This window comes from Lampris incognitus, chromosome 3 (genome assembly GCF_029633865.1).
Source record: "Lampris incognitus isolate fLamInc1 chromosome 3, fLamInc1.hap2, whole genome shotgun sequence".
Lineage (NCBI taxonomy): Eukaryota > Metazoa > Chordata > Actinopteri > Lampriformes > Lampridae > Lampris > Lampris incognitus.
The window spans coordinates 9,755,331-9,827,074 of record NC_079213.1 but is presented as its reverse complement, the minus strand read 5'-3'; the positions used below and the strand labels follow the sequence as shown (position 1 = coordinate 9,827,074).

Sequence of the window (71,744 nt, the reverse complement as noted above, 5' to 3'; positions counted from 1 at the left end):
CAGGGGGACGTAGCGCATGGGAGGATCACGCCATTCCCCTCAGTTCCCCCTTCCCCCTGAACAGGCGCCCCAATCGACCAGAGGAGGCGCTAGTGCAGTGACCAGGACACATATCCACATCTGGCTTCCCACCTGCAGACACGGCCAGTTGTGTCTTTAGAAACACCCGACCAAGCCGGAGGTAACACGGGGATTCCCCATGTTGGTGGGCAACGGAATAGATTGCCACGCTACTCGGATGCTCCAACGGGATGAGATTGTTATCAATAAAAAAAATAATCGATTCTAGTGTAGGTGTGATGGACGCTCGAAATGAGAGTCTTCTCTGTCTCTGAGGTGTAAAAAGCGCCAAACATCTGAAATGCTATATTCAGAGAGGAAAGACTGTATGCAGTTGGCTGACTTAACGGACAGCAGCAGGATTAGAAGGGGAATGGTCCAGCTCTAGGTTTAACCAGCACTTGAGGTCTCCCACAAGTATCAGAGAATGTGTGCCGAGATCAGGGAAACGGGAGAAGAAGCGTTCCTGAAAGGCAACATCATCTAAAATTTGGGGCATAGACATTAGCTAAAACCATATGGGTATTAAACAGCTTTCCTGATGTGGTTGCATAACAACCATTCTGATCTTTGAGAACTCTAGAGGGCTCGAAAGGTATATTTTTATCAATGAAAATGGCAACTCCTCTTGTCTTAGGACCAGCCTGAGTCACAAAGGTGGGTCTCTTGCAAAAAGGTGATTCCTACTATAAGCTGCTGAAGATGCAACAGAGCCTTACTTATGTTTTTTTTTATCTGCTTGAACATATTCTTTTCTATGGTATGAGACAAGATAGGAAGGCTGAAACTTAATTCAGACAAACTAGGGTTCAAAATGACTCCATGTTAATAGTGTGGTGTGAATCTGTCATTACACTGTATAAGCCACTTTATCACTGTTTCTATATGAGTGTTGAAAGTCTGCTGGATTTCTCATGCTCCTGACAATGCACTCCTCTGTGCGGACATATAGATTTCAGTCATCATGTCAGTATAACACATGGCTGTTTTGAGTCATGGTGGCATCGGGATGAATTAAACTCAATTTTGGTCTCCCTGGAAGGGCTCGGACGGAGCAGCCTTTTGTATATATAAGTTTGCAGCTTATAGCAGGTGCAGAACAATTTCTGAAATTCAAACTGGGTCCCTTTCCCCTCACTCATCGAAAGCTCTAGTTACCCTTGAGAGGAGTGGGAAGGAGACGGACGGACGGACGGACGGACGGAGAGTGACAGAGACAGAGAGACGTGGGAGGGATGAACTCAGGTGAGGCTAAATAAACCCGGTGAGAAAGTTGGCCCCATAACTTCCTGTGCGTGTCTTTGCTTTTTGCAACACCGGACAATGAAAGCACATTGTTAGTGTGTGTTTGTGTGTTTTTATGTGTGTTTGTGGTAATTAAAGGAAGACAATCATGATTTTCAACAGCATGTTGTAGGGATAACACTCCTTTAGCTGCCATAATACTGAGCAGTCTTCTGTGTGTCTGTGGACCTGAGGAAGTGAAAACGTATTCTCTGGTTTGCCAATAGGCTGCATTGTATAAGAAAATATGAATATCAATGCGACATGCAGCTGTATGAGAAAATGAAAATGACCAGGCTCCCCCACCCGATTCAATGCCAGCTCTCCCGGCCAGTCACCTTCGACGCACCTCCCCGCACTCCACACGATGATGCCAAAAACACCGTCAACACCAGACAAGGCCGCTGCCAGACCACCCTCGGTGTTATCGGAGCTGCCGGTCTGCATGGGCTAGCAGTTAGCTTAGCCTGCCCCGCTTCTGCGTTCCCTCAGACCGCCCTCAGTGTTTCCTCTTCGGGCCGTGGTCCCTGGGCCCACAGGACGCAGCAAACCAAGCTCTCCCATCCCAGCCAATCCAGCGCCAGCTCTCCCAGCCATCAAATGAAGACAACTTAGACGCGGACATGGACAATAACGCTGCATGGACGGTACTGGGTGAAGCCGCTGCAAACGTGAATTAGTGCCACCATCTTCCCACACCGAAAGTGGGAAAAAGTGCAGCCTATTGGCAAACCAGAAAGTAGGTTCCCCCTTTTTTTTTCTTTTATTTTCTCCCCAATTGTGTACTTGGCCAATTACCCTACTCTTCACATCAGCTTCTCACCCACAGACACGGCCAATTGTGTCTGTAGAGACGCTTGACCAAGCTGGAGGTAACACGGGGATTCGAACCGCCGACCCCCGTGTTGGTAGGCAACAGAATATACCGCTACGCTACCCGAGCGCCAGAAAGTAGGTCTTCACATTCCTGGACTGTCGGCCAGTGATGTCACCAGGGGACACAATTTCATTTCAGTTGGAGTGTTATCCCTACAATATTTATAGAGAGAGATCGTGTTGAAAATTGCGATTCCCTTTAAACAAAACATCTCTTCAGACGTTGTAAGAGGTAATTTTTTAACGCAGAACCGAAAATGCACACTAATTGAAATAGCAAACCGGTCACGTGACCACAGTTCAACCTCAACTTACCCCGCGACCTCCGCCTACCTTGTTCCTTTTCAACACATGGATCTGGTTGAGTTCATTCCCCCTCCTGTCAGCCTGCTGTGTTTACCATATTACCAAACTCCCCTTTGTAGTGAAGGAAAAATGTCTAGCCTGAGCCTAAACTAGTGACAGTGCATAAAGTGAGCCGAGGGTGGGGGGGGGGGTGAGAGAGAGAGAGAGAGAGAGAGAGAGAGAGAGAGAGAGAGAGAGAGAGAGAGACCTTCCTCCGAGCAGGGACTTCCTCTCACTACCATGCTAACAGGGGCTCCTGACAGAGGTCCCATTGTGTACAGGGGCCCCGCAGATCCCCCCAATACATGAAAGCAACACATGCCAAAGTTTCACCTCAGGAAAACGTAGACAAATATTTCAGTCCAGTTGAGCCACAATCCTCTGTAGAAAAAATAAAGGATAATCCTGTACAGGATAAAAAGGTATTTTACCATTGGGGGCCTCAAGTCTTTCTGTGCGGTGGGTGTGTGGTGTTTTGAGAGATCTGTACAGGTGGGTGTGTGTGGGTGTGTGTGTGTGAAAAAAAGAGGGGGGGGGGTGAAAGTGGTGCGGGGTGGGTGCGCTCCGAGTGACCAAAAGTAATCTGCTCCTGTCCAATCGGTCTCAGTGCCTACCTTCACACATAAGCGGCAGGGCACTCAGGTCTGCCAGAGCACGCAGACCTACACACATACACACCTATACACCGTCACACACACAGACACACACACACACACATCCGTGCACTTTAACACACTCGCCCTCCCTCTTCAAGGCACCCTGCACGACCTCTCACCATTGGCCAGGTCCCCGAGCCCTCAGCATCTCCATCAAGGCTGAAGGGACCATTCGGGAAAGCAGGAGACAGAGGTAAGCGTTCTCGGTACTATCTTCACGCTGGCTCAGGTAGTTCTGTGGTCTAAGGGATTAGGCAGGCAGACCTTCTGAAATTATCCACTTTCAAACACCATTGCAATTTGTATTATTTTTTTATTTTTATTTATTTTTTTTCTTGAGAGGAGCAGATGAGCTAATTGGTTGCTGGTGCAGATAATTGCTTTCGACCGGGCGTTTTGCTTGGAGACTTTCACAGCCGTCTGAAATGTGGACGTCTTTTAGTCATTTGAGGTTTCCTGCGAGGGTCACTGTTAATGGCCACTGGCCGTTCTTTCAACAACAGGTTTCTGTAGATGGGATTCAGGTGTAGGTGTGCAACAGGTGATTTCTTTTTGGAGGAGGGGGGGGGGAATGTGACAAAACATGATGGTCACCGGTTTGGAGTAATTTTTTATTTTTTATTTTTTGTCTTTGTTTTTTTTCAAAAAAAAAATTTTTTTTTTACATTTGCATCTATGAATTATAGACAGAGTTGGTGCTGTGATGAAATATGAAGTCAAACTGGGTGGAATGTGCTTGGAGCGATGCGAGTGGCACTTGTCCCTACATGGACTCCTTTGGTCAAATTGGACCGTTTAACTTTTGAGAAAGTGTGATGATGATGATGATGATGATGATGGTGATGATGGTTTATTTGTAGTTTATAACCCAATTTTGAGGAAGTCATCTCAGAATGTGTCTCGGAAAATTTGGATGAATTCAAATCATCACTCAACAAGGTATTTTTTTTTTTTTTTTTTGGAGACTGTATAACTCTTTGCTGTTATGTTTCGGGTTACTGCAGATAATGTGGCGGATGCATCCTCACTTTCTACCTCTTTTCCCCCTCCTTCTCATTGTACAAATGTTGCAAATTTGTCTTTACTACCGATACCGAAGGGAAGTCAGTCCAGTTTGTCTGTGGCTTTTATGGGGGGAAAAAAAAGGGTAGGATCGCTGGATATCAGGAATGCCCAACGCAGAGCCAAGCATAACACAGAGGCAGTCTGTAGGCTACACTCGTGTACACACACACACACACACACACACACACAGTTTCCACACACTGAACGCTGTGATGGCCTGTATAAAAGCACACCTCTGTCTTTAGAATAGTCCCTCTTTCAGCGTAGCCACGCTGCTTTTCGTAGCCTCATCACTTTATGAAAAACTGACAGAAAATACATTTGTGCGCGGCTGCCAGCCAATCCGCCCCCGTCTTTCGCCCGGCCGTGGCGGAGAGAGCGCTCATTGCGCTGTCTTCTTCGGCCATGTCTAAAGAGTTGACGTCCCGCGACGGGTTTGCGTGCTTCATCGCATGGTTGTGATGCTCATCCTCACATCAACAAAGATCAGATTCATGGCTCCAATGAACTTGGAAGGAGTTTCTTTTCGCTTTTTTTTTTTATACCTGCACCTCATCCCAAAAATAGCACCGGAGGTTTCACCATTTTCTCTCTCTGAAAGATAGGTGTGTTGAAAGAGAGAGGGAGAGAGAGAGAGAGAGAGAGAGAGAGAGAGAGAGAGAGAGAGAGAGACGTGTGGGACGAAGTGACTTTGCACAAGTGTGTGTGTGTGTGTGTGTGTGTGTGTGTGTGTGTGTGTGTGTGGAGCACACTCAGAGCTGAATGAAGCTTTTCCTTGCAGCCTTAACTCACTGCCATCCTGTCCACAAACCTCGGTGGAATTTCGAGCTTGAGTGCTGAGACAGGCGGGGACCAGGGCCCTCATAAAGGACCTCTGTGAGGGGCGAGGGGTCGATTCAGCTTAGAGACCTTTCTCTCTCTCTCTCTCTCTCTCTCTCTCTCTCTCTCTCTCTCTCTCTCTCTCTCTCTCTCTCTCTCTCTGTCTCGTTCTCTCACACTCTCTCTTTCTCTCTATAACTCCCCCACTCTCTGGTCTTTCCCTTAACTCTCTCCATCTAACCCTGAGGGCCAACATCTTGTCCACGTCTCTGCATCTCACTGGTTTTCTCTCTTCGTCATCTTTTCCCTCGCTCTCCATTTCTCAGCCCCGGCCCAGAGGACTCTCTTTCGCTCTCTCTTTCTGAGTTCGTCTGCCTTTTTCCTGGACCTATATCTATATGATCTGTCTCAGCACTGCTAATATATGGCTACACCTGCTATCTGCACGTGATAAAAGTTACCCACAGTCAGAAGATAAGCCCTGAAGACTCATGTCAGCCTGAGGGTGCTTTCGGGTAATTAACACATGCTGCCCCAATTAAGTCCTAATTGGAATTTAAGCAACTTGGTGTAGATGACAAAAACGTACTGGATCATGAGTAGCGGATGATTTGGGCCCATGCGCCATAGGAACACATCAGGATCATGTGAAAAAACATGACATCCATGCCAGCTGGATATCCAAAATGAGCTGTGCCCTCATTTGCAATTTCCACCAAAAATCATTAGCCAGTGATGTCAGGGCAGTTTGTCTGGGATTTTGCTGGGTGGTTCTGACAAAGCCCTCACCCACCAGAATGACGCCAAGGTGTGATCAGAGAAAGGAGCTGAAGCCCTGGCCAAAGAAGCAGGGGCTCACATGCTGCTATGGCGGTATTTCTGTACCACTTACGGTGTTTCTGTACCACTTTTGCCAAATGACTCCAAAGTCCTTATTCATTTCAATACATTTCAGGGGGTCCAAAAAAAATTGACTCCCAAAGGCTTTCACCCTGCAGAGCAACCAAAGAAATGGAATTATCACGATTCATTATCAGATCAACTCTGACCTCTGACCTTTGACCTACCACAGATGAGCTCTGATTCTAATCAAGATGGCTGCTCCTTGAGGCACCGAGCTCCTGGCTGCAGGAAAGCCAGGCTGCCCTCATATTTCGGCCCTTGAGTCTGTCTGCACCTTTGTAATGAATACCCGAGTTCAGTGACCTCAAAGACGTGTGCACTTTTGACCCACCATCAGGCTCTCGTCCTTTTAATACACCAACCTGCTTATACTGCAGTCAATCGTTGCTATGAAGAGAATTCAAACTGAATACACCTCCATTTTGACACTTACACCAGAAATGCAACCTAAGAACAATATAACAGCATAGACTGGTTTTGTCAAACAGCTTACTCACTGCCTTATTTTCACTACTACATGTCATGCTGGAACCATACTGAATGTCATCATACATTTCTAAATTCTGAGAGTTATATGGAATTAGTTGTTGCATTGATTTTATCAATAAAGTAAAGAATGGGATGTGGTGGTAACTTGAGGATGAGTTGTTGCCTCAAGTGAAGCAGTTCAAGTATCTCGGGGTCTTGTTCACGAGTGATGGTAGGATGGAGCAGGAGATTGACAGGTGGATTGGTGCAACATCAGCAGTAATGCAGACGTTGTACCGGACCATTGTGGCGAAGAGGGAGCTGAGCCGGGAGGCAAAGCTCTCAATTTACCAGTCAATCTTCGTTCCAACCTTCACCTGTGGTCATGAGCTTTGGGTAGTTACCGAAAGGGTGAGATTGCGGATACAAGCGGCTGAAATGAGTTTCCTCTGTAGGGTGTGTAGGCTCAGCCTTAGAGATAGGGTGAGGAAGTCGGACATCCGGAGGGAGCTCGGAGTAGAGCTGCTGCTCCTATGCATTGAAAGGAGCCAGTTGTGGTGGTTCGAGCATCTGATTAGGAGGCCTCCTGGTGCCGTCCTTTGGAGATTTTCTGGGCACATCCAACTGGGAGGAGACCCTGGGGTAAATCTAGAACTTGTTGGAGGGACTACATGTCCAATCTGGCCTGGGAACGCCTTGGGATCCCCCAGGAAGAGCTGGAGGACATTGCTGGGGAGGGGGATGTCTGGAGTACCCTACTTAGCTTGCTACCTCCGCGACCTGACTCCGAAGAAGCGGCTGAAGATGAGATGAGATGAGACTTGGTGATAAGCACTGACGGTGGCAAGAGGGTCTTGAGTTTAACCCAGGGCATTCTGTGGGGGGTTTGCAGGTTCTCCCCATGTTCACATGGTTTTCATTAGAACAGTCTGCTTCCCTCTTACCGTCCAAAGACATGCATGTAAGGGGAATAGGAGAGTTTAAAATTGTGTAAGTGATTGTGTGTGTGGGCCCTGCAATGGACTGGTTGTAAGTCCATGGTGTCTCTCCATCTTCTACCCAGTGCATGCTGGGATAGACTCCATCCTCCTCTGAGCCTGAACTGGATTCAGCGGGTATAAATGTATAGTGTATAATTAATGGATGTCGGCTGTAGATTTGTGCTACATGTTGGTTTTGCTCTCGATGATGTCAAATTGTGAACCTTGCAAAGCATTAATTCCTGTGTCAGTTGGGAAGTTTTATGTTTGGTTTCCAGTGAAAATCCTGATAAAAAGTCTCCGTCTCCTCCAGCAGCTTGTGTTTCATGTACTGTAGGAAACGATCCGGACCGAGATTCCTCTGTTGACAATACACTCCCTGTCTATTTCCAGGTGGACTATGAGGATGCTTGTGCGGATCGTAGTGGGGCTCTTCGTCCTCAAAGCGGTGGTGGCCGGCCCCAGATTTGCCCGACAAGTGGATTTAGACACGTACGACAGTGCCAATTATGATGTGGATCTAGAAAACATAAATCTGGAGAACCAGGATATCTATGACTATGAAGATGGGCTGACAATTGATGACCCTCAGGTGAGAAATTACATGATCGGTTGAAGTAAGCGTTCATCTTATCAATGCATCGCCACCTGAACCACTTCTCTGTAATGTATTCAGAATGAAAAGGTAACGGTACTGTATTCTCTGATAATACAATGATATTTTGTCAAGGATGCGGTAGATTCATCTCGATTCTCATCCGGCTGTGACGCTCATGTTTTTACAATAGTTTTTTTTTCTTTTATGGACCCCCCCCCCTTTTTTTTTTTCTTCTCCCCAATTGTACCTGGCCAATCACCCCATTCTCTGAGCCGCCCTGGTTGCTGCTCCACCCCCTCTGCCGATCCGGGGAGGGCTGCAGACTACCACATGCCTCCTCCGATACATGTGGAGCCACCAGCTGGTTCTTTTCACCTGACAGTGAGGAGTTTCGCCAGGGGGACGTAGCGCATGGGGGGCTCACGCTATTCCCCCAGTTCCCCCTCACCCCTGAACAGGTGCCCCGGCCGACCAGAGGAGGTGCCAATGCAGCGGCAAGGACACATTCCCATATCCGGCTTCCCACCCGCAGACACGGCGGCCAATTGTGTCTGTAGGGGCGCCCGACCAAGCCGGAGGTAACATGGGGACTCCAACCAGCAATCCCTGTGTTGGTAGGCAGCGGAATAGACCACCACGCTACCCTGACAGCCATTACATTAGTATTTCTACAGCACAGAAAGCATGCCCATATTATTACAATATAACTGTTGTAATACAATGTGATGAAAAAAAAAGGAAATGCTACAATAATTTGATGTTTTTCTACAGTTTTACAAGAGTCCATGCTCATATGTGGGTGAACATAACATATTCGTCTGCAGGATACATGAACTAAACATCTGTAAATTAAAAGAAATAACTACAGCCTTGTGTAGATTACGATGTCTGTGCCATCCATGTGAAAGGTCGCTGGTGGGTTGTAAGGACACTGGTGCAGATAGATGACAGTGATGCCATATCGGTGTCATATACTACAGATTAGTCAGACATACTGCTACGGTGTGTTGAAGGCATCACTTGGTTCAAGGTAAACAAGTCAAATTCAGGGGCGTCCGGGTAGCGTAGCGGTCTATTCTGTTGCCTACCAACACTGTGATCGCAGACTCGAATCCCCGTGTTACCTCCAGCGTGGCTGGGTGTCCCTACAGATGCAATTGGCCATGTCTGTGGATGGGAAGCCTGATGTGGGTGTGTGTCCTGGTCGCTGCACTAGCACCTGTTTGGGGAGAAGGGGGGAACTAGGGGAAATAGCGTGATCCTCCCATGTGCTACACCCCCCTGGTGAAATTCCTCCCTGTCAGGTGAAAAGAAGCCGCTGGCGACTCCACATGTGGTAGTCTGCAGCCCTCCCCGGATTGGCAGAGGGGGTGGAGCAGCGACCGGGACGGCTCGGAAGAGTGGGGTAATTGGCCAAGTACAATTGGGGAGGAAAAGGGGGGGGACAAGTCAAATTTGTCTGAATGTGACATTGCTGATGGAGTCGCTTTGATTGCTTCATCAAGGTCAGAGAATAGAAAGACTTCTGGTTGGTGCCGGCTGAAGCTCTTTGGAAGATGGGAGAGATTGCATTAGAGCCCTAACCTCCATTATGGCCCAAAATGTTTCACTTCTGCATTTTAGCCATCAATCATTTAATTTATATGCCTTTGAATTTACCGGAGGGTTGACACCCTCTTTGAATCTGGTAGTTTTACCCATTTCACATGCTTGAATAAATCTATGAAACTCTTACAATCCTTCACGACTTTGATCACTTTTAGCTGTACAGTGTTCTGCAAAGAAAACAGCTGTATCAAATACGAATAATTCAAATGTTCCTAAATTGTGGTTGTTGGGTTGTGGTTTGTCCAAGGCCGTGATCAGGAACGCATTATTTCAATTTGACCTAAGATGTATGAACCCATCCATGTCTAACTGCTGTTCTCATGGAACTCTTCTCCACTTCGGCCTTCAAAGTTCTCGTTTGAATATTTGCTACTACCCCCAGCCCTGTGATGGCCTGGCGGCCTGTCCAGGATGTCTCCACACCTGCCACCCAATGACTGCTGGGATAGGCTCCAGCATCCCCGTGACCCTGAGAGCAGGATAAGTGGTTTGGATAATGGATGGATGGATGTACGAACCCTTCACAAGATACTGTTACTACAGTCATAATGGAGAATAACTTGATGTTAGAAGGAGGTCTATGTTATTTTCAATGAGGAAATTGGTTGATGTACATGGTGACTGACCAAGTTGTGCATGTATTCTTTTTGCACACTGACTGTAACATCCATACATCCTCAAATACACTCCAGCATGTAGTTCCTAATGAAAAGCTATTGTGGGAATTTTTGCATGACGTCAGTTTTCTTTAAGTGCATCCTGTTTTCTTGGAGTTGGTATGAAAGAGCCATGTCTGTTCAAGTTTCATTGTTAGCCAAGTATGTTTTTCCATTCAATGAATTCAGCTTGTCGGGATGCTCACATAAAAACAATAAAAGGAAAGGAAATAACCCCAGCAGGCTGATATAAGGGATGTTTACCCATGGAAAGTGATCTGTGCAATTTCAACTCAAGTGCTGCTATGGTGGGCAGGGCTGGCTAGTTTTATCTGCTCATCCTAGCAGCCTTTAAAAGACGAGTGAATGGTGAAGGTAGAGAGAGAAAGGGTTACATAAGAGGGGAAAATGGACGCCAGAAGTGCCCTCTTAGTCAGTCCTGAGGTGATGTGGCAAGTTGGACGTGATGTGGCCAGTCCACAGTGCGAGCTCACGTCAAGCGTCTTGCTCCAGTTTATTTCTCTTTGTAACGAGGAAATTAGGCCAAAACAATGTCAAGATGGCACGAGGAAAGTCATCCAGATCAAATTTTCTACAGACTTCCCCCCCGAGCCAGCTTCTTAAGTTGAACCTGATGTGGAGAGAGAGAGCTGCCGTTGTCCAAGAGCTATCCCAGAATCCATTGCAGATTTAGCTGATATGACAAGATGTAGTTATATAGACTACATGAGGGGCAGTGTTGCTGCCGTACGCAATTCTGTCACACGCACGCAAACACACGCACACACCTTGAGAGAAAGTGTTACCGTGACCTTTCACCCACTTAGCATTGCATGCTAGTGATACAGATACGATCTGAATGCTTATGCTTAGTGTGTTTGGGTGTGTTTATAATATGCCACATTTGCTCTGCAGCAGCCTGGCAATGGTTTACTGTTGAACAAATACGCTACGTTTCTGGATGTGATTTGTTTTTATTACATAAGATTTCTTGGCGAGTTTTGGGGGAGCAGAAAGAGAAGCAGGCAGAAAGGGAAACGGGTCAACTCCGGTTTTAAGCGTCATTTTCTTGAAGCGGTGTGGGTAAATGAGAATACCAATAGCTAGGACAGCCATCGCGGCGGTGTTGAGCGATGTGTCATTACAAGGATTTGCGAGGTAAACGTGTCATGTTGCCTCCCTCACACGGCTCTTATAGAGGGGAGAGGGCAGATCCTGAGATAGGTCGGTTGAGAAAGAGGTCTTAATAAGGGTGTAGAGTGAAAGGGTTACACACGTGCACACGCACGCACACACACCATGTCAAGTGTTAAGGGTGAAGTGAAGCGATGATGAGATCCATTCCTCTGGAATGCTGACTCTCCATTTTCCACATCCAGCTATTCTGTTTTTTTCCCTCCTCGGGGCTTCTCTCTTTTGAGAAAAGCTAAGGTTTATCTAAGCTGCTATCCAAGCATGCCTTCTTCAGTCTGCTGCATTTGAACATCAACACTAATTCCTTCTGTCCCACTCCAGATCCCCCCCCCTACCCCACCCCTTTTCTCAGCCTGACATATTCCATGTCAGTCTTTCGTCAAAGTCTCACGGGTGAAGTTACACCTGCAGGAGCCAAGGCGGACTTGTTGTTTTAACGTTTTCGGCTTAATTCCTGTCTGCTTTTATAGCATTCGTACCACTCAGAAATCATCCGGGGCTATACTACAATATCCACATCTGGCCACCAGTCCAACCATTCAGTCAGATGCGCAACCTTATCACAATCAACGTCCTTATAATTTGGCTACGTCGGCTTCTTGGATAACAAACACTGGCATGAACATTTGGCTGAACTTTCTCCTTTTAGCTGACCTGCAGCCTTGCAATTTGTTAGCCTTGAGTTTTATGGAGGAGGAAAATTTGAACGCTGCAGAGCCTTGTGCTGGACGATTTACTGACAGATCTTGGCTGACATTTTTTGACCTTTGTTATTTTGGTCTTATGGATGATACTGCGTAGATCACAATATATGTACACAGACAGGGCTGCAGAGCTAAGGAAAACTTGTATGGAGACTTGTGAAAACCTTCCTATGTTCATTTGTGACACACGTGACAGCCTGGCCAAACATTCTGCAAATCCATGTGTTGGGAAAGACGGCGCCTCAGTTGGTTGGTCGGGTTAAATCGAACCAGCACAAGTTTAGAAATTTAGCATTTCTCATTAGTTCTGCTGAACCACCATCAGCTTGCCACCTCCCTCGCCGAATGCTTTGCGGCGCTGCAGCTGGATGATACTGCTTAGATTTGATGCTCCATATTCAATGTCTCTCCCTGTACATTCTGCATTCCTGTGTTGTTTCCCAGAGGATTTTTTTTCTGTATTTTTGGTAGACAGCCTTCACCGCTGCTCTCCCTAGGGTGTATATGTTTGCTTTAGGGAGGAAGGGGGGGGGGGTTGGAGGGGAGAGCTGCAAGGAGCTAACTCTGTGCAAGATTTTTCAAAGGTCTACCTTGTTATATTCCTAACTCTGCTGCTGTCGAGCTATCTAGAGGGACGTTCGGCTGTAGCTATGTGTTCCTTGCACACAAAAAAATACACTAAATACAAGATCATTTTTTGTACAATTATTTAGTAATCACAGATATATTTGCCTGAACTAGGCCTTAACTACTTAAACTCGGGTGTTTCCTGACACTTAATCATATTAATATTTATTCAGTATTGGTACCGCTTGGCTTAAGGACAGCTAAAACATTGTGGTTGAAAATGTGGAGCTAAAGTATGGAGACTTACAGCTACCATGTGTGTCTTGGTTCCACAAGGACCATTCCCTTTCTGGAGATTGAATGGGCCTTGCAGACCATGAAAGAGTGGCAGGTATGATTTGTGACAGTGGGAGTTTACTGTCCTCGTGTGGACGGTAGTGGAACTGCAGGTTTGAATATATTCGGTTGAGTGAACGTTCAAGTTATCATCAACAAGCCACTTAAACGGCGTGAAATTGAGTCTTCTGGTTGAAGAAAATAAAGTAGTGTAAGATCCTCAGGCTTCGGCAGAGTCAGTATGATTGCAAGTTTCTCATAAAATACCTTCACTGGGACACTAACAGTCCTACTCATGACCCGGCCACAGTTATTTCACTTTATGATACATTGTTTTGAGTTTCGCAGGGTTGAAGACACCAGTCTGTGTATGTGTGTGTGTGTGTGTGTGTGTGTGTGTGTGTGTGTGTGTGTGTGTGTGTGTGTGTAGATTTTTTAGATATGCATACATGCGCAAAGGTTAATTAGGCGCAGATGTGCGTCATTGAGTGGCTCAAAAGTTGCAAACAACCTCCCACGAACTGTGTAACTTGCAATTGTACATTTGTTTACGAGGTTTTGGTAAATATGTAATTGTAAGCTGGACAGTGTCTCGCCCCTCTCCTACGCACCTGTCTCATGAACTAGATGTGCAGAAGTGTCCCTCAGCTCGGTGCCTCGTTGAGTATCAACTCTGTCTTTTCTTGGGGGCTCGATCTAAGTCAGTGGTACTCAGCCATGTGCCATGGCTTGCCATATGTACACAACTCTTCCAAGCCAACAACTGTTTATATTACTAATCCCCCCCCCTCCCCCCGGGTCCGGTTGTAGGTGTGGTAACAAATGAAATCGGATGGTGTATTTTGCCCCTTTTCCACTACATGGTACCCGGCTCAACTCGACTCGACTCGCCCTTTTTTTCGTTCTCCATTACTGGAAAGTACCGTCAATTTGGTAACTGTTACCACTTTTAAGGTACCACATTTGTCGAGGTTCCAAAAAAAACCGGAGCGGTTACCAAAATCAACGCAGGCCTCTGATTGGTCAGAGAAACGCGTCGCTGCGTCATTTTGCATCACTGCATCGTCAATGCGCACGTGGGATATCACCCGGCGTTTTTAAACACCGAAGCGGTCGAAGCAAGAGTTATCTTAAAAGTACATTTTGAAATTGAAAACCAGGCGTCGCTATGACGACCAGTTATACTGAGGGGGTACTGTTACGGTAATGGAAAAGGATACAGAAGCGAGTCGAGTTGAGCTGAGCCGGTACCATGTAGTGGAAAAGGGGCATTAGTTGGGTTCGAATTAAAACGCTGTGTGTTAGTTACGAGAGGCCACGCTGCTCGGCCCAAATGCTTTCCTTGTTTTCTAACTCGCCAGCTGAGACGAACACCTCGCGCTGAATGGGAACGAGCCATAAGGAGAAACCTCTGGAATGAATGATAAATAGACAGCCTCGGAGCCAAAGCCAGTAATGAGACTCATATACTTGCCCATAATGACAGATAGCGAGTGGTATAACGTCTAATGGCCCAATTATTGTTTGTGATGGGAGGGCTAAATGCCACGTGAGGTCATTAAGAGAGCCGGAATGATTTCGTGTTGCCGCTCGTGCCGGTTTGTTGGTCTGTCTCCGGCAACAGAGAAATCATAATGTGCAACGTGAGGGGACAGACTTGACGATGAGTTTCCATTTTGTACAAACGCAAGAGGGGATGGTGGGTCTGTCTCAGGAGGGTTACCTTTCCTACCCCTCCACCCATCATCTTCATCATCCTCATCCACTAAGTCGGTATCGTCAGCGTGACCACAAGGATCTCCATTCTTTTTTTTTTACTGATACCTTCCACCTGGCAACTCTTAGTCTTGGATGTAGTCTTTGAAGAGGAGGAATGGGGGAATACAAATGTATACTTTGTTTACATTACTTTGTGAGTGTACAGTTTTGTTTTGTTTGTTTGTTTGTTTTGTTTTGTTTTTGCGACTGATGAATACTTGTGCGGGCAGACAGGATATTTAGCTGTTCCATGGCAGCTGTTATTCAGGATTGGGTCATTGAAAGACTTTGGGCATGGTTTGCTTAAAAGTTCAGTCAAAAGGATGTATGGACAACTTCCAGGTTTTTAGTATTGCCAATAATAGTTTGGAGGAACATAAACATGGAGCAGGTAACGTAGCGGTCTATTCCGCTGCCAACCAACACAGGTATCGCCGGTTCGAATCCCCGTGTTACCTCCCGTTTGGTCAGGCGTCCCTACAGACACAATTGGCCATGTCTGCGGGTGGGAAGCCAGATGTGGGTATGTGTCCTTGTCGCTGCACTAGCGCCTCCTCTGGTCGGTTGAAGCGCCTGTTTGGGGGGGAGAGGGAACTGGGGGGAATAGCGTGATCCTCCCACGCGCTACGTCCCCCTGGCGAAACTCCTCACTGTCAGGTGAAAAGAAGCGGCTGGCAACTCCACATGTATTGGAGGGGGCATGTGGTAGTCTGCAGCCCTCCTCGGATCGGCAGGAGGGGGTGGGGCAGCGACCGGGACGGCTCGGAAGAGTGGGATAATTGGCCAAGTACAACTGAGGAGAAAAAAGGGGCAAAAAATCAAAAAAAAAAAGAAAAAGGGGGAAAAAAAATAAACATGTAAAAGACAAATTGATATAACAGATATTCAATTTTTTCATACTTACATAGCCAGAGTCCCCATAGATGCTGGAGCATTAAAACAGATAACTCATTAGAAATCACAAGTCTGAACTGTTGTCAATTTGCTGTTGTACTGATCTTGGACGGTTCAAGTTGGTGATAGTCCATGCTACGTATTTGAATCGTGCAGCTGCCATCTTTGAGTTGCAGTCAAAAATGTCAACCGCTTAAATGGAATTTGAACTTTTTGGTGACGCGTCTTAAATGTTTGTTATGTTTGTAGCTGTGAACTTTTTGAAGGGGTCAAAAGAAGAGGTCATATCTGCAGGGACTTGCTACTATGACTGCTGTCAGAGTGGCATCAGGCCAACCTACTGTGTTTGGCTTTTTACATCGCCGATATCTGTAATCCCATTTCATCATTTCTGACTTTCAAAAATAGGCTGGGAAATTAAGGATTAGAGACAAACAGTGTGTGTGTGTGTGTGTGTGTGTGTGTGTGTGTGTGTGTGTGTGTGTGTGTGTGTGTGTGTGTGTGTGTGTGTATTTGCATGTCACAGTGTGACAAGTCTGTCATCACTATCCTTGATAATTTTGTAAGCATAATCAAGATATGTGTGTGCAATAACTGAATCGCCGTAGAGCAAAATGGTTGCTTTGAATTGTGAATTTTCAATGTTTGTCGTGATTGGAAATTGCTTATTCAGAAGCTCAGGCTAAAGTCATATCCACATTTCATCTTAAGATTTTATTAGTTGTACTGACAGCTCAACAGAGAGGAAAAAGAAAAAAAAAACACCTCCCATTCCTGCGGAAAGAATATGATGGACACGATGAGGTGGTTTGTAATGATGTTGCATTCTGACACGTGAGATTCTGAAAGGAATCTCAGTATCCCAACTCTGCTGATTTACATGTCATATTCCTCCCACATCTTTTGATTCCTCACTCTTGTCTTCCCTTCAGATAGAGATTGGAACACTGGCCCCACCTGAGTACAACTATCCTGTGCCTGAGGCCTCACTGGAGGAAGAAGAGGAAGAGGAGGAGGGAGAGCTGCCACTAAAGCCGCAGCTCATCCCTCAAGGTTCAGGGGGATCAGGGATCCTCATGGGCCCAAACACACAGAAAGGTCTGAACACGCACTTAAACTATATCCGAATTGCTCCTACTACATGCTGATAATATGCAAAATTTAGAGTGCTGGATGTTGGCATGCAAATTAAGCATGTGATCGGAATGCGTATGTGTACTACATAGACCAACATATCAAGTATGGTCACTTAATCAAAACCGTACCATAATTTTTGCGCCTGTTTTGTTTCCACATAAACAACCGGCCCGAGAAAAATTTTCCAAAGCAATATGCCATAAAATTAAACGGAACAAGCAACATCAACAGTGTCAACAAATTCAAATGTATTTCTTAACGATTTCATGATAAAATATGTTTTGAGTATAGCATATGATACCCTTGGTTGTTATACAGTATAAGTATACCTTGTATGTATGTAGTTATGAGCCAACGTGACAAAGCTCTCGACAAAGTGGCAAAGTTTGAAAGCAATTAATTTCTTCTTCTGGTGTTATGAAGGGTCACTTCTGCTTGGATGTGAGTCCACCAAGTGTAAATTGCATAGTATGTGGTGGTACTGCATTCTATTTACTGAATAGTATACCCCAACAGACTGCAGTATATACACCGTACTTTAAGTATGTAGAACGCAGTAACATTTCAGACACTGTTATACACTCAGGTGTACACACTGAATTAAAATCTGGTGCACAGTGTATCTGACAGAGTGCCGCCTGTGGAGGCATGAAATCAGCATCGACAAAAATGAACACACATAAATATGCATAAACAATCTAAGGCAATACAAATCAGTCCTCTAAACCCCCATCTTGGCAAATAATCACCATTCTTTTAATTATGCTATTTTTCCTGTGCATGTTTTCCATTTAACTAGCTGTTATTGGTTAAATGTGTCATTTGTAATTATTGTGTCTTTATGTCACCAAAATTTCACCTAATCACCATTGTGAACTCTATGGTTCCCAATTTGATTCATGCTCTGGTCTGATCTGTCTTTATTAACACCTAATCTTGTCTCTAACAAGAGGAGGAGCTGCGTCTGATGCCCATTGACATCCTTCATATCTCCGGGGATTTTGGGAGCTCTGTGGGGTCTGGGGCCTCTGGAGCTTCTGGGGCCTCTGGGTCTGGAGGCTCAGGAGACCTGCTGGCCTCTGGTGCCTCTGGGGTATCTGGTGACCTTCACATTGGCTCTGGAGGTTCTGGGGACCTCCTTAGCTCTGGGGGGTCCGGAGATCTCTTGGAATCTGGGGATTTCCTAGGATCCGGGGATCTCCTGGGGTCTGGGATTTCCGGAGCCTCTGGGGACCTTGGTTCTGGAGATTCTGGGGTTTCTGGGGACCTCCTCCTTGGCTCTGGAGGCTCTGGGGACCTCCTTAGTTCTGGGTTCTCTGGGGACATCCTAGTCCCAGGGGTTTCTGGAAGCTCTGGGGTTTCTGGGGAATCCGGTGAGTCCGGGGACCCAGGGATAACGTTAATATCTGGAGGTTAGTAGCTACACTTCTACAAAGTAGAAGTCTGCTCCATATTTCTTGGTTTTTAGGTTTTTAGGGAGTGTTAAAGATCCAATCCAATGAAAATCATTTTTTCCAATCTAATTTTTGTTGAGAGAATATTAGTTGATGTAAAGTTGCCCAAAATATTAGAACAATGTTGTTCTAAAAATATGAATAAAGTCCCTTGAGAAACTCTCCACCTGGTTGTCAACATAATTAAACTAGCTAAGAAAACCAATCTGCTTCTGGTAATTAATTATGCTACCAAACACCCTGATCTGATTGGTCACTCAATTAATTGTTATCATCAGTCAGTCCTATCAACAGCCTGTGGCTAGTTGCCTAGCAATATCATGCATGTTAGAGGGCTACGTAGCTATCAAGTCCATTGATAATGTCTAGCTTTGACTTCAAGTTAATTGTTCTTACCACTAATTTAAAATGTGCTGCTATCTAAGGTATTCATCTACTTCAAGCTGGAGTGGCTGGAGTGTGTTCACGTGGCTTATATATATGGCACAATAGGGGTCATGTTTTGCATTTGGGACATTGTGATCAACAGAGTCTGTAACCAACAGTCTAATAAACAGAAGACCATGCCCCCTCAATCCACTGAGAATTGTGCTAAGAGAGGGTAGTCAAGGATAGTTTAACAAATCAAATGATACTCCAGAAGCTGAAAAATATGACACTCCTCATGATTTGTCAGGGGGTTGGAAAGAGTTGTTGATCTACCACCAATTACAAACCACTAGCTTTGCCAGGTGCTGAGATTTTGCTTTCAAAACCTGTGTTCCAGCCCAGAATCTTTATTTTGATAAACAAACCAGTAGAGAACACGTTGCCCTTTATAAATCTAATGCTCTCCCACAAAACTACAGGTGCCCACACACTCATCTTTGCAAGCCTCAACATATCCAATACGGAGGAGCCAGCTTTGTAACGTAACTCTAAAAAATCCAAAAAGCCTCACCATCTGGAAAAATGATCAAAGCTGATCCAAAAGTAGAAGAAATATAGGTATTGTTTTTGAGAGGGCAATTTCTTCATTACTAAAAAATGCATAAAACTGATGTTAAGCTGGCTGTGCTACTTTTGGACAAGTATGCAGCGATGTCATTTAATATTTTGCCATGTGTGATAAGTTGTATATTTTGTATTTATTGTACAGTTGTGGTGTTTTACAAAATGTTTACCTCTTTACTTGAAATTTCTGCAGAACCTCTGTGTTTGCTATCTTGTGAAATTGTGAGATGTTATTAGCATTAGTTGTGTCGTCTGTGGGCCACCGTCGCCCAAGAGGACAGGGCGTGGGACTTGAGATTGTGACAAACGCTTGTGTAAGAGGAGACTAAATTTGCCGATGTTGGTGAGTATGATTGGCGGCATGGTGCCGCAGTGGTTAGCACTGTCGCCTCACAGCAAGAAGGTTCTGGGTTCGAACCTTGGGGTTGTCCAATCTTGGGGGTCATCCCAGGTTGTCTTCTGTGTGGACATTGCGTGTTCTCACCGTGTCTGCACGGGATTTTCTCAGGGTGCTCCAGTTTCCCCCACCATCAAAAAGACATGCATGTTAGGGTTAATACTCCTGTCTGTGCCGCTGACTGAGGCATGGTGAGACAAGCAGGAGTTGGTCCTCGGGTGCTGCACGGTGGCTGCCCACTGTTCCTGGCTACACAGCTAGGATGGGTTAAATGCAGAGCGTAATTTCCCTATGGTGATTATTAAAGTATATCAAAATAAAAAAAAAAAGTTAAATTTCCTACTGGTCAATGATAATGGCCACTAAAGAAAGAAAAACTATGGTTTTATAAGTACGCTTTTAATATTCCACAATAAAAACTTTCCAAAATGAAAATCATTGGACTGGATCTTTAAAACCATGGGGCGTGTATTAGCAAAGCCTGTAGCAACACCATTTCTTAATCTGTGTAGAAATAATGTGTCTGACTCTATAAATGTGGTTTCCGTAATATTACATTTCCATTTAACAATGTTCTTGTTAAATGTAGTTAAATGACAATAATCCCCTTATTGTTTGTCATTGTAATTTCATTAATCTGTTCTACTCTAATTTGTCGCTGCATTTATGTTACTTATAATCAATGTAAACCTATCCTCTCTTCTCTTTTATGTATGACTCTGATCAGTTAATGGGTTGATTGACTGTCCATCCCAACAACCCCCCCCCCCCCCGCCCTTTCCTTATCCTTCTGTCTCCTGTCCCCCACCCTAACAAGGGGAGGAGCTACCCCTCATTCCTGACACTATCCCCCAGGAGGTATCAGGTGCTTCCGGGGAGTTCTCAGGAGTTTCAGGGTCTTCCGGGGTCCCAGTTGATTCCGGAGTATCTGGGGATTTGGGAGTCTCTGGGGATTCTGGAGTCTCTGGGGATTTGGGAGTCTCTGGGGATTTGGGAGTCTCTGGGGATTTTGGAATCTCTGGGGATTCTGGAGTCTCTGGGGATTTGGGAGTCTCTGGGGATTCTGGAATCTCTGGGGATTCTGGAGTCTCTGGGGATTCAGGAGTCTCTGGGGATTCAGGAGTCTCTGGAGAATCTGGGGCTTCTGGGGATTCTGGCTCTGTAGAACCTGATGAGCCAGAGGTCATACTGATCCCTGACATTGATGAAGGTTAGTATTCAGCTTAGAGTTATGTGGGGTAGTCTAAAGCAAAACAATCTACACAACATCCAACATCCAGGTATGGAGCAAAAACCAGTGAAAGGACAGAATAAAGAATACTTAAAACACTATGTAGAGTAGTTAGTTAGAGTTGTGTAACATTTGAAGTTGAAACTCCATGTAATTGAATTTTAGTAAGATATGGATAGCACACATGCCAAGATGCAATTTTATGGGTGCTTTTATCCAAAGCATATCTGTACAACAAGTGAATATATGTTTTGCATTGGTGACCCAGTGGGACTCAAATCCCTAGCTCTGACAATGTCAGTGTTCATCAAATGAGCTGTAGATACTTAGTCTACTGTAGCTATCGATACAAGGCCACTAGGAACCCAGTTGATAGTCTGAATGCCAAAGTCTGCAATAATCTATTGGCAAAGGATGGCCCTAGGAAGTCTTATTTTGTTCCTATCATTACAAAGTTATGTTGAGTTTTTTTTTTAATTATGCTTAAGAAACTACTCAGTTTTCCCATGGTGTTCCTCACTAATAACCATACTATTTGTAACCATAATGTATGTCATAATCCATTCAATTAACACTGAAAACCCATTGCTCATTTAACTTCCGCTCATCAGTTAAATGTGTTGTGTTGTACATTTGTTAACACCGCTTGTGTATGTTACTTATAAACTGAGGCAAATGGTGGGCTCACTGATTGCCAGATTTCCTATTTCAATGTCCGTGTCTATGCTGGTCTAACCTGTTTCTTCAACACCTAATTTCATCTCTAACAAGAGGAGAAGCTGCTTCCCACTACTATACCGACAACCCCTCAGGAAGGTGCAGGGAGTACAGAGGGGTCAGTGGACTCTGGTTTGCCAGAGCCCGATGAGCCCGATGAGCCTGAAGTTGACAGGCGAGGTCAGTACCGAACTAGACAGGCATTGCAACATTACGGTGCAACATCAGTGCCTGTCAAGTCGAAACCTGAATACTGTTCAGTCTGGGTGGGGGGGACTCAAATCCACACAGCATGTGGGGTTATGGGTTTTAAAAAGAATTGATGGGGACGTTTAAATTGTTCTGAAATCAGAATCTCTTGATTTCAATAGACACAGCACCATTGACTAGGACATCATGAGTTTTGTGGTCTTAGCCAGGTTATTTTGGTCCAATACCTCTGAAATGTCAGCTGTCTTCTGCTCTAAACTCTATCTAGTCTACTATGTTTACTTGTTTTCTGTTTTGGCTCCCTTCTCTCCCTCTTTCGTCCTCCATGTTTATTCATCTGTCTCAGGTATGCCCACTTGCCTGCTGTGCACGTGTCTCGGTACCTCTGTCTACTGTGATGACTTGAAGCTAGATAGCGTGCCACCTCTGCCTAAAGAGACCACTCACTTCTATGCACGCTACAACAGAATCACCAAGATCAACAAGTCTGACTTTGCCTCCATGAGTAAGTTTCTTGTCAGTTGACAACAGTATAATGTAGACGATAAAACCAGAGAGGGGGCGTCTGGTGGGCGTAGTGGTCTATTCCATTGCCTACCAACATGAGGATCGCTGGTTCAAATCCCCGTGTTACCTCCTGCTTGGTCGGGCGTCCCTACAGACACAATTGGCAGTGTCTGCGGGTGGGAAGCCGGTTGCGGTTATGTGTCCTGGTCGCTGCACTAGCGCCCCCTCTGGTCGGTTGGGGCCCCTGTTTGGGGGGGAACTGGGGGAAATAGCGTGATCCTCCCGCTCACTACGTCCCCCTGGCGAAAGGCCTCGCTGTCTCATGAAAAGAAGCAGCTGGCGACTCCACATGTATCAGAGGAAGCATGTGGTTGTCTGTAGCCAGAGGGGGTGGAGCAGTGACCGGGATGGCTCAGAAGAGTGGGGTAATCAGACGGGTACAGTTGGGGGGGGGGAGGAGGGGGGGAATCCTAAAAAAAAAAAAAAGCCAGAGACTCCCAGTGCTTTGCCATGATGTGCCATCTTTAATGATGTCCATTGTACTGAAGGTGGCTGCAGCACCCTGTTCAAACAGAATAGCCCCGGGTCACGGACAGACCAGCATACATGGCAGTGAATAAGGCTAAATCCTAGAAAATCCTCACTATTGATTTCCAATATTTTTTTTTCAACCCAGACCTAAGGTCCTTTATCTATCTTCCTCTAGTAAAACACTGAGGGTCTCTGGTTTAGCAAACGTGTAATCAGAACAGCTGTTGTCCATCTGTTGTAAACTGAGTCTTTACTGTGATGACAAGCAGACTTCATGAATATCCATGACGTGTTTCCCATCTTGAGAAAATAAGGTATTTTGACCAAATGCTATAAAAATTCAATACACTAAATGTATATAAAGCTGTCTTTATTTAACAGTCGTCTGTGCATACCATTGAATTTCCGGAATTTTTTTTTAACTTCTTTTGAGCTATTTTAATAGAAAAGGCTCATATACTCCGATTGATTCTGGTTTGTTTCTTGCTTTGATCGCCATCTGCTGGTAAAACAAGATATGGTTAATATGCTCTATCTATCTCTCCTAGATGAAGGACCTCTGGTTAGACCTCTGATGTTAGACTCAAACCTAAAGGTGGAAGACATTGTAGCTATATTGAATTAGTCCCCCGTCTTTTATTGGTTTTGAAAGAACTCATATTGAGAGCAGTGTCTATGAGGTGTTTTTTTTTTTGTTGTTTTTTTTTTGTTGTTTTTTTTTTTTTTTGTGGCCATTTTGCTCCCTTCCTGCACCCGCAGACAAGCTGAAGAGGATCGATGTGACAGCCAATGAGATCTCGTCCATTGATGAAAATGCATTCTTGGGCTTGCCTGCGTTGGAGGAGCTGGTGTTACGAGAGAATCACATCTCTCGGCTGCCTGCTCTGCCGGTCACCATGACTCTGATTGATGCCAGCCACAACAACATCGGCTCCAGGGGTATCCACAAAGAAGCATTTAAAGTACGTGCACCAAAATTACACTACCATCTTTTACTGTGACATATACTACCACATTTACTTCTCTTAAATAACACTTCTTTGTTTTGTGTTGTCTGGGCATTGTGACCCTTGAGAAAAACTTTTTTTTGTTTTGTTTTAGTATGAAATTGTGTAAGGAGGAAGGATAATGAACTTGAATTTATTTTCTCATTAAAAATGGCATATACTGAAATGTTTTGGAATTCCTCTTAAGTTTCTGCCACCACACAGATGCATTAAGGTGCATCTATCATCCTAGATTGATAATAATTAATATTTCGTCCTTCTGTGTCCAGGATATGGCTGGCCTGCTGTACTTGTACTTAACAGACAATCACATTGACTATATCCCATTGCCTCTACCAGACAGCCTGCGATCTCTGCACCTACAGGTATGTCCCTATATGTCATATCATATTAACCCTCAATGGTCATGAATTGAACTAATATTACAAATTTGGGCGACACGGTGCCCCAGTGGTTAGTGCTGTTGCCTCACAGCAAGAAGGTCCTGGGTTCAAACCTCGGGGTTGTCCAACCTTGGGGTTCATCCCAGGTCATCCTCTGTATGGAGTTTGCATGTTCTCCCCGTGTCTGCGGTGGGTTTTCTCCTGGTGCTCCAGTTTCCCCCACCATCAAAAAGACATGCATGTTAGGGTTAATACTCCTGTCTGTGCCCTTGACCGAGGCAATGGCAAGACCAAGTGGAGTTGGTCCCCGGGTGCTGCGCGGTGGCTGCCCACTGCTCCTAGCTACACAGCTAGGATGGGTTAAATACAGAGAAGAATTTCCCCACGGGGATTAATAAAGTATCTCAAAATCCATCCATTATCCAAGCCGCTTATCCTAATTAGGGTCGTGGGATGCTGGAGCCTATCCCAGCAGTCATTGGGTGGCAGGTGGGGAGACACCCTGGACAGGCCACCAGTCCATCACAGGGTGTATCTCAAAATCAAATATCAAAAACTGGAATTGATGTTCTTTCACTGGAAATGTGCCTATGGCAGGCCATTTTAACATTAAATCCCTCAAATGCACAAGTCAGTTGGCTTGGACGCGAGCGCTTATTTTCAATGAGTCAGTCACTTTTCTTCCAATTACTAGTTGGTAAATAATTTTACTGGTAACTAAAAGTAGTTGCTAGTTCTTTTAATAAGCATTAGTCACAGATTTGGCTTTTTACTAGTCACTTTTCTGTTTTTACGAGAAACTGTTTAATAATAGTACCAGTAAAACAAATGTGTTTATGATGTGTGCACCAAGAAAAGCAAAGTTGCAGTCGAAGGAGGTTGTTCAGTCTCATTCTGACAGAAATGTCAGAAACCTTTGTTCTGACTGGTGGCTGCAGCTCTGCCAACTGTTGTGAATTTACGATAGAATAAGAAAAAAATACTTGACCTCCATGACATATGACTTTTTACAACAGACTGTATTCAAAATCTGTTTATCATGGTATTGGGTGGAACGGTGGCCCAGTGGTTAGTGCTGTTGCCTCATAGCAAGAAGGCCCTGGGTTCGAACCCCGGGGTTGTCCAACCTTGGGGGGGGTCATCCCAGGTCGTCCTCATGTGGAGTTTGCATGTTCTCCCCGTATCTGCGGTGGGTTTTCTCCAGGTGCTTCAGTTTACACCACCATCAAAAGAAACATGCACGTTACTGTGCCCCTGAGCAAGGCAATGGGAAAAGAACTGGAGTTGGTCCCCGGGCGCAGCATCAAGTCAGAGCCCACTGCTCCTAGCTGCACAGATCACAGCTAGGACGGGTTAATTTGCAGTAACTGAATTTCCCCAAGGGGATTAATAAAGGAAACTTGAATCTTAATCGGCAGAGGTGATTTTTCATGCGTTACCTGCGTCCTCTCTTTCCAGCGCAACAACATTCAGATGATGCACGAGGACACGTTCTGCAACCTGAAAGATTTCAATTACATCAGGAACGCACTGGAGGATATCCGCTTGGATGGCAACCCCATCAACCTCAGCAGAACCCCACAGGCTTACATCTGCCTGCCCCGTATACCCATTGGAGATCTCATCTGACCATAACACACACACACACACACACACACACACACACACACACACACACACACACACTCAACACACACACACTCAACACACACAACACACACACACACACAAACACACACATATACACACACTAACCCTTGCACAATGATTCCCACACCTACACGTACACACGCGTTCATATAAACTCCAATTAAAAATAATTCGCTGACTCTTTCAATTACTCAGAAAACAGACACAATCAATGACTTAAACCCGTGCATTCATACAAAAAAAAAACAAAAAACAAAATTTACCTGAGATGCTCCTGAAAATATGTACATAGTCCAACTGTGCAACAATATAGATTTGTATAAAACTCCACCAACACAAGAATTGTCTGCCAGATTCATGTAGACTAAACTATTTATCACATTCTGGTAATGATGTACATACACAAACACACACACAATCTACCTTTTTTTCTGCCGTCCAGAAATCTTAACATTAGGACGGCAGAAATACACACACCCTCACGTTAACAACATCATCCTCTCTCCTCCACCTATCCAAATGCATGGAAACACAAAAAGAACTTTTCCAGAGGCCAAACTATCCCGCAGCTCGATTACAACGAGTTCACAGATACACAGCATCCAAAAATAAAATGAAATCCTCAAAATAACAAATTAAAGTTTTTTATTTTGTCTGTTTTGAGACTGGCAGTGACAGCCAGTAGTATTGTTTAAATGTTTGTTTTGTAAAGAAATGATAATATTAATATTAATGACAAAATCTAACACTTTTGAAAATGTTCATTATACTAGTATAAACTTATTGAAGCTGGAGCTTAATGAAAGGTAAATTGAGTATCTAATGCAATAAAAGACGCATTTAAACACAATCATTTGTTGTAAAGTCTGTACTGTAATATAAAAATATATTAAAAAACGTTTTTTTTTTTTTTACATGAACTGCAATATTTGGTATATAACATTTCAAAAAGTGATGTTTTATCCATGCACAATAGCCTATGCATCAGACTCTAGTGTATAGAGTCGTTCACCTAAAGACTATGGTTTGATTTGGGGAGGGGGTTGGGCTTGTTGATTGTGGATGGGATAGGGAAAAATGATATTAGCTCGCTATTGTGTACTCTGTATGGAACAACCACAATTTAATAAAGTTGTTTTGATGACCTCTCCAAACTAGGAGTGGCTCAACGTTTTCTCTGGGAGCTTATTGGTGGGCTTCGTCAGGCACTTTGGATTAAAGCTGAAGTGCGGACTTTGTATTCATACTTTCAGGCGTGCAGACGTAGAGTCTGTTGTTAGACCCCCACAGACTATGCTGACAAAGGTTATTACCATCAAACACGTTCAGAATATCTTAGTTTTTAATATTTAGGGGGGCGTCCGAGGGGGCATCTCTTCCGTTGCCGACCAACACGGGGATCGCCGGTTTGAATCCCCGTGAGGTAACACGGGGGTAACACTTGGTTAGTTTATTTTAACTTACAAAGTATAATCTGACCGCATGGAGCAACGCCTTTGCTGGAAGTTTAGTCCCCTCTGCTGTTGCGGCTTTAATAAAGTACCCTTGTCCATGTGTGCACCCTTGTATCATTAAATGTCACACATTTTGTATTGTGGTAGTACCTGTCTCACCATGTCTAACTGCATATAGATAGATAGATAGATAGATAGATAGACAGACAGACAGACAGACAGACAGACAGACAGACAGACAGATAGATAGATAGATAGATAGATAGATAGATAGATAGATAGATAGATAGCTAGACAGATCGATCGATAGATAGACAGACAGACAGATAGATAGATAGATAGACAGACAGACAGACAGACAGACATACAGATAGATAGACAGACAGACAGATAGATAGATAGATAGATAGATAGATAGATAGATAGATAGAAGATAGACCAACAGATAGATAGATAGACAGACAGACATACAGATAGATATACAGACAGACAGATGGATAGATAGATAGATAGATAGATAGATAGATAGATAGATAGATAGATAGATAGACAGATAGATAGACAGATAGATAGACAGACAGACAGACAGATAGCTAGACAGATCGATCAATAGATAGATAGATAGACAGACAGATAGATAGCTAGACAGATCGATCAATAGATAGATAGACAGACAGACAGACAGACAGACAGACAGATAGATAGATAGATAGATAGATAGATAGATAGATAGATAGATAGATAGATAGATAGATAGATAGAAGATAGACGGACAGACAGACAGACAGACAGACAGACAGATAGATAGATAGATAGATAGATAGATAGATAGATAGATAGATAGATAGATAGATAGATAGATAGATAGATAGATGGATAGAGGATAGATAGATAGAAGATAGACAGACAGACAGATAGATAGACAGACAGACAGACAGATATATAGGTAGGTAGATAGATAGATAGATAGATAGATAGATAGATAGATAGATAGATAGATAGATAGATAGATAGATAGATAGATAGATAGATGGTGAGTTTGCTTCTTAATGTGAGGAACTTCTATTTTGATACACAGGCTGTGGCAACAAATTTCCTCAGGTAGGCCAATAAAGAATCTATCTTATCTGTAAAATGTTGATTAGATGAAAAGACATGCACTGGAATGGATTGATAAATGCATTATTGGTTGTGACTGGGTTCCTGTCAAAGAACCCTTATGGTTCCTTCTCTGTTGAAGGCCACTTGCTTTGCTGGCCTTGCTGACGAGGTAAACGTGTCTGCACATATTTAAAAAAAGAAGATATGAAATCAGCTGCACTTATATTTACATGTGAACTCCACAGCGTCTAGTTTATTATATGTAGTGGAAGTATAAACGTGATCCATATTGTCCATGGTTTCTTTCTTTCTGTCTTTCTAAATTCTGTCTACTTTATCAAGTGCACCTCGCAAGTCAGGATCGTTGGTTCGTCCGGTCTCTCCTTCAAAGGGAACCTATTTTGTCTTTCTCGACTTTCAGCTAAAACATCGTAAAACAGCTCTACTGCCCCCTTTGGCGTCGGAGGGGAAATGGTGTAAAAGATTTCTTCCTCTGCTTGTTTATTGGCGGTTGGCAAACCAGCTTTTTGTGTTTTGAAGCATTATTGCCACCTACTGGACTATACACACACACACACACACACACACACACACACACACACACACACACACACACACACACACACACACACACACACACACACACACACACACACAAACATACATACATACATACATACATACATACATACATACATACATACATATAAACTCACTGGCCACTTTATTAGGTACACCTTGCTAGTACCGGGTTGGACCCCCTTTTGCCTTCAGAACTGCCTTAATCCTTCGTGGCATAGATTCAGCAAGGTACAGGAAACATTCCTCAGAGAGTTTGGTCCATATTGACATGATAGCATCACGCAGTTGCTGCAGATTTGTCGGCTGCACATCCATGATGCGAATCTCCTGGTCCACCACATCCCAAAAGTGCTCTATTGGATTGAGATCTGGTGACTGTGGAGGCCATTTGAGTACAGTGAACTCATTGTCATGTTCAAGAAACCAGTCTGAGATGATTCGAGCTTTATGACATGGCGCGTTATCCTGCTGGAAGTAGCCATCAGAAGATGGGAACACTGTGGTCATAAAGGGATGGACATGGTCAGCAACAATACTCAGGTAGGCTGTGGCGTTGACACGATGCTCAATTGGTACTAAGGGGCCCAACGTGTGCCAAGAAAATATCCCCCACACCATTACACCACCACCACCAGCCTGAACCGTTGATACAAGGCAGGATGGATCCATGCTTTCATGTTGTTGACGCCAAATTCTGACCCTACCATCCGAATGTCGCAGCAGAAATCGAGACTCATCAGACCAGGCAACGTTTTTCCAATCTTCTATTGTCCAATTTTGGTGAGCCTGTGTGAACTGTAGCCTCAGTTTCCTGTTCTTAGCTGACAGGAGTGGCACCCGGTGTGGTCTTCTGCTGGTGTAGCCCATCTGCCTCAAGGTTCGACGTGTTGTGCGTTCAGAGATGCTCTTCTGCATACCTCGGTTGTAATGAGTGGTTATTTGAGTTACTGTTGCCTTTCTATCAGCTGGAACCAGTCTGGCCATTCTCCTCTGACCTCTGGCATCAACAAGGCATTTTCGCCCACAGAACTGCCGCTCACTGGATATTTTCTCTTTTTCGGACCATTCTCTGTAAACCCTAGAGATGGTTGTGCGTGAAAATCCCAGTAGATCAGCAGTTTCTGAAATACTCAGACCAGCCCGTCTGGCACCAACAACCATGCCACGTTCAAAGTCACTTAAATCACCTTTCTTCCCCATTCTGATGCTCAGTTTGAACTGCAGCAGATCGTCTTGACCATGTCTACATGCCTAAATGCATTGAGTTGCTGCCATGTGATTGGCTGATTAGAAATTTTCGTTAACGAGCAGTTGGACGGGTGTGCCTAATAAAGTGGCCGGTGAGTGTATACATACATACATATCTATCTATCGATCTATCGATCTATCGATCTATCTATCTATCTATATATATAATAATCTCATCTCATCTTCAGCCGCTTTTCCGGGGTCGGGTCGCGGTACAACACTTTGTTAAAAGAAACACTCAACGGTAGGGAAAGTGCTCAACAAATAAGGAACAAAATAATCCATTGAATTCTTTATGAGACAGGCCGTAGTGTCTCATAAAGAATTTACTAGACTCACTGGGTTTATATATATATATATATATATATATATATATATATATATATATATATATAAAGAGGGAGAGAGAGAGAGAGAGAGAGAGAGAGAGAGAGAGAGAGAGAGAGAGAGAGAGAAAGAAACTGACTTTTTAAGAGAAACGGGCCAATACTAAATTCCCTGAACTAGGCCCATTTCTCCTAAAAAGCTCACTATATGAGGTCAGGCTTTGCTGACTGATTTTCCATGGAGACCCTCTAGTGAAAAATTAGTGTTTGTCTCCCTCAATGTGAAGAGTTTACTCCTCTTCTGCGTTTCAATAACACGTGTTTTACTGTCTCTGGTTCATCACAATGTGTACAAATTCCAGTCAAATGTTTACCAGTTACATTAAGTGTAAAAGTGAGCCCTGTATGTCTTTTTCTTTATCAAGTTATCGTGGTTTCCTCCTCCCTATTTCTGCCCTCGGTTCTTCCAGTACCAACCTGCTTTTGTACACTGGGTAAATGCCTGCCTGTTCCGCTGTCGTCCCAGTAATTCCTGTAGCCTCAGCTCTACTTAGTGCCGCTTGCAAATTCTATATTGTGCGACTTGAGTGTTTGTTTGATGAGTATCCACGTTTTTATTGCCCTCTACACCGACACGAACAGGAATCCAAAGGAACTTGTATCTTCACTCACTGTTGAGGTTTGTTTTGATTCTGCAAAGCAAATCCGAGTTGATATCGCCACGTTGTTTCAACTTCTTACTTTTCAAAATTGAATAAACTATAGATTGCGTTTCCTTTTCATTCTACTCTGTACACAAGTGTACATTCAACTGCATAACCTAGTTTGCATTTGGATCAACATATGACAGTCAGTGATTTACATATTACGTATGTTTTCAATGCATTTTCAAGTTTTTTTAACGATATTTTTATATAACACTTTCAAGTTTTGATTATATGTATGCAACTTGCTGCACATAACTTCCAATAACCTACTACCATCTTTATACCATATACACAAGAACACTACTACTACTACTACTACTACTACTACTACTATTACATTCAGCTGCTCCCATTAGGGGTCACCACAGCGGATCATCCTTTTCCATCTCTTCCTGTCCTCTGCATCTTCCTCTGTCACACCAGCCACCTGCATGTCCTCCCTCACCACATCCATAAACCTCCTCTTTGGCCTTCCTCTTCTCCTCTTCCCTGGCAGCTCCATATTCAGCATCCTTCTCCCAGTATACCCAGCATCTCTCCTCCACACATGTCCAAACCATCTCAATCTTGCCTCTCTTGCTTTGTCTCCAAACCGCCAAACCGTCCAACCTGAGCTGTCCCTCTAATATAGTCATTCCTAATCCTGTCCTTCTTCGTCACTCCAAATGAAAATCTTCGCATCTTCATCTCTGCCACCTCCAGCTCCGTCTCTTGTCTTTTCATCAGTGCCAATGTCTCCAAACCATATAACATAGCTGGTCTCACAACCATCTTGTAAACCTTCCCTTTAACTCTTGCTGGTACCCTTCTGTCGCAAATCACTCCTGACACTCTTCTTCACCCACTCCACCCTGCCTGCACCCTCTTCTTCACCTCTCTTCCACACTACTCATGACTTTGGACAGTTGACCCCAAGTATTTAAACTCATATGCCTTCATCACCTCTACTCCTTGCATCCTCACCATTCCTCTGTCCCCCCTGTCATTCACGCATAGGTATTCCATCTTGCTCCTACTGACTTTCATTCCTCTTCTCTCCAGTGCATACTGCCACCTCTCCAGGCTCTCCTCAACCTGCACCCTACTCTCACTATAGATCACAATGTCATCCGTCATCATTACAGTAAAATAAGTAAAGTAAGACTGTTTTAACGTGAGTCGGACTGTCCTTGAGTTTTCCCTTGAGCAGCAAACTGCAATTTGATGCACTGATATAATGGTGAACACATTGTTGCACTCAGAGAAATGAACGCAGAACGGACCTGAATCTATGTCTATGTCACATATGGGAGTTTTATTTTTCTCTGTGTGGATATCCTCTTGTTCTTCTGCCTGATTTTCTTTTCTTTCTTTTTTTTTAATCCTGAACCTGAGCCCTCATTTATCTGGATGTACACACTAATGCTTTTTTCTTCTTGTTACAATGGTCCCTATTGTACATGATTTCTACAAATAAAAAACAAACAAATGTTATTTTCTTGCCTGGTGCGGGATTCGATACGGGGTGTACTGCATCACAAGGTGACATCACTAACCGCTCGGCTAAAGGGTCAGACCCATTAGCTAGGGACTAACGTGTCTTATTAGTAGTGTACACAAACAAACAAATAATAGTTTACAGTCGTCACCCTTCCCGGAAGCGCGCCCTCGCGCTTTGTTATTCCCGCGCTCCGAAGAGACTTCTGAGGATCTGCACACTTCCGGATCCCGCCAATGTAACCGGTTATTTTCGTGCCCGGTGCGGGATTCGATACGAAGCGTACTGCACTACAAGGCGACGTCACTAACCGCTCGGCTAAAAAGTCAGACTCGTTAGTTAGGGACTAACGTGTCTTATTAGTAGTGTACACAAACAAACAAATAATAATAAATTACTATCTGAAAAGCAATCAAAAACTAATCTACTTTATTTGCACTAGCCTGGAGGTTTTAATCAAATCACTCGCTCATTCCAATGATTTCTTCATTACCATTACATTTTAATCGATCTGACACTAGGTAAAATATTCGTTGTTGTTAACTCCGCCTCTATTCATCGACTCGTCAGTGTGAAGTTGTTGCCCTGATACTTATTCAGAAGTGTACAAAACTTGTTCAAGGCACAATCACACTTTTAGTCTCGTATTTCTCTCTCTCTCTCTCTCTCTCTCTCTCTCTCTCTCTCTCTCTCTCTCTCTCTCTCTCTCTCTCTCTCTCTCTCTCTCTCTCTCTCTCTCTCTCTCTCTCTCTCTCTCTCTCGCTCTCGTTTACCGTCGCTCCTGTAGATGGCGCACTTTATCGTCGTAACCATATTTAAATTTCACCCAAAGAAGAACGCGTCGTTGACGTCACCGCCAGGCTAGTGATGGCGGTCGATTTGACTCCTCGGTTCAGGCGACTGAACAGTCAAACGCGAAGTTTTCGTGACAACCTTCAGCCTGGTATGTGTTGTTTGTCCAACTAATGTAAACTTGTGGCGATATTAATCTGAATTTGATAAAACAGGTTTTAGACAGTAACCGCGGCGAGCTCAGGGTTACACTAGTTTTGACCGTCTGTGCCCGCCCGATGTTCTACAACGTCCTTGGAAGTCAGATCAAACCGCCTAACCTTGGCTAGTTTAGTTAAAAACCAAACAGATGTTGAGTTTTTGTTCATGTTACGAAAGCCAATTATAGTAACGCCTTTTAATTTAATTATTCCCCAAAACACAACCTATATTATCCACAGAGATGTTCCCGTTAAAGGACGATATCAGCGCTTTTACATGTTTTAACCCGTTTAGGCTAACTACCAGTGATCACGTATCATTCCTTAGCATTAGCCACATCTCTCAACTGTCTTATCCCGGAAAGTTAAGGTAACTTTGGCAGGACATAAATGGGGCTAAATAGTCACTTTTATTGGATTGCCTATCTCGAGCAAGTTTCAAGTCTGCAAATGTGATTTTCATACCATACTGAAATGAATGGAAACCAGTTCCTGCCTAGCTGGAAGGTTAGAAAAACACATTCAAATAATAAAACGCAGTATGGTACACGTTGGAAAATGATCAGGATCAATATGAAGGATGCGCGATTTCTGGTGAATGTTCTAAAACATGCAAAAACGCGACTATGATGGCCCTTCAACAGATTTTGGAAGCTTTCAAACAACTCAGCCTAAGATTCTTGCATTTGGTATAGCAGACAACAAAAAGAGACTTGGCAGAAGCAATAATATGAGGCCAACACATGGGAAGATGTGGTTTTTAGTTGCTCTATTACGCTAGCAGTAGGACCCTCCATCCATTATCTATACCCACTAAATTCAATTCATAGTCGCCGTGGAAGGCAAAGAGGCGCCTTTAACATGTCACTAGTCCATTGCAGTGGCCACTCAAATAGTCACTCACACGGACAATATGAGATTCCAGTTCACTTTGACATGCATGTCTTTGGGCTGTAGAAGAGAACCGCAGTACCTGGAGGAAACCCTCACAAACACAGGGAGAACATGCAAACACCACACAGATGGGCTACAATTGAACACGGCCCTTTTGCTTGAGGCAACAGTATTAGCCACTAATCCACTGTGCTACCCCAATAGGAATCAACCTGTTTTTAACTTTGAGTTGTCATATCCTCTCATGTTGATTCCCATTAGGACTCTCAGGACCCTTCCGTGCTACTCAACTATGGCAGAACATCATCCAGGCCCTCCAGACCCAGGTGGAGGTACGGCGCCGGCGAAGGCATTTGCGTCTCCACACCGACTGCTTTACTGGATCGGATGCAGTGGATGCTGTCCTGAGTTATTTGATGCAGAATGTAGTCTTTTGTGCCAGTGAGGTTTCACGGCTTAAAGCAGCTCGGCTCTGCCAGGCGCTTATGGAGACCAAAGTGTTTGAGCCAGTGGGCACTAAGCTGTTTCGCCGAGAGAAGGAAGTGACCTTCGAAGACAGCAGCTGCAGCCTCTACCGTTTTCTTGACTGTAAAGCTTTCCCCAGATCTGCCACAAAAAACTCTGGAAGTGACTCAGAAAACATGGCTCCAGAGGAACTTGAGACAAAGAGGAAGAAAGGCTCCAGGTTGGGATTTCTTCACTATCCACAGTTACAAACACTGTATTTCATATAGCCTGTAGTGCAGCGGACTTAGTCTGCAAAATAAAGTAACTCTAGGTTGAAATGAAGCACATGCTTCCCTCTTCCTACACTTACTACTATGTATACTGATCCTCTTATTAAGATAAGTGCCCTTGTTGTGTTATTCTATGTTAATTACACAGAGAGCCAAAAAAACAGAGTCAAATTCCATATATGTGCAAACCTACATGGCCAAAAAATGTGATTCTGATGTCCTGTCCGTAGGCTGAATGAGCTGAGGACCATCTCCAATCCAACAGCAGTTGGACCATCAGACAGGAGGGTTGAGAGGCTATTGAGCACCATTAACCTGCGACCCTCACTGCACCTCTCTCCGGGTACAACCACCCGATCTTCCGCCTTCGTCTGCAAGGCCGGTAAGACTATAACAGACTGGTGATGTCTAATAGTGTGAAATCAATGTTAATGTGACGTTCCTATGATTTTAATCATAATGTCCATTGTAATCATGTCATTAGCTGTGTTTCCAGATGCAGATATAAGCTGAGTGGAAATGCCAAAATATTGCTAAATAATTAGTTTAATATGGTAAAAATGTTTCAATGCTTGCTGAAGGCGGGATAGTTGGAGTGCCAATATAAAGATTTTGTGATAAAGTTCAAAGGAATTTTTGAAAATCTCCTGTGGAAAGTAATTTTTGTCTTCCCCTCTTTATTTCAATCTTGTCTTTTTGATGACATAGTCCTGTGCACAGGGAGCTTGTTTGATCACTTAAATCCTGCTAATGTAAACATACCTGATTCACATTTGAATAGTTTTGACTTTCCAAAAGCTGACACAAAAATCGCTCAGCAATTGGATAGAAACATGGCTAATGATGATTGCTTTCATCCTTTCTTCCACACGCAAAAAAATACAAAGACATGCTGACAGGTTAACACACGTATTCTGCTGTCCTCTTGATCACGTCTCTTGTTTTTCCATGTTCTGCCTTTCTTTATTGTTACCTCATCCTTATTTACTCGCCTGTCCCAACTTCCCTCCATGTTTTCTCTTCTTCCCTTGCCCCCGCCTCTCCTCAGCGGTAGATGAAGTATGGAAGCAGCAGACTCTGCTTCAGCTATTGCAGATAGTGGAGCTGCCCATGCTGGACTGTATCCTGACCTCTCCACCCAGGGTCCAGACCCAGGCCTGTAGCGGCCCTTTAGCCCCCCACCACCAAGACCTCGTTATCTCAAACACCTGCCTGGAGAGAGAGCTGCCCCGGACCCTCAACCTGCCCCAGTCAGTGCTTCTGTTGACAATCTAACTGTTTGATATTCATTGTTTATGGGGGAAATTAATTTCATTGCAAAAACTGATGGAAAAGAAAAAAGAAAGACTGCACATTGCCTCATATACCACAAATAATTATCATACTTGCCCTTATCACCCTGGTATCATTATTGCTTCCATAGGTGCCAGCTTGTGAAATGATTGTGAGTACTTATTTTAAAACACAATTTTTATTCTTCCCATATATTCGCATATAAAAGCCTAATATATAGATAACCCTTCCACACACCAAAACTAGAGCAGCTATGAAAGAGTGTAACAGTTTTGAATGCTATTGATTTTCAGTGAGCACAGGTTAGTATTGAAAGCCAGAATTCTGACGTTGATTGAATTTTTAGATAAAACGGGGAGGTGTATGTAGCCTGTGGCACTAATTAAAGTAATGTATTTGGTAAGTCACAAGGTTGAAATCATGCGGTATGTGTTTGGTTTGTTTTATGTATTGGAAAGCAACCAATCTAATTCGAGTTTTTCACATGTTAGGCTACTAACTCTTTTTGATTTGACTAATGTTTATCATTTTATTTTTCGAGGGGGCAATGGGGGCAAAAACATCATGGGTGCTCAAAGCCCTTCAGTACCCACAAACCTGGCACCTGTGATTGCTGCCATTTATCTTTTATCATTTTGGTGGTATGTGTAAGGCATCTTGACTTTATTATACTAGGCTATGCATCTTGTATTGAAAGATCTCATCTCATCTCATCTCATCTCATCATCGGCCGCTTCTCCAGGGTGAAGTCGCGGCGGCAGCAAGCTAAGTAGGGCACTCCAGACGTCCCTCTCCCCAGCAATGCCTTTCAGCTCCTCCTGGGGGATCCAAAGTGAGTTCTGGGTCTACCCCGGGGTCTCCCGGTTGGACGTGCCCGGAAAACCTCCAAAGGAAGGCATCCAGGAGGCCTCCTAATCAGATGCCCAAACACCTCAACTGGCTCCTTTCAATGCAAAGGAGCCGCGGCTCTACTCCAAGTTCCCTCCAGATGTCCGAGCTCCTCACCCTATCTCTAAGGCTGAGCCCAGACACCCTACGAAGGAAGCTCATTTCAGCCGCTTGTATTCGTGATCTCACCCTTTAGGTCACTACCCAAAGCTCATGGCCATAGGTGAGGGTTGGAATGAAGATTGACTGGTAAATTGAGAGCTTTGCCTTCTGCTCAGCTCCTTCTTCACCACAACGGTCCGGTACAACATCCGCATTACTGCTGATGCCTCACCAATCTACCTGTCAGTCTCCTGATCCATCCTACCTTCACTTGTGAACAAGACCCTGAGATACTTAAACTCCTTCACTTGAGGCAGCAACTCATCCCCAACCTGGAGGGAGCAATCCACCATTTTCTGGTAGAGAACCATGGCCTCAGACTTGGAGGTGCTGGCTCTCACCCTAGCCGTTTCACACTGAGTTGCAAACTGGCCCAGTGTATGCTGGAGGTCGCATTCTGATGAAGCCAACAAAACCACATCATCTGTGAAGAACAGAGATTCAATTCTGAGGTTCCCAAAACAGACACAATCCTCACCTTGGCTGCGCCTTGAGATCCTGTGCATGAATATCACAAACAGAATCGGAGACAAGGGACAACCTTGGCGTAGTCCGACATCCACTGAAAATGTGTTTGACTTTGTGTCGAGAATGCGGACATAGCTCTCACTTTGGTTATACGAGGACTGGATGGCTTGTAGCGACTGCCCCGGTACCCCATATTCCCGCAGTACCCCCCACAGAGTGCCCAGGGTACACAGTCATAAGCCTTCTCTAAGTCCACAAAACACATGTAGACTGGCTGGTCAAACTTCCATGCCTCCCTCAGCTCTTCTGCAAGGGTAAAGAGTTGGTCTGTTGTTCCACGGCCAGGACGGAATCCGCATTGTTTCTCCTGGATCCGAGGTTCGACAATCGGTCGGAGCCTCCTTTCCAGCACCCTAGAGTAGACTTTCCCAGGAAGGCTGACTAGTGTGATGCCCTGATAATAGGAGCACAACCTCTTGTCCCCTTTTTTAAATATGGGAACCACCACCCCAGTCTGCCACTATTGTGTATTGAGAGATATTCCAGTAAAAGAAACAATGGGTAGAAGCATAGTGAATGTTCAGCAATAATTAGTTAAGATAGTTGGTGAGGTCGTCCCCCAAATGAGATATGTGGAATCAACTATTGTACTACCATGCCTGTTAAAATATCCATGAGAGACACTAAATCCTATATGAATGACACAGGGCTGCTGCACTCACTGGTTGACCAAAAGAGAATTAAAAGTATGTCCAACTAAAAAAAAAAAGAAAAGAAGTTTTACTCTCTGCTGTTAGTTGCTGCCTTTACTGTCCTTATCAATGGCATGCCAAACTGATAGACTACATTTATCTGTCTTATCGCCCTCTGGCCTCAGACTGGACGATTGGCTCTCTGCAGCGGCCGACTGCCTGGAGCTTTTCCCCGACCAGCTGATCGTGGTGGCGGGAGAGCAGCTCCGCCAGCAGGGCAGTGACCTCGCCTCAGAACAAAGCCCAGATGAAGAGCTGGCCAACCAGAAAAGGCTTCTGTTTGACACCATGGCTAAGTACTACAGTGGACAGGAAAAGCCTCCGCTGCTCTCGGGTCGATACCTGGATGTACACGTTGCAATACTAGATTTTCTGGGTGAGAACATAAAGATTTAACCGTACGGATGCCCTTTTTGAATTTTTTATTTTTTTCCTGATTGACATTTATTCAGATTTTGATATTGTTAGGCCTCAACTGCCTTACATCAGAGAGTTTTATTTCATTTGAAGTGATGAGGACTTGAATAGAAATGTCTTAAGTCCAAATAAAACTCAAGCTGCACAAAATCAAATGGGTAAACAAATAGCTGCAGTTCTGTTTTTATATTGACATATCAGAAGTTCCACATGTTGGGTGCTAATTTTCTTATGTAGTCAGTTTAGACCGACTATTAGCCTCACGGCAGCAAAAAACCTGCTTGATTACTTTCTGTGTAATGGGCTTAATCCTTTTTTTTTTTTTTTTTAGTTTATTGTTTATTTGACAGGGACAACGCACAATTTTACAGTTGCACCAGAATTAGCCAGCAGCTAATTTGCATCTGCAGTCCCTGGGCAGGCAAACAAACAACAATTCATACAGAAGTAAAAACATAACAATACATAAGAAAACTATTGAACAGGCAGACAAAGAACTTTATCTTGGATCCACATGGTTACATAGCGATGGGCATTCGTGTCAGTTATTTGTGACCATTCCTAGACAGTAATGTAACCATATGAGGATTTGTTTTGTGAAAATTGTTACAACAGGCGTCTTAACATTGTTAAAGCTTGTGGATCCAAGTCGTAACACTTAGCAAAATGTTTTATCAGTCCAAACTGTTCTTGATGGGAAGTTATGAGAAATTAAAGTGTCCCTCAGTAATGGTGTATTATCAGTGGAGGGTTGTTTATGTCTTGGGGTGGTTTTGGAGCCGCACTCATCCAATAGTGATGAAGATTAGTTATCTAGCCCACATGAGTACAAAGGAGGGACGTACTTAAATTTGTCATGTCAATTTATTCTCTTAAGCCTAATTTGCATTCTTCTTGCCTGTATCATCCCACACCCCACCCCTTTACCTCTTTCCAGATGAAGGGAAGATCGAGGAGGCCATCAGGGCTTCTCAGCTCTGTCTGCGTTTGTTGGAGGCCAGTGTTCGAGATGAGCTACGCAGACTCCTGACCTTCATGGCTAAAGCAGCTCATCCTGATGCCTGCCGTCTGCACAAACAGGTCACTTTGTAATCCACACCCCCCGTAGAGCAACAAGTCGTTCATAAGATGTGATATATCTTCAAATAGCAGGGAAATGTAGTGTCTTTTTTCTGTAGTAGGTCGCTAAGTAGCAGAACAGAAGCATCATTCTCAGCATAAAGTGTATATTTTCTGTGCTGAACTTTTTTCTGATGACTTGTGGTTTGATATTAACAATTTCAAAGATGGATTCACAGTCCATACTTTGGTACTTGGTGCCGACTGATGCGGTATTTTTTTCTCTCAGATTGATAACAGGGTCTTCGTGAGTAGGACCTTTCAGAAGGCCATTGTCCAAAACCATGAACTGACCCGAACCCAGAGCGAGACTCTGGTGCTTTTTCTGATGGACCGTCATACTCAGCTCTTCAAGGTACAACACAATTATCTTAGACAACTGCATTTCTTTTGGTATCTGGGTTTCACAGTAGCACATCTGAGGTTTACACACCTGAATGACTAACTGGAGAAAACCTGCAGGCTCTGTTTTAATCATTAGGCAACATAGCGGAAGGTGCTTTTGTACTTGAATCGTGACTACCATTCAGTGATGTAACAACAGCAACAAATCAAGAATAGGGGATTTACTTTGTGTCATGCAGTATCAGGCAACCCCTACTGACACTTACAAGTCATATTATGCTTCAGGAAATTGGAAAATGATGCACATAACACTTGAGTTTCTTAATGTCTCCCTGTTCAAAGAGGTTGAACCGTTTAGGTTTGATCAGGATCAGTTTATTTGGCAACGTATTTGTAGGCCTACACATACAAGGAATTTGACTCTGGTTCCTCCATTGCTCCCCATATACTTGTACAGAATACTAGACATAAAGCGACAACAAACAGTACAGTGGATGTTCAGTGTTACAGAGTTTTTTTTACTGACACTATGACTTTTGCAAGTGTTCATCAGTTATGGCCTGCGGAAAGAAATGGTTTTTGTGTCTGGTTGTTTTGGCGTACAGTGCTCTGTAGCGCCAACTAGAGGGGAGGAGTCGGAACAGGTTTTGACCAGGGTGTGATGGGTCTGCAGTGATGTTGCCTGCCCGTTTCCTGACTCTGGCAATGTATAAGTCTAATGGAGGGCAGGTTGGCACTAGGGCTGTGCGATATGACCAAAATCTCATATCACGATGTAGGTCATTCATATCACGATAATGATACATGTCACGATATAGCACATTTTCTGTAAAGTCAATGAATAAATAGTTTATATAAAATGACTACATGGAAAGGCCTATTTCTTATTACATTTTGAATTATGTACTCGACAAATAAAAGGTTCTTACTCATATTTTATTATTCTTCTTTTAGAATATTTGCGCAAATTTTCAGGTAAACATGTAACAAAATATGAAATGTTAATATATAAAATATAAAAAGGTAAATAGAAAATGGCAGTTGTTATCACCTTCCATCTTCGTGATTCTTTGACATATGGTGTACTGCGGGCAAAAGCCTCTTGCAACGTCTGAGTCTGGGGTTTGTTTTGAGCACTCGACTGTGTTTTTGCGGCTCTCATCTGTAGACTCTCTGTAATGTCTGACACAGTTCTTGCGTAGGTGGTAAAAGAGGCTAGTGGTGTTTGAGTCTGTTATGGGGACCGGCGTGTGGCATATTTTGCAAAGTACGGTTTTCTGGTCCGTGTCAGACTTTTCACCCAAACCACATCCATACAATAGAAGTAGCTCCTCTTTTAGGTATAAGCTCCTCGTTTTGTCCTGGCTGGTCAGAGTCCTTCTGTTCGGAATTACCCCATTCTGCGTTACGTTCACTGTCCTCCATGTTTGTTTGTTTGTATTGCCTTCATGCAAACTTCCTGCCTGCATCCATGCTGTGCAAAGAGCGGAAAGGGTCATCCAAATGATGAAAAATATTGCCATAAAGAGTGTGATTTGCGACACAACGACATAAACGATAGAGCTTGATATGAAACCACAGACGCTTTCTATCATCACACGATATATATCGTCATATCACACAGCCCTAGTTGGCACCAATGATTTTCTCTGCAGAGCTGATTGTCCTGTTTGGTGGCTGATCCAAACCAGACAGTGATGGACGTGCAGAGAACAGACTGGATTATTGCAGAGTGGAACTGAATCAGCGGCTGCTGAAGCAGGTTGAACTTCCTGAGCTGGTGCAGAAAGTACATTCTCTGCTAGGCCTTTTTAATGATTGTGTCTGTGTTGGATGCCCACATAGGTCCTGGGAGATTGTTGATCCCAGAAACCTGAAGTTTTCCACAGTAGACACAGTGCTGTTGAGTATGGTGAAGGGGGCAGTGTTGAGGGCTCCTCTTGAAGTCTCCTGTCATCTCCACAGTTTTGAGCGTGTTCAGCTCCAGGTTGTTATGGCCGTACCAGAGGGCCAGCTGTTCAACCTCCCATCTGTATGCAGACTCGGCACCATTTTGGATGAGGCCAGTGATTGTTGTGTTGTCTCTACACTTCAGGAGCTTAACAGATGTGTCTCCTGAGGTGAAGTCATTTGAGTAGAGGAAGAAGAGCAGAGGGGAGAGCACACATCCCTAGGGGGCGCCAGTGCTGATTGTCCAGGTGCTGGATGTGACCCCCCCCCCCCCCCCCCCAGCCTCACCTACTACCTGTCTGTCAGGAAGTTTGTGATCCCCTGACAGCTGGGGGCTGGTAAAGTAAGCTGGGTGAGTTTGGAGTGGAAGATGTCTGGGATGACGGTGTTGAACGCCGAACTGAAGTCCACAAACAGGACCCTTGCGTGTGTCCCTGGGGAGTCGAGGTGTTGCAAGATGTAGTGCTGTCCCATGTTGACTGCATCATCCACTGACCTGTTTGCCCAGTAGGCAGACTGCAGGGGGTCCAGCAGGGGGCCTGTGATGTCCTTCAAGTGGGCCAACACTGACCACAGACATCAGAGTGATAGACCTTTAGTCATTTAATCCTGAGATACAGGTTTTCTTGGGGGCTGTGATGATAGTGGAGCTTTTGAAGCAGGAGGGGACTTCACATGGCTCCAGTGATCTGTTGAAGATAAGTGTGAAGATGGGGTCCAACTGGTCAGCACAGACTTTAAGGTAGTAGAGAGACACCCTGTCTGAGCCTGGTGCCTTCCTGGTCTCCTGTCTCTGGAAGAGCTGACTCACCCATTATTTCAGATTCATTTAATTTAGGTTATTTCCCATTGCGAATCCTTCAGGTTTCATTTAGTCTAATCTGGCCCTCATCCTTTAAATTAAGAACTTTAAATTCCCTTTGCCTTTCCCATTTGTGATGACCTCAGACCCCCACATCACTGATTGAGGCTGTGAGGAGGACACTGAGGACTATGCAGCAGGGCAACGACCCTTACTCCATTGTTGGTGAGTCCAGTATACCTTTAGAGAATTCAGAATTAAAATTTTACAGGACATCACTTGAGATAATACAACAATTAATCAAGTAACATTCTTTTTTACAGCTGTAGAATCTTTGAGGGCTTTACACTCAGGTTGATACAGTAAACAACAATGGTATCTCATTGGAGACAGCTGACTCAGTAGTACACCATTTAGAACCCTCTGCCCTGAATGTTTGTCCTTTTCTTCTCCCCCCGCTGTGTTGTGCAGCATTCACCTACTGCCAACAGGTGACACCTCAGCAGTATGAGGACCAGCGCGAGGCAGCCACCCTGGAGAGCCTCAAGCAGCTCCTCCAAAACATCTCTCAAAACCACAGCATGCCTGTCAAGGAGAGGAAACGACTGGTTAAAGAGTTCCAGAAGCACCACCCTGTGGTCTTTTTGCAGCACTTCTCCAGCACCTTCTGAATGAACACAGTGTCAAACGGTAGGGGTATAACGCCTAGGAAGAGGTAGTTGTTTTGAGAAATTCAACCTGAACCCTAGGCTTTGTTGTTCAGCAATTTAAATAGCAACAAAAGCTCAAAGTAAACAAGATAACCAAATACATCTAAAAGGGTAGCGAACATGCAGCACGTTTGGCAGCATTTGCCATTTTTGAATATCCTCAGTAGATATTGTCTGTTGTGATCACCGCATAGTTTGTTCAAGACAGTCTTTTGGGGGTTGGAGTGTCAAATAACTGAACAACTCATCTAGATTGGCTGCTGTGTTTATGAATTTTTTTGAGTGATGATATTTTGTTACATATGATGGAACTGATCAGGGATTTTGGATGCTGTAGTACTTGATACAGTATAGAATATGAGCTTATGCTGTCCTCTCAGAGTGCAAGTCGATCTTTCTTATTCTATGAAATATCTGAGAGGGTGTCATGCCCTAGATGACTATTGGTACAGATATGACCACAGTAAATATAAGTGGAGCTGCTGCAATATTATCACAAGGCTGTATGTTGTCGAAACCCTCTGTTGTGAGGAGTTGATGATACCATTTTAAAGTTTAGTATCATTTTATCAGCTGCTCTATAGATTTCTTACTGATAATGTTTTATAGCCTGAACTTTTTGTTTGCTGTGTATGTATTGCAACAGCAAATGATTAGTGTTATCATTCCACACATTTTTGACTTTAGTTGAAATTTCCTTTTTGTTCATCATTAGTCTGAGATGAATCCATTAAAACAGTTGGTTCATAGAATTGCACTATTTGATTCATCAGTTATCCAGCTTATTACAGTAAATATGCTCAGACGGCAACTAAATGGAAAGAAAAAGCTAGGACTCTGCCATATCTCAAACATAGCCTTCTAAGCCAGACCAATCTTGTGAGTGAAAGACCTCGATCTTGTTGGAGGCTGGGTCTGGCCTCCCTCTCAATGAGATTGATTTCGAAAAGGTACGCCTGTCAATCTCAGATTAATGTGGGGATGCACCGATACCACTTTTTTTTAGACCAAGTACAAGTACTTATGTTTGGGTACTTGCTGATCCCGAGTATCGATATGAGCACTTAATAATACTGTTACAGTTCTAACAATGACTTTGAAAACATGTTTTATTTTCATCAGATGCGCCTCACTTTCTGACTGTAACAAATTACATATACAGCATGATGCTGTTGCTGACATTTTAACATTCAACTTTGTGTTTTCCTGAACAAACATGGCACTGCCACACATTTCATTTAAATGTAACCTGTTACACATTCAGTGGATTTCAGTACTGAACTGTAGCAGAGCAACTAAAATGATTTATAATTAGTGCCAGGCACGGACGCAGCGCATCACATGGGGGAGGAGGAGCAGGTTTGTTCACCTGCTACACCAACTGCATCTGTATGTGTGGTTGCGCACCTGCCTTGTTTTCTGAGGACATTTCTGCATGCATATTGAGTTTTGCCAAATGATAATGCAGTTGCTTATGCAGGGTTTGGAAGCGTAGGCTGTATTAAATTAATTAACTAGATTGTTTTAACAACAGGATCGTGGATACACATTGATTTGATTTGATTTTAATGTGCAGTGGGGAAAAACGGGTTGTCTTGCTGCATTGCATTGCCTCTGGTACAATGAGATATTTATGTTAATCATTTTTAAATAAGAGTTCACTCACTTTTTTTTTACACAGTTCTATGTAGTTTTTACCTGTTGAAGCAGAAGTGAAGCAGAAAACGATAGTTACATACTGTAACTCTAGATTCTATGAGTATAGGCACAGCCCTCTAAGGTTATCGCTAGTGGATTTATCCCCTCAAGAATGCATGCAGCACTGAAAAGTTTCAATGCCCACCTGGTAGTGGGCCCCACTTATGGCTGCAACCTGTCTATATAATAATGAGACGAGGTCGTACAATCAGCTCCAATTTTTCTTCAGCAGGTGCAAGCACTGAATAGAACAGAATGCTCTTTATTAGTCATTTTGTACATACATACAAATGAAATTTACTTTCTGCATTTAACCCATCCTAGCTGTGTAGCTAGGAGCAGTGGGCAGCTGCCGTGCAGCACCCGGGGACCAACTCCAGTTATTTCTTCCTATTGTCTTGGTCTGGGACACAGACAGGAGTATTAACTCTAACACGCATGTCTTTTTTGATGGTGGGAGGAAACCGGAGTGCCTGGAGGAAACCCACGCAGATACTGGGAGAAGATGCAAACTCCACACAGATAGGACCTGGGATGGCCTGGGGTTCAAACCCAGGACCTTCTAGCTGTGAGGCAACAGCGCTAACCACTGGGCCACCATGCCGCCGGAGTACCATGATGTCTAAAAGCAAGAGCACTCAAGGTGGTGTCCGGATCTGCCCCATCTGCCAGATAGATACATCATGGGTTTTGACCTACACGGCCGTTGCTAGGTTTGTCTTGGCCCAGAACACGCCAGCCTGGCTCTCACCCTGCAAGAGTCATGTCCTTACTGCACTCGGCTGCCCCAGGAGGAAAAGCGGAAGCGTGTTGACGCCTTTGCCGTCTCAGCCAAAGTTGTGTGGCCGGTACAGGAGGACATCTCGGTTGAGGAAGCCCTGGAGGTCTTGGACCCACTGGGAGAACAGGAGTCAGATGACTCTGCCGCTTCTATTCAAGGTTCACCATGCAGCTCCCCCTTGGACTCTATCCTTCAGGCAGAGGAGCCAGAGCTATGAGACGAGCCAGTAGAGACACGCCCAAGGGTCTTTAGGGTGCCATTCTCGACCGCCATCGCCTTGCCAGCGATTGATGGTCTTCGCCGTGAGTTGCCAGGGATTATTAAGCGGGCAGCAGCATTCAAAAATCTCCTCGTACCGCCAGAACAGGAACTGACTCCGCCGGACGAGATGTGTGGGGATTTTCCCTTGGCTCAACCAACCAGGCGAGACCCTGTTTGGCCCCGCTTTCTGGCCATCCACAGATCAAGAGGGTGCGGCAGCCGACCCCAGGAACCTGAGGGCACTGGTCTCCACTTATATGCTGATTTTAAAAGTGGAAGGTTTCATGGAGCACAATTATCCTCCCATTCCCCCACTTGAGTCCATATTGATGGTGTTTTTTAAGCATTAAACAAATTAATGTGGTGTCTGGACAAAGGCCGATTCTGCCTTCTGCCAAGGACCAATTTGCAGTACGCCTGTCAGATTGGACTCATCAGTGCGCTTTCCAGACATCGGCAGAGGCGAACAATATCGCTTTACTGGTGTTCTCTTTGACTAAATTGACCACTCAGACAATTGGGCTGCTCCCGGAGAAAGCATCTGAACTCGGCAGAGCTGCCAGCTCCATCCTCACGATGTGCGCATCCATCGCAGCCTCCCAGGCGAGGATTGCAGCCTGGCAGACCATGATCCACCGTCATTTGTGGCTACAGCAGACATCTATTCCGGAGGCGTCAAAGAGACTAGGTCGAGGCTCCCATCAGCCGTGACGGCTTGTTTGGCTCTCGCCTCCAAGCTATGGTGGACTCCATTAAATCCACTTCAGAGGAGGCGGAAATTATTCGGCGTCACATCACCTGGGCTCAGCCAGCCCCGCGGCTACAGCGCTCTACCAGTCAGTGGTGGGAGCGCCACCAGCGACGGAAGCGTCCTGCCCAATCCACCACGGCTAGTCCTTGTGCCACCGCCTCTCATTCTTCATCTGCTCAGCTGCAGCAGCCACCGCAGAAGGGAGCCAAACCCAGGCGAGCAGCTGGGTCATGGCCGATTTCTCCACAAAAGCCTCCTCGCAAGCAGAGCAGGAGACAATGACGATTTGGGTGGGATGTGTGTTCTGTTCAGGAATGTTTTTAACTGTTTTTAATAAAACAAAAACATCTCCTTTAAGAGCGCAGTAGCCTGTGGATATACAGTCTGCTCCTGAGTCGGTTGATTCAGCTGTAGCTGTTCACACACAATCCCCACACTCTGAGCCTGCGGTCTTTAATAGACAGCATGGTCTCTTTACACTAAAGCAGCACACCTCTTCTGTTTCCTGTACAGAGGCGTTCCACACACTCAGTTCTACCGTTATGTGTGTTGATGAACCCACGAGCGTGTTCTTCATTGCAGACATCTTGGTACTCTTTGGTGCTTGCACTGCTGAAGAAAAATGGGAGCCAATTGTACAGCCTCGTCTCATTATATAGACATGTTGCAGCCGTAAATGGGGCCCACTATTAGATGGGCATTGACTTAAATCTTTTCAGTGCTACGTGCATGTGCGAGGGGGTAAACCCACTAGCGATGGCCTAGAACACGGTTGGTAGGCAGCCACATGCAACACAGACACACTCTTCCCGTACGAATGGTGAACAAAGGCACCGCTCACTTTTTCAGCAGGAATTGTCTAGTCGGGTGTCGGGTGCGGTTGTATTGGAGTAGTTTTACGAGTACTAGTACATGAGGACAGGCCCGCCCACAGAAATGACTGGGCCCTTGAAAAGATCCAGTGAATACTGATTCCAGCAATACTGGTATCGGTGCATCCCCTAGATTAATATAATCATCTCAATTTTGTAAGACTACTTTTGACAGCAATAGAAACTGGATATTGACAAATCTGATATTATTTTGAATAATTTAACTTGGGCTCATTAGGTTTGTGCACACTGGCAACTTGTTTCACATAGTGTAGCTATTAATTTTGATCAGGTGATTTTACATATCAGATAAAGAATAGCAAGTGAATAGAAGCCATTTGATGTTTTTAATTTTGTCTGTAGCATGATATCTGAATATTAGGAAAATACTGGTAAGTGTAACACTACTGTAGGAAAATACTGGTAAATGTAACGCTACTGTAGGAAAATACTGGTAAATGTAACGCTACTGTAGTCTGATGCTGTTCTTGTATCGTCTAATTTATTTCTGTTAGAGATGGAGGGGAAAAAAATAAGGGAATTTCTCTTTTATGGAAAAGATTTGAAAGTGAAGGTAATATACCAGGTTTGCTGTAGATGACTTCGTTAATTTTATGTAATCCCTTAAAATGGCATGTAAGCCATTAAGTTGTTTGTTTTTCTCAAGCTTTTAAAAAAACTTATTTATAACACTGCATTTTAAAAGATCGAGGAGTTTGATGATTAACACTTGGAAAATAATGTTTTTATAGGGCATAAAACAATCCAGATGACTTGAATAATTTCCTAACGATTTTAAGCTTCATACTGAGTTTTACTGTTCTTGTAACATTTTATCCAAGGGTTCAACCCTAACTTGATTTCACTTCACATTATTTGTTCTTTGTAAATATCATTCTTAGGATGCACTTTATAAATGTCTGAACAAGCCTTTATGATGATAAAATGATCAAATAAAATGTCACAATGTTCACTGAAAGAAAGCCCATTTTCTTTGTTTGAAGATTTATTCATCGCTGGCAAACACATGTGCGTCACACACTTAACTGGGCGATCAAACGAACCCTAGTTCCTCCCTGTAGTCCCCTCCTCACACACCATTGGCAAAAATACCATCATTCACCTAATTGTAATGTTTGTTTCTGTTATTGTGTAACTGTCTTGTTCGTGATGACATGTGGAGTTTCTGTTGTTGTCCACGTGTGCACTGGGCTTCGGAGTTTAATGTGTACCAAAAACAAATTCCACCGGCCTTGGTCGTGTGGCTAATAAAACCAATCTAATCCTGTCTAATCTAATCTAGAGATCTGGCTGCAGAATCCCAGTTCGAATCTGTCGGGAAGTTCATCTCATTAACCGGTTGTTCTAGCTGTAAAAATATGACCTGATTGGAACAGGCGATTGACTGACCACCTGTTATTAGTAAGACTGACGATGAAAAAAAAACAAACAAACCCGGAAGTAGTGTAGCTTTCCAACTAGCTAGGCTAAGCAGAAGAAGAAGAACACATTCGCGCTGCTGGCAGACATGGAGGCTGTTTCTCACAGCCGCCACTGACAGCTGTAACACTGAAAGTTCACCAAAAAACTAAAAAGATAATCCAGGGATCCTCGCCGGTAATAAGGTAAACCGAAGTGATTTTTGAGGATTTAATGTTCGGTGGCGAGACGGTGTCGTCCGAGGACAAGACTTTGATGATGCTAGCTCGGCTACCGTTAGCTGGCGCGTTGTGCTGTAAAACTAGGCTCTTGTGGTCAGGCGACACAAACATAATGAAGTCGGTAACCCCCGTTAGTGCTAGCTAGCGTTACCTAACCAATGATCTTCACTGCAGGATCCCTTTTTCCACCAGTCTCCTTTGACAGCAGTGCTCCGGGTCTTAGCAGGTAACGCTAACCTTTTAGCCCTTTACGACTGGCTATAGGGTAGTTGGTCGCAGGCACTGGGAAACGTCGGTTTTAAAATCTCCCTGGTAAAGTTGTTTTTAGTCACGTCAGTTTTCAGAATGTCATGGCCTGTTTTGAGTTGTCACGTCCGGCATGTCGAAGTTACCCAAACGAAATTCCCGAACTGCGCCCGAGTCATGAAAGCTAACTTGCTAACGTTGTTAGCTTACATTTGCGCAGGTGTTTTCGGGTGATGGCCGTCTCTTATTTTTCTTCTTCTGTATAATTTTGTCCTCAAGGCTGTTGACAACCTTTTACTGTGTAATTAAGGTCCCTAGCAACTCGTGTTTAGTATTGCAAGGACTTGAACGATGCAGCCGTCAAGGGAACGCAACTGAAAACACAACACGTAGGTTAGAATGTGAACTATCCTGATAATCTACCCCGTTTTTTCTCCCCTTAAATTGAATAAAATGAAGCCTGTCTGACCAGTTGGTTTAAAAAGCGTGAAAGATTATTTAGAAAGAGACAGGGGGAAAAAAAGGACCTATCAAGCCAAAAGCTCTCTCCCCGCGATCCATTTAAAGAAGGGATGGGCAATCTTATCCAGAAAGGGACAGTGTGGGTGATGGTTTTTGTCCCAGCCAAGCAGCTACACACACCTGATCCCACTAATCAACCAATAGTCTTTGCTGAGGAACTTGATTAGGAGACACAGGTGTGTAATTGGTTGGTTGGACCAAAAACCTTCACCCGCACTGGCCCTTTTCTGGATAAGATTGCCCACCCCTGATTTAAAGTCATCTTGGCTCGTCACTCTGTTAAAGCTGTTGCCAATTGCCCAACTTTAACATGAACCACTTTGGTGTTTAACTCAAGTTATGATACATCAGTGGCAGGCAGACGGACATACAAGCAAAACGCATCTTGCCAGTGTCTCATCCAATTAGGAAAGAAGTTATTTTGTTTGATTATAGCCTAATAAAAGAACATTGTATCTTCTGTAGATTTTGTTTACAATTTGTGCATGTATGCTTTGGTTGGCATTTGAGATTAACATGAAAATGAATAGTGATGTCCTACGATTAACAACAGACTATTTTTCTATGTACGTTAGCCCCTAATATTTCCAAGTTTCTTTGAGGCATGTGAATGTGAGCCTAAATTTGGCATGGTTAAATCTGCTGTTTTGTCTGTCCTCTAATACTAGCTCATACATCTGAAAATGGCTTGTTCTCGCTTGATGCTGATGTGCAAATTCCTCTGCTGATTTAAAAAAAAGCTGACAAAGTGGCAGGTGCTTCACAACGCGTGTGATGGTTTGCTCTGTGCTTTTGCCTGTTTCGAAAAAGGGTTGGGCTACTTCTTCCTCCCTGCATCCTCGTCACTGATTTTAGAGACAACTTGTGTTTCAACATTTTACCCACTAAGCCTGTCTACTGTGGTGTGCCCCCCTCACCTCAGCTGTGAGGTCAGCCGTGAACATGGAGTCCATGCTGAACAAGCTGAAAAGCACTGTCACCAAGGTGACTGCTGATGTCACCAGTGCTGTCATGGGCAACCCGGTGACGCGGGAGTTTGAAGTGGGCCGCCACATTGCCAGTGGTGGGCCTGGCATGTGCTGGAGAATCTATAATGGCACCAAAAAGTCCACCAAACAGGTATGAGTTTTTCTGTAGCTCCGTTTCAACTGGGCTATTTCAATGCAAATTTTCAGTAGTGAAAGTAGAAATGAACGGAAATGCCAGAATATCGGGGGGGGGGGGGGACCCTAATGTTGCAAAACTGTTTATGATTGGTTGAAGTGGAGTTTTTTACACGTTGATAAAGAGATCATGTGATAATGGGCAATGGAAAGAGTTTTAAAATTTCTCCCAAGAGCAAGTAACCTTTTATCGACCAGACTTTTTCAACCATTTTTGTGTTTTGGTGACACATTTCTGCTTACAGTGGGATTGTTAAATTGATTGTAACCAGAAAGCTGAAACACATCTAATTCCCTTTAGATTTTTTTTCTAGCTTTTAAGTGCTTAAAATTCATTTAAAACTAGAAAAAAAGAGATGCCTGTGTGTGGGCTTTGGCCTACATGTCTTGGTTGATTTAAAAGGCATAGGATAGTGACTGTGCACTGACTCTGCTAATATAGTCAGTCTAGCATATTCCACAGCAATAATCGCTTGTGGACATGATGACGCTAAATTTGGGACTTGCTTTTGGCCTGCTAGGAGGTTGCAGTATTTGTGTTTGACAAGAAGATGATAGACAAGTACCAGAAGTTTGACAAGGACCAGATCATTGACTCCCTGAAAAAAGGGGTGCAGCAGTTGACCAGACTACGCCACCCTCGTCTGCTTACTGTCCAGCACCCTCTGGAAGAGTCCAGGTGAGTAGACACATACATCAGCAAACAGACCTGTCCTGCAGTTTTTCCTCTTCTTGAAAATTAAATCACAACTCTGACTCATTTACATCCTCTTGAGTGTTTGTGTGTGTGTGTGTGCACATGTATGTGTGTACACCAATCAGCTAAAACATTAAAACCACCAGAGGCCACTGTCATCAGGAAAGACCATCGCCATAAACGGGCGTATTTGCTCTACAGTAATGTTTAGGAAGGTGGTACGTGTCAAAATAACTTACACATGAATGCCAGGACCCAAGGTTTCCCAGTAGAACATTGCCCAGAACATTGCCCAAGGTCCAGTTCTGACGCTCATGGTTCTTGTAAGCACAAGGGTTGACACACTCTTGCACCTGCTCTTATTTTGCTCTCATTTACCCTGGTAGGTTCTCAATTTCCTCTTTTGCTTCTGCTCCCATGATTAAACCCCTTCCTGCACAAGGATGACTCAACACTGTAGAGCAGTTATTTCAAATGAGACAAATAAAAGGTTGTGTCGCATCCTCAGGGACTGCCTGGCATTCTGCACAGAGCCAGTCTTTGCCAGTCTGTCCAACGTGCTAGGCCAGTGGGATAATCTGCCCAGCCCTGTGCCCTGCGACATCAAGGAATACAAGCTCTTTGACGTGGAGACGAAGTATGGCCTGCTACAGGTGAGTCAGAAAGGCAGTCAAAATGCCAATGAATAAGCCACTTTAATCATTACTTGTTCTAGTGAGGTTAGTCATTGGCTAGCAGTAGGAGACTGGCTTTATCTTGGCCTGTAACACATGAAACAGACAGGAAGGTAGCTAGGCAGACAAGATGTTCAGAGTGCCTAAGAGCCAACTTAATGGTGCATTATGTAATATTTTAGCCTTACTGAAAGGGGCTATATTAATTATTTTAGTGTAAAACATTCAAATATTAACATTATCAACAGAATGTGAAGAAATAACAGTTCTGACTTTATGTCAAAGACGTCTATGTATTATGTTGCAGAGATATCCACTGAAGGTAGCATTCTAACCAGCTAGCCCCGGCCCGGCACGTTCCGTCTTGTAATACCACTTTGTACCTCAAGAAGTGATAGTGAGTCACTGTAGCATCCAGTCCGCCCTCAGTCCAACGTGAAATGACGAGGAAGTGGCGTTGCTCTGACGGTACTGGAGCGCACCCTTCGAACAAATGCTCGTATCTCAAAAACTATAAATTGCACAGCTAGATGTTTACATCCTGAGTGTCACAAGAAGTCGGCAAACATTTTGATGTATTATGTGTCGGAACAGAGCGAGAATTGAGGACATTACAATGATTTAAAAAAATTGAGTAAATTTGGAAGATTTTGTGTCTCAGCTTGAGTGTGCCATGTACGGTCATGTAATGTCAGTCTATGAGCCGCACACCCTCCAAACAAATGCTTTTTTCTTAAGGTCCGATATTTTTTCTTTGTGCGTGGCTCGACAAGATTGCCTACGTTTCCATGTATTTTTTTGTGTACGTGCATGCAAAATTGCAGCGACGAGTTAGAAATCCTTGTGACAAAAGCGCAGTTCTGTCCTAAATTCCCATAGTTCCTCTTGGGTGAAGTCCCTTTGGGAGGGACTGTGCACATCGCCCCAACTTTCTGGTAATATGCTGCCCCCTATTTGTTTGGAGGTTGAATTTGACAGTTGGCCAATTGTTACACATATCCCCTTTTAAAGCAGAACGTGATAACATATCAGCTGAGGTTGGTAAATGGTACCAACACAAAGTGAACAACTGACACACATCCCACTTTTTAGTTTTCTGGATTCAAAAATACAGGAGCCAGGGTAGTGGCTGATGATGAGATGAGATGAGGAACCAGTGTCGGCTGTTTTTGATGTTTCACCTCTCACCCCTCAAAAGACTTGGCTCATGCTTGCAGGCCACAGCAAATTATGCACCAATTGCAGCAAATAATATCTGGTGAGGGTGCTTAAAAATGGAATATTTTGACAAATATGCCTTATATCGGCTGCCTTTTTGTTTGAATTTGTTTGTCTCGCTAGCTTTGACTTGCTGCTGAATTTTAGAGGTTATGATTTGACTTACCACCTTTGAATCAGCACTTGCTTCTCTGTGGTTACTCATTGGCCAACAGTTGAAGTCTTGTTGCAGTGAGCATCTGTTTAGGTACTCATGACAAACACTGCTGAAATAGCATGTCTACTCAGCAACCCTTGCCTGGACAACTGATGGTTTAAAAAGAAAAAGAAAAAAAGAAACATGTCTAGGACAGTATAAAAAAGTGCTATTTTACCTTATGGAAATCATCTCAAGTGCTTCAGTTTTGACTTAAACTTAATTCTTATTGCAACAAATCCAGTTGTCGGGCAAGTTGTACTTTCATGTAGCCTGTATTTGGATGGATGCATTCCCATGCTGTTGCCTTTCAGAGCCAGTTGAGCCAGCTCAGTTTCAAGCCCCACAGGTTTTATGTCTGTTGTTAGCTGGAAACCCGACGAGTACTCACTGTGCTCTGCTGCAAAGTCAATAAACGTGTTGCTAGGCTATACATATGGACTGGCCTGTGAGTTCAGCGTTGGTTTGTTCTTTTGTTGTCAGATTGTTGAAATGTAGCATCATGGAGGGCATTGCTTCTTCAGTCTTTTACCCTTTCTCTTTCATTTTCTCTTCCAGTGTTTTCTTTTTCTTGCTGTTTTCTCTGTCCCTCTGGCTATGGATTGTTTTGCGTTCTTATTGTCTAATCCCTCTTGTGTTATACTCTATCTGTCCCTTTTTCTCCCTCTCCCTCTCACTTTGGTCCTAACTTGCCATTTCGTTCCCCTCATTTTACTTTTTTTTTCTTGCTGTTATTAAAATTATACCCCCCCCCCCCCCAACTCCTCCTCCTCAATCTCTCCTGCCTCAGATCTCGGAGGGCCTGTCCTTCCTCCACAGTGGAGTGAAAATGGTCCATGGTAATTTGTGTCCGGAGAACATCATCCTCAACAAGAGCGGGGCATGGAAGATTATGGGCTTTGACTTCAGCATTTCTTCAATTAACCCTTCAGACGCAGAGGTGAGTGTTTGTGTGTGTGTGAGAGAGATTTACCATGTCAGGTACACTACTGTAAATCTTGGATTTTATTTTATTGTTTTTCCCCACAGCCAAAACCATTACATTTTCAATAGGGGAATTTACTGGTTAGTGATGGGTCATAACGGAAATGGGACACTTTATCTGGCCAGATGTCATCATAGAATCTATAATATGAATGTAGACTTAAATACAGATTACTCGGTTCATTTGCCTAAAGGACACAAAGTAATAATATCATGGAACGAAACATGCGAGTGCTGTCACAAGTGCAAGATGTAGTCGTTCTGTGTGTTTTTGCTCTCACACTCCTGTCTTTTTCAACTCCTCACCCCTTTAAGCCTAAGTACACATGCAAAGAATGGGAGCCCAACCTCCCTCCGCTGTGCCTGCCCAACCCGGAGTACCTGGCCCCCGAGTACATCCTGTCAGTCAGCTGTGACTCCGCCTCTGACATGTACTCCCTGGGTGTGGTTGTGCATGCTGTCTTCAGTGAGGGCAAGCCTGTTTTTCAGGTCAACAAGCATGACATCTTCAAGAGCTTCAGCAGACAACTGGACCAGGTGAGGCAGAGGGAGAGTGGGGTTGTGGAGACAAACAATTTAAGAAACTATGTTGTTATTCTATGTTAAGTACACTGAGAGAGAGCCATGAAATTGGAGTCAATTTCAATGTTTGTGCAAACCTACATGGCCAATAAACATGATTCTGATACATGTCTTACTCTTTCTCATAATGACATGGATAAATGGCTCTCTGTCCTCTAGCTGAAGTACAGCCTCGGTACTCAACAATAAATAAAGAACAGACTTGGAGAGAAATTGTTAATTAGTTTTGTTGTGCATCTGTTGGTCAGTCATACCAGATACAGATTAAACCCAAAACCCTATACTGCAATTTTGAGGACAGCACTGTAGTATCTCACATAGAAAAATGAAAAAATGGTGTGTCGGGAGTGAGAGCATTCTCAAAGGTTTGACATAGTATGTCATCCATTTTACAGTCATACACAACCGTATACCTTATGCCATGGAACGGCATGAGTATGCAGGATTTCTTTTGAGCTAATCGCTACAACAGGCAAATTCACCAATTGGTCTGTTCTCTTTGGTCGAATTTGTGCAGATCTGTGAAATCACCTGCTCTAGTGATTGGATGTTAGGTAAACCTGCATACTCTGAACCATCCATGGTGCAAGGTTGTATTTGTCTGGCTTTTGTTATACGTTCTAGAGAACAAAAGACTGTTTTGTCTTTGTTTATCAGTGTAGATGACCTTCATAGCCAGACATTATATCCATTTTTAAATAGTTTGTGTTATCCTCAACTGGGCTTTGAATAGTATGCAGGAAGAGAGATTCTGGTCTGTATTCCTGCTGGAGCTTCAGTTTGGACGACACAAAACCAATACGTTCCTTCTGGTCTTCCATTCCTCATCCCTCAAGAAAGTAGGGACAGACTGTTGACCACAGCACGCTAGCTAACCTAGCCAGGTCGGTTAGTGTCAAACTCGACAGAAACAATCCCATCGGGTTATTTAACATCTGCTTGCTAACCAACAAGGGACTTCTACTTTATGACCTACTGAATGATCGTAAGTTTGATTTCTTATGCTTGACTGAGACGTGGCAGCAACCCAGTGACTTTTCACAGCATATATCAAACTGTTCCTCCTGGGTTTGTGTGCACCTGCAAATCACGATACTTTACAGTGGAAAGTGTCTTGTGTAGCTGTGCTTGTGCACGTTTCATTTGAGTCCGTTGCCCTATAAATCAAGGTGCCTAATCCTGCTATACTAACCACTGTTTATCGACCACCCAAACCCAACAAGTTCTCTAACAAACTTTGTTTTTCTAACCTTGTATTTTTGTCCCCTAATGTAATATTACTGGGTGACTTTAATATACACATGGACAATGTCAACAATACCCTCACAAGGAATTTTACATCATGCCTGGACAATTTTGGATTACAGCAATATATTGATTTTCTTACACACTTTAAAGGACACAGCCTTGATCTGATGTAACTCTTCCTTATTGCAGTTTATCTGGTTTTCTCATTTCTGACCACAAGGTAGTGTCTTCCAATGTTAACTTTATCCAAAACAAATTTCTTGCGTTCCGTCTCGTTCCATAACATTAAGAATATTGATTTATCTGCTCTTTCTAGTGGAATTGAAAACCTCCCCAACAAAGACAATTTATCCATCCCAGATGAACTGTTTTCTCATTGCAACGATGAACTTTATAGTTTTTTAAAGAGTCTTGCTGCTTTAAAAACCCAGTCGGGTTCCTTTGCTCACTCTGCTCCTTGGTTAACACCTGCATTACGCCAGCTTAGAGCTCATGGCCATAGCGTGGAATGCCTTTATGCGAAAACTGGCCTTGTTGTTCATAAAAGACAACCACATACTTGATAAGGAGGCTTTGTCCACAGCCAAATCATCTTATGCGAAGTTAATTAGATCAGACCTTTTTTAATGCCAAAATTGAAAATATTCACCAGCAATTGACCTCTTCGAACAATACACGTAGCCCCCAGGTTATGAATGCCTGACTTACAAACTCCGGTACTTACGAACCGACCTCCGTAAAGCCTATTATTTTAAAAGATTGAGTTACACACAATGGTTCATACTAGCCAGTGCTCTTTGGTCTTCCCATCAAGTGTCTTCATAAACTTCAATTGGACCAGAATTCAGCTGCCCGTATCATTACCAGAACTCCTTCCATAGATCATATCACTCCTGTCCTCAGCAGCTCCACTGGCTCCATGTTAAATACCGTATTATCTTTCCAAACTCCTTCATATCCACACACCCTCCCGTACGCTCAGATCCTCTTCTGCCATTCAACTCACATCGTCTGCCCACTTGACTACCATGGGGTCTAGAGCCCTCAGTCCTTCTGCCCCCCACTTCTGGAACTCTCTCCCACAAGATGTTTGCAATATTGACTCTCTTTCCACCTTCAAATCCCATCTCAAAACACACCTTTTCAAACTGGCATATCCAGTCTGATCCTGACTTTAATGGTTGCACTCACATTGACCTTTGCGCAGAGGATTTTTATACCTGTTATTTTTGTATACCCCTGCTTTGTTTTATTTTTATACTGTCCGATACTGTGCTGCTTGTTTTTAACTGTTTTGTAAGGTGTCCTTGAGTACTCTGAAAGGCGCTCATAAATGTATTATTATTCCACTCGGGGAGCTAACATGAGTCATCACAAAATTTCAGGTTGAGTCACAAGGATCTGGAGATGAATATAATTGATTCATGAAATTAAGTTTTAGATATTATGTTGATCATAAAGGTAACTATTGGCATATACTTAAATACTTGCATGTCAACAATAACACATCATTGTTCATTTCTTTCATACTCCTTTTTTTCTCTCCTCTTTTCCCCCTTTCTTCTCTAGTTGAGCAGCATGAGTCCAGCGCTGTTGAACAAAATCCCAGAGGAGGTGCGGGAACACGTCAAGATGCTGCTCAGCGTCACACCCAATGTCCGACCTGATGCCGACCAGATGACCAAGGTCTGCATCCTCAATGCAAATGCCCACATGCATGTACACACAGAAATGTTAGCTGCATTGTCATTATAGTAGCTTTATTATGTCATTGAAGTCACAAAGAAGAGAAACTAAATGGGGGAAATGAAAAAAAAATCTTCCAAATGTCACAAAAATATCTCAGTAGCTTGAAATGGAAAAGTTGATGCGTTCGCAGTAGAGGCAGGATAGAGATTTTTGAACATCTTTAATTGAAAGTTCTATTCATTATCCGAACCGCTTATCCTGGTCTCGGGGATGCTGGAGCCTATCTCAGCAGGCATTGGGCGGCAGGCGGGGAGACACCCTGGACAGGCCACCAGGCCATCACAGGGCTAATTGAAAGTTATTTTTGTCAGTTCAACTTTTTTTTTTTTTACTCTTGGGTGTTATGCTCCTTTGTGCAGGGTAATTGTTTAATGAATTGTTTAAAATTTGCTAATGGAAACGGAACTGATTGTTTTTTGTGTTTTTGACCTCAGAATTATGCTGAGACATGGGCCATTGTTGCCTCAGCGTTGTACTATGTACAGTTTTGGTAAACGGTTCTTGCAGTAATGTCTGTTCTGACACCTGAGTTTCCTATGTGTGTAATCCAGATCCCGTTCTTCGACGATGTGGGCGCCATGACCCTGCAGTATTTTGACACCCTGTTTCAGAGGGACAATCTGCAGAAGTCCCAGTTCTATAAAGGCCTGCCCAAAGTCTTGCCTAAACTACCCAAGGTAATCACAACAACACGGGACTACTTTCGCTCTTGGGGAAACAGAATGGTCACCCTGGAAAACCCCGGTGCAGACTGCTGAGACATCCACTGCACCCAGTGGGAGACACTTGGTTTGTCTTCACTTAAGAGCGTTTGTCTCAAAATAAAGTGTAGACACAGTGATTTGCAGGTCAACCCACACAAAAATCAAGCTCAGACACTCCTGAGTCTTTTCCACAGCAAAATTATGGGATTTTCCTGGACCTCCAATCCTTGCCATCAAATCCTTGTTGATAAGCCCCCTTTCTGGACTGCCAAGTTGAATCCATCTTTTCCCTGGAAAGCCTCCTTTCAGATTTACCCAAATCCAGGGATTTTCATTGTATCAGACCAATGATCACCTCCATAAAATCACCTCCTCTTTACATTGTGTTTTTGATTTTTTTTTTTTTTGGAGCATATTAACTTATTTTTACTGCTATGGAACTTGGAATTTGTGTGATGTCATCCTGTTCTTAATGTCAAAGATTCAACCAAATTAAATTGACTCTCATCCACTAGTAAATACTATTTGTCCTCACTGTTCTCCTTTCTGTCAGAGGGTCGTGGTGCATCGGATCCTGCCGGCACTGACCTCGGAGTTCGTCAACCCGGACATGGTGCCCTTCGTGCTTCCCAATGTCCTGCTGATTGCTGAGGAATGCACCAAGGATGAGTACATCCGCCTCATCTTGCCAGACCTCACACCCGTCTTCAAGCAGCAGGAGCCTGTCCAGGTAAACATACACAAACAAGCAGTTGTTAGTACATAACAGGTGTAGGGGCTGACATGCCTAAATTTCTACAAAAAAAGCTCAAAAATAGATACTCCCCAGTCCAGGCTCATCAAAGTGAAGCTGAAGCAGTGGTGAAGTCAGTTAAAATACCTCCACTGTGTCAGCAGAAGAAAAAAAGACACTATTTACCAGTTTACATATTGTCACACATGGTAATCATCACACAGAGGATCTTGTTTTTCCCACATTTTTCCAGAGTGACTAGCACAATAAGCTGAAACGAGCATACAGAGCTGTACACATGCACTCCTCAAGTAGGCCTGAGTGCAGGATGACCTACAGCGTTGCATCCTTGGTGCAGTTTTTTGATGGCAGTTGTCTAGGAGTATTGGCAACTAAATCAGCATGCACAAGTGCCATATTCAAGTGCCCTTAGGCAAGACGCTGACTCTTAAACAGTTGCTAGGATGCTATACTGTGGGTCACCTGGCTCTAATCTTCTGCAGAGGGGGGCCAATGAAAGGAACATTCATTTTTATGAATATTCACATTATAATTTGTAACAGGTTTCACAAGTGTTGGTATCTTTAAATGTACATTTACTCATGTTTAGCATATCCTTTGTTTATATGTAATTTGTTCCCCCCATTTCATTCATTATATATATATTTTTTAAACTCAGGTCTTTTTTGTGTAGCATTTATTTGCCATGGTTCAGTATGAGTACATTATTAAGCATGGGTTTGCCAGATATTTAGCATTGCCTTTCCTTTAGAAAAACATTTAGGGCAATGTGAGTCATCTCGATTTTCATTCTTGATGTAATCTATTTTGTGCTCTTGGCATTGTGTGTTTAATATTTTGCATGGATCAGTGTAACCTTACAAGTGAAAGTGCCCTATAAAATGTTTGTAGTTTGTACTAATACTGTATCAACACCTGTCTTTCTCTCTATTCTTATTTTCATGCCTCTTTAGGCTAGCAATATGGTGAGTGGTCTTTTCCAAGACTATCCTAAACTAGTATTCACCAGTGTCTGTTTGTTGCATCTCCAGTAATACTTAAGAAAAATAATTTCATTCGCCAAAATCATAGCCTCCTATTAACTGCTATTCATTCTCTTAACATTGGAGGAGAACAGAGTTGTCTTGCCCCCAACCACCCCTTTTTGCCCCTACCTAGTTCTTAACCATGTCTCTGTGTCATGCAGATCCTGCTGATATTTCTGCAGAAGATGGACCTGCTGCTGACCAAAACGCCAGCAGAGGATATCAAGAACAGTGTGCTGCCTATGGTCTACCGAGCCCTGGAGGCCCCCTCTGTACAGATCCAGGTACAGGGAGCAGGAAAGGGTCCCTTCCATCCCTATCATAACCTTCCCTATTTGCCTTCAGATCAGTCACCAAGGGAAATGTCACCCTTTATGTTGAGTGGTTGGACTTAACGTTTATGTGATTAGGACTGCAAGTAATGGTGGGGGGTTGATACTGAATTTGGGCTGCCTTAAAGTAGCCTGATTTTGTGGATGTAAACCTTATAGATATTTCTAGTAAAATACTGTTTTGTTGCTCTAGAGATGGCCTCATCCTAATATCACACTTGAAAATTTAGAAATTACCTGAAAAAAAAAATTGTCCCTGGGACATTGAATTGGATTAAGCAGGTATGGTTGGATAGATGAATGAATATGTGGAAAATTCACTTGGAAATTTTACATTTGCATAAAAGTAGAGCCAAGTCCACCTTAGACACAATAAGAACTACTCTACTTGTCCCATGTTTGTTTAATAGCAACTAATCTGTGCCCTACCAGGAGCTGTGCCTGAACATCATTCCAACATTTGCCAACCTGATTGATTACCCCTCTATGAAGAACTCCCTAATCCCCCGCATCAAGTCAGCCTGCCTCCAGACCTCCTCACTAGCGGTGAATTCTCATCAAATTAACTCATTACATCTCTCTCTCTCTCTCTCTCTCGATCTGCATTTGCCATCAGTTATTACTGATCACCCGGGGAGCTGACTATAATCTAGGGAAATTGTTTCATCTGTGTCATGGTGATGCTATACCCAGCTCTGTATCCATTCTGTCTCTGTAATGTGTGCTTACGTTTGTCCTTGTGTAGGTGCGGGTGAACTCGCTGGTGTGTCTGGGGAAGATTCTAGAATATCTAGACAAGTGGTTTGTCATCGATGAGATTCTGCCCTTCTTACAACAGATCCCCTCTCGAGAACCAGCTGTACTCATGGGAATCCTTGGTAACATGTTCCATGTATTCTTTTCACTCCTTAATGATTAACACAATTTAGCAGCCTTGAAGGATAAATGTGTGGTTGTTGGATCATTTTTTTTTCTCCTCAGGGATCTATAAGTGTACCTTCACCCATAAAAAACTCGGCATCCCCAAAGAACACCTTTCCACCAAGAGCTTGCCTCACTTAGTTAGTCTTAGCATAGACAACAACCTCAATCTCAACCAGGTGCGTGGCAGGCATATGGCAAACATGCACAAACAGGGTCGCTCACCCAAAACAGTGGAATTTCACATAATTTACCCTCCAGTCCCATCTCCTCCATACTAACAGATGGATCGTGTGTTTCAGTTTAACTCGTTCATGATGGTGATCCGGGACATGCTGAATCGTATGGAGGCCGAACATAAGACCAAGCTGGAACAACTGCATGTCATGCAAGAACAACAGAGGTTATTATCCCTCTATTATTATCCCCAAAAGAGAGTCAGTAATTCCGATATATCCGTGTGTCAACCTACCAGCATCTGGGAGAACTCAATTGTATTCATGTCAAGTGAGATTAGTGTAAGTGCACAGAAGGTAGATTACCAGTAGTGATGTGGCAAAATGTGGATTTCAAATTAGCTGCACAATGCCACAAATAGGCATCACAGTCATATCACGATGTATGGATTAAGCTATGCTTGAGGAGGGAACATTTTTATGGGCGGGAGTTCATTCCACCATCCTCACTGTTGAAGTGGGCATAGTAACTTTCCAGAAGTAGAATGGAGAGGGTGAGCAGGTATAAATATGTTAACAGGGTCTTACTGGTAAGTCATGCAGTTTTTTGAATTACTCAGAAATCCAGCAGTAATGTGTTTAACTTAATGTGGGTAGCAACCGGTAGCCAGTAACAACTAGGCAAGTTGAAAACGAAGCGCACAGCGTCATAGTGGATTCTTTGCAGTGGTTTGATTGAATGGGCAGGGGGACTGCTGAGAAATGCACTGCAGAAGCCTGACTGAGAGATAGCGTGGGCCTGGACTTAGGGAGTGAGAGTTTGGTTTAAAAATGAAGCCAAACCATTTCTGCTGCTCTCTAGTGCCTGTTCTTAGGCATCCTGCGATACCCATGCAAGTGAACGGACCAAAGTATAAAATATAAATACAGGCCAGATAAATTTTTCCCTTAAGTGTGGTCTGTTATTTCAACAAGTAGATATGTCAGTGAGGCAGGCAGCAAATCCTCATGCATATTGATGGGGATTTTAGCCAGTGTTGGACAGAGAACCTGGTTGTAAGTGAATGTATCATGTTTAGGATGAGGATGATAGTGAGGCTGATATTACTAGCTGGTTTGAACACCAGTGCCTTTATTCATATCCCCTTTGACTCGGTTTTCTGGTTGTTTTTTTTCAATACCAGGAGCATGACCATCTCCAGCCAAGGGAACCAATCAGAGGAGACCAAGAGCACACCCAGCCCCGGCAACCAGGTTAGAAGTCAATTCCATGATGACTAAGACAGAGGTCAGGAGAGAAGGAAAAAAAAAGATGCCTGTCTGTAAGGAAAGTGTACACAGGCACCTAAGAGTTTTTAGATGTTTTGATATTCACATGCGTCCAGTGTGGGAAGATGGCGGCGCGAATTCATGTTTGTGGCGGCCTCACTCAGTGTCTTTGTCCACGTCTGCGTCTAAATTTGTCTTCGTTTGATGGCCGGGAGAGCTTGGTCTGCTGCATCCTATGGGCCCAGGGACCACGACCCTACCTGGAGCTGTGCCCAAAGAGGTAACACCGAGGGCAGTCTGACAGGATGCGGAAGCGGGGCAGTCTAAGCTAACTGCTAGCCCAAGCAGACCGGCAGTTCCGATAACACCAAGGGTGGTCTGGCGGCGGCCTCGCCTAGCCTTGACTGTGTTTTAGTGTCATCGTGTGGAGTGCGGGGAGGTGTGTCGAAGGTGTCTGGCTGGGAGAGCTAGTGCTGGATAGGCTGAGGGAGTTTGGTCTGCTGTATCCTGTGGGCCCAAGGACTGCGGCCTTGACCAGAGCTGTGCCCGAAGAGGAAATGCCAAGGGTGGTCTGACAGGATGCGGAAGCAGGGCAGGCTAAGCTAACTGCTAGCCCATGCAGACCGGCAGTTCCGACAGTTATCCTGGCTTGGCGTTGATTCTCCTGGACAGTGATTTTTTTTTTTAGTTGTATGTGTTGCACTGCTGTGTGTTGGGGAAAACGATGTTTAGTTTCATGTCATGTGTGCAAGTGCATGAAATGACTGTTTGATTCAGATTCTGATGTACATAGATACTAACAGGGATGTACAAAACCTTTTTTTTTTTAAATTTTGGAAGTCACCACCATGTCAAACTACATGAACATCACTAAAACGAACTGAACTGCAAAGTCAGAGGAGTGTATATCTGCATTTTCCACTAACATGTTAAACTCTGCTTTTCAGATTGATGACATATTTGGCAGTACAGGAGTTAATGGGAAAGAGAATGGATCTTCAGCACCAGCCTCCCAGCCCAATAGAGTATGGCAACTATCTCAGGAACAACACACATTTCACCCTTTTCCCATCAGGTTTTGTAGTAGTCACCTGATATTTCTTTTTAAACATGGATTAATTATTGTTCTTTCCATGTATATCCTGTCTCACTAGATGTCTCTCACACTGGAGGAGAAGCAGCGATTGGCTAAGGAGCAGGAGCAGGCAGCAAAACTGAGGAACCAGCAACCCTTAGCCCCACAAACTGTTAAACCAGCTACCACCACTTCACAGGTAATACAAACACACAAAATACAAAATGTTTGTCCGTAAACCATTAGGGATACAAAATAGTAATTCAAGATACTTTGCCCTTATTGCCTATGCTGGAAGCATTGGCAATAAGGACAGATGCCAAGCTAGGGGCTCAAATAACAGCAACTGCTCCAAATGCAGCTCTTGTTAATAATTAATTGCTGACACATTACAGTATTTTGCCAATATCCTGTTCCTGTTTTTTGGCATTCCTGCAAATTGTAAGCACCCATTCACAAATCTGCAGACATTGTCAAGGTTGCCATTTATCCCCAAGCTGTGTTACAGCAGTTGTGAGATGTCGGTATATCCACACTTTCTCAAGAATGTCTCCCTCAAGACTGTACATGACTTCTGTCCTTCTCTCTTGCTGTGTATGCAGGCTAAGGATCTGACCAGCAGTCTTCTGAACAATATGACGTCTCTAAATAGCCTGTCTCTGGCCAACACTGCACGACCTGCTCCTGTCCAGGGTACCACCATAGCTGCCTTCCCCTCCCCCAGCCCCATGATGGGCTCCATGGGCACCCCTGCAGCAAATGGCTTCAACCCAGCCATGGGCTTCCAGGCAGGGGGGATGGGCATGTGCCCTCCAGGCCCCGGACTCTATGGGGGCATGGCCACCACTACCAGCACCCCAAACTTCACTGCCCTGCCCCAGAATCAAGGAAACCCAGGGCAGACAAACAAAGCTCCTGACATGTCTGCCTTGGATAATCTCTTCACCTCCAGCAAACCCAAAGTCACCCTCAACCAAATGGGTCCCAAGGCTACCGCCGGAACAAACACCCCTTGGCTCAATCAGTTTGGTTCGGCCCAAGCTACTCAGACTGCTCAACTCCAGAGTGCACCATTAGGCATGGGAGCAGTGCCCAGTGCATTTGGGATGCAGGCCAACCCCTTTTTCAGCCCACATAACTTTTCCCAACCCTCCACTGCGCCTAACATGAACCAAAGCGGGCTTAAACATAGCACGTCTGTCAACAATGATCTCAAAGACTTATTTGGCTAAGTGTAACTGAAAAGATGTAGGAGTCAGTATATTCTTCTAATGACTGTAAGCAGAGGAGCCTTGAACATTTTCGGTAACACTGACTGAATGTGAAAATGGTCAATCCTTGTTAGAGCGTTGCTGTATGTATTTTCAATCTGACCTGGTAAGAATTCTGATTCTTTCTTCAGCTCGACCAACAGTAAACTGCACCTGAATTCCACTACGACTTGAATGGAAGGACAAAACGTTTGGGGTGGGAAGTTCTCATTCTGTAACTGTTCTCAATCCCCTGGGGGTTCTTTGCTACTGTTTTCTACTTGACACACTTGAGTGTAACTATGTCACAGGTTACAGTTAATTCCTGTTCAGTTTATTCAGGAAGACGTGTATTAATGTTAAACAGTGAAGAGGAAAATGGACTCACTTCCTGAATAAATTTCATGCAGCATTAATACTTTACCCTGCTAGACAGTTCTAAGACACGTGGCTTCTCACGTGTATATTTACCTAGTGGCTCTCATTCTGACCAGTTTTTTTGTAGATGCGTCTGCTTTACCTGAGATCAGCAGCTTGGCTTGCAAATAAAGCGGGGCGTCTGCTCCCAGTGGGCGGCAGGTTGAAATGTAGCACTGACAAAGCCTGCTGTTCAGCCACTCAGCTGGATCCAGAAGGCTTCTCCATCCATACTAGAGAAATGGAGCTTAGATGGGGTGATCTGTGCTGTCTGCCCTTATGGCAACAAACCCCTGCAACTGCATTGAGCGCAGTCCTTTGAATTCAAATGGAACGATGAGACATTTTTTGTCTTGTCAGATCATTGGTTTTCCTCTCTGGTCTTATTTCATCATCACATTGTTATCCTGACATGGAGCAAGATCCCTGAATAGAAGGCCACCTTCAAGATCACGATTTTACATTCTAGCCAACTTTTTAAAAAGCAGATTTTCAGTTGCTTGCATATTGCAGTGGGGGTGTGTACACAAACTTGTATCATACCCATGGAAATGCAGTACATGATTGACCATTATTGTAAGGCTTCTGGTGTGGGATGTATGCAAGTACAATAGCAGTCTCATAAGATACTGAAGGAAATTTGGTAAAGACGAACCATACTCGCTGCTTTGGTTTTTGTGCCTTACATGGCTATTTTTTTTTCTACAGCAAAGATTTGCAATGATGAAAAGTCATAATCATGCGATTATCAATGTTCCTCCATGTTGAAGGTTGTTTCTTGTCACCTCGGATGTCATTTTGTTGCATGTCACTGAATGGACCACAGTACGCGTGTGAAGTTTGATTTTGCTAATGATTCCTGCAGATTCCACTAAACATGTTTGTCTCGTTTCACATATCAATTTGGATTGGCTCCGATTCACTGAACCTTTGAGGCATCCAAACTAATGAATTTCCTGGGCCAATGACACGTACGATGAAGAAGATAATGATCTTGCTATATATTTTGAGTTGAGCACTTTTCAGCTTACAGGGGACCTCTACTATTGATATTTATGAAGAATATAGAGAATTAAAAACTAGAAAACTGGGAGACCTGGTATTTTTATGTACTTGTGATAACAGTTGAGAGGCCTTAGTAGTGTGCAATAATCCCTTTGGGCAGGTGAGTGGACCCCTGGGGTGCATCTCAAGTGACCTTCCATGTCTCCTTTCCTATTAATTGCACTGACCTAGAACAACCGCATAGGTTTGAGATTTACTGTATAGATGCTGTATAAATCTGAACTCATTCTAAATCTAATGTTTTTGGGGGGTTGCTAGTATAGGTTTTTGAAATGCATCTTGATTATACTATGTTTCTCACTAAATGCTGGGGGGGGGGTTAACATGCCAAAATATATTAAATTAATTTTTACTGTGAATAGGAATAGCACCTTTCTACAAGGTGAGCTTCTGCTCAACCTGAACGGTTAGTGTCATTGGTTACTGAATTTGATGATGGGGCTTTACAAGTATATTCCTCTTCAAGTTGAAATCACTTGTCTTTTCTGTGATCGTTATGAAAAAACTTTTGATTGGAGTAAAGTGTATCACATTGTCCCACCAGGACCCCAAAGCAGAAGCAGGCCTATTCTTCTACAAGAGTTCTGACCCTTTGTATACTAGTTGTCATATATATCTATATGTATATATATAGATATCTATATATATATATATCTATATATATATAAAACATATGTGTGTAGTGTGGCCTCTATCAATCTCGTATTGTGTGTTCAGGTGGTGTTATCTAAGGTGGTCTGATGAAACTACATGTACATGAAAATACACAATCTAATATTCTCCGCAGTTTCCTGTACGTTTTTGAAAACGTTTTGCTGTAGAAACTGGGAAAATAGTCTTTATTTAGAGGTAACATGATAGCGAATATGTACTTTAAGCACTTCAGTAGTCGTGATCAAGTGCTGTATTAATATAGCTTACGGTGATTGCATAGTTATGGCAAAAAGTAGCCTTGGGATAGAGTTAAGGTGAAACTTAAACAGTAAAATGTAGCTTATTAAACTGTAAACTTCAACGCTCACATGGGCAACGATGGAGAAACCTTGAAGGGTGTGACTGGGAGGAGCGCCCCCCCCCCCCCGATCTGAACCCAAGCGTTGCCTTGTTATTGGACTTTTGTGCGAGTCATGGATTGGCAATAACAAACACCATGTTCGAACATAAGGTATTTCACAAGTGTACTTGGTACCAGAACACCTTAGGCCGAAGATCGATGATAGACTTGGTGGTCGTATCATCAGATCTGCGGCCATATGTTTTGGACACTCGGGTGAAGAGAAGAGCAGAGCTGTCAACTGATCACCACCTAGTGGTGAGTTGGATCAGATGGCGGGGAAGGCTGCCGGACAGACCTGGCAAACCCAAACGTGTAGTGAGGGTGAACTGGAAAGGTTTGACGGAGGCCCCTGTCCGTGAGGTCTTCAACCCCCACCTCCGGAAGAAGTTCTCGTGTATCCCGAGGGAGGCTGGAGACATGGAGTCTGAGTGGGCCATGTTCAAAGCCTCTATTGTAGATGCAGCAGGCAGAAGCTGTGGTCAAAAGGTCATCGGTGCCTGTCGAGGCGGCAACCCAAGAACCCGCTGGTGGACACCGGTGGTGAGGGAAGCCGTCAGGCTGAAGAAGGAGGCCTTTCGGACTTGGTTGGCCCAGGGGTCTCCTGAAGCAGCAGACAGGTACCAGGAGGCCAGAAGGGCTGCAGCTTCGGCTGTTGCGAAAGCAAAAACTCGGGCGTGGGAGGAGTTCGGCGAGGCTATGAAGGAGGACTTTCGGTTGGTGTCAAGGAAGTTCTGGCAAACCATCCGGCGACTCAGGAAGGGGAAGCAGGGCTTGACTCAGGCTGTGTTCAGCCGGGGGGGTGGAACTGTTGAACCGGACTGGGGACGTTGTTGAATGGGGGAAAGAACACTTTGAGGAGCTGCTGAACCTGACTAACACGTCCTCAGTGGAGGAGGTAGAGTCTGAAGACTCAGGGGAAGCCCCACCCATATCCCTGGCAGAGGTCTCTGAGGTAGTCAAAAAGCTCCTCGGTGGCAAGGCGGCAGGTGTGGATGAGATTCGCCCTGAGATGCTGAAGGCTCTGGACATTGTTGGGCTGCGGGAGTATGGGGTACTAGGGCAGTTGCTACAAGCCATCTGGTCCTTGTATAACCAAAGAGAGCTGTGTCCGCATTCTTGGCACAAAGTCAGACACATTTTTGGTGGGTGTCGGACTCCGCCAAGATTGTCCCTTGTCTCGGATTCTGTTTGTGATATTCATGGACAGGATCTCAAGGCGCAGCCAAGGTGAGGAGTATGTCCGTTTTGGGAACCTCAGAATTGCATCTCTGCTCCTCGCAGATGACGTGGTTTTGTTGGCTTCATCAGAACGCGACCTCCGGCACGCACTGGGGTGGTTTGCAGCTGAGTGTGAAATGGCCGGGATGAGAGTCAGCACCTCCAAGTCTGAGGCCATGGTTCTCAACCGGAAAATGGTGGATTGCTCCCTCCGGGTTGGGGATGAGTTGTTGCCTCAAGTGAAGGAATTCAAGTATCTCGGGGTCTTGTTCACGAGTGAGGGTAGGATGGAGCGGGAGATTGACAGGCGGATTGGTGCAGCATCAGCAGTAATGCGGACATTGTACTGGACCGTTGTGGCGAAGAAGGAGCTGAGCTGGAAGGCAAAGCTCTCAATTTACCAGTCAATCTTCATTCCAACCCTCACCTATGGCCATGAGCTTTGGGTAGTGACTGAAAGGGTGAGATTGTGGATACAAGCGGCTGAAATGAGTTTCCTCCATAGGGTGTCTGGGCTCAGCCTTAGAGATAGGGTGAGGAGCTCGGACATCTGGAGGGAGCTTGGAGTAGAGCCGCTGCTCCTTCGCATCAAAAGGATCCAGTTGAGATGGTTCGGGCATTTGATTAGGATGCCTCCTGGGCGCCTTCCTTTGGAGGTTTACCGGGCACGGCCAACTGGGAGGAGACCCTGGGGTAGACCCAGAACTTGCTGGAGGGACTACACGTCCAGTCTGGCCTGGGAATGCCTTGGGATCCCCCAGGAGGA

General features: G+C 44.0%; 3 protein-coding genes across 3 annotated transcripts; all 3 read left to right on the top strand.

The window, feature by feature from the left end:
* Positions 1-7,862: 7,862 nt before the first annotated feature.
* Positions 7,863-25,967, top strand: epyc (epiphycan). The gene is made up of 10 exons (XM_056277812.1): positions 7,863-8,048; positions 16,704-16,869; positions 17,859-18,320; positions 20,570-20,617; positions 20,855-20,962; positions 21,755-21,880; positions 22,257-22,415; positions 23,708-23,910; positions 24,225-24,320; positions 25,797-25,967. The coding sequence occupies exons 1-10, from the start codon at positions 7,863-7,865 to the stop codon at positions 25,965-25,967; spliced, it is 1,725 nt and encodes a 574-aa protein (XP_056133787.1).
* Positions 25,968-33,750: 7,783 nt separating this feature from the next.
* On the top strand, positions 33,751-44,373 carry depdc4 (DEP domain containing 4). The gene is made up of 9 exons (XM_056277771.1): positions 33,751-33,826; positions 35,031-35,454; positions 35,737-35,888; positions 36,555-36,756; positions 39,195-39,445; positions 40,424-40,566; positions 40,835-40,960; positions 43,849-43,927; positions 44,174-44,373. The coding sequence occupies exons 1-9, from the start codon at positions 33,751-33,753 to the stop codon at positions 44,371-44,373; spliced, it is 1,653 nt and encodes a 550-aa protein (XP_056133746.1).
* Positions 44,374-50,279: 5,906 nt separating this feature from the next.
* scyl2 (SCY1 like pseudokinase 2) lies at positions 50,280-69,480 on the top strand. The gene is made up of 18 exons (XM_056276344.1): positions 50,280-50,400; positions 52,127-52,323; positions 52,889-53,046; positions 53,573-53,717; positions 55,943-56,092; positions 56,452-56,673; positions 59,536-59,652; positions 60,267-60,392; positions 60,973-61,149; positions 62,360-62,482; positions 62,963-63,076; positions 63,276-63,408; positions 63,512-63,630; positions 63,754-63,854; positions 64,812-64,881; positions 65,844-65,921; positions 66,051-66,170; positions 66,574-69,480. The coding sequence occupies exons 2-18, from the start codon at positions 52,147-52,149 to the stop codon at positions 67,201-67,203; spliced, it is 2,760 nt and encodes a 919-aa protein (XP_056132319.1). The 5' UTR covers positions 50,280-50,400; positions 52,127-52,146; the 3' UTR covers positions 67,204-69,480.
* Positions 69,481-71,744: the final 2,264 nt, after the last annotated feature.

What these genes read in the sequence shown, in the direction of transcription:
- epyc (XM_056277812.1), top strand. Translation starts at nt 7,863, where the DNA reads ATGCTTGTGCGGATCGTAGTGGGGCTCTTCGTCCTCAAAGCGGTGGTG. An exon ending in GATCCCTGACATTGATGAAG is followed by an intron (nt 20,963 to 21,754) that starts GTTAGTATTCAG and finishes ATCTCTAACAAG; the next exon opens with AGGAGAAGCTGCTTCCCACT. An exon ending in GTCTGACTTTGCCTCCATGA is followed by an intron (nt 22,416 to 23,707) that starts GTAAGTTTCTTG and finishes CTGCACCCGCAG; the next exon opens with ACAAGCTGAAGAGGATCGAT.
- depdc4 (XM_056277771.1), top strand. Translation starts at nt 33,751, where the DNA reads ATGGCGGTCGATTTGACTCCTCGGTTCAGGCGACTGAACAGTCAAACG. An exon ending in TCGTGACAACCTTCAGCCTG is followed by an intron (nt 33,827 to 35,030) that starts GTATGTGTTGTT and finishes GATTCCCATTAG; the next exon opens with GACTCTCAGGACCCTTCCGT. An exon ending in CGACCCTTACTCCATTGTTG is followed by an intron (nt 43,928 to 44,173) that starts GTGAGTCCAGTA and finishes TGTGTTGTGCAG; the next exon opens with CATTCACCTACTGCCAACAG.
- scyl2 (XM_056276344.1), top strand. Translation starts at nt 52,147, where the DNA reads ATGGAGTCCATGCTGAACAAGCTGAAAAGCACTGTCACCAAGGTGACT. An exon ending in TCCAGACCTCCTCACTAGCG is followed by an intron (nt 63,077 to 63,275) that starts GTGAATTCTCAT and finishes GTCCTTGTGTAG; the next exon opens with GTGCGGGTGAACTCGCTGGT. An exon ending in CACCCAGCCCCGGCAACCAG is followed by an intron (nt 64,882 to 65,843) that starts GTTAGAAGTCAA and finishes TCTGCTTTTCAG; the next exon opens with ATTGATGACATATTTGGCAG.